This window comes from Aricia agestis, chromosome 3 (assembly GCF_905147365.1).
Source record: "Aricia agestis chromosome 3, ilAriAges1.1, whole genome shotgun sequence".
Taxonomy (NCBI): Eukaryota; Metazoa; Arthropoda; class Insecta; order Lepidoptera; family Lycaenidae; genus Aricia; species Aricia agestis.
Window position 1 is genome coordinate 17,617,383 of NC_056408.1, and position 59,342 is coordinate 17,676,724.

Genomic DNA, 59,342 nt, shown 5'->3' on the forward strand with positions numbered 1-59,342 from the left:
TCAAGCAGACAATATCTAAAGTAGTTAGGATCTACAAAACAAGTCATACAATTTGTATGAAATACAACTATAAAATGAGTTATTTAATATAACGTAGTATTTACAACTTAACTTACTCTTTTATCGTTAAATACATAATAAATTATTACATATCGTCGTTCTAGATGTGATAACTCGTAAATACAGGTCTACCAGAATCTGATGGCAAATTTTGACGGCAGATTTTCATATCCTTGATTATTGGATAAATTTTTATATTTGCATGTTTCACACACAGAATAAGCCGCTATAAGGAAATTATAGGATCAAAATGTTTTATTTCAGTTACCCCGGTACTGCTAGAGTCAATTTATTTTCTCACTTTTTGCCATCCGATTCTGGTAGACCTATAATAATGCACACAGTTGGCACATACGAGCTGTCACATCTAGACCGAGGATATCTAAACATTACGTTAAATAGGATGCATGTATGTAACTATAAAGGCGCTCTCACACCAGGAGCATTCGCGTGTTATGTAAACACAGTTTTAGTATCTGATGTCAGTCCACTGACATGTCAGTGCTGACCAGGCACTGCCATAGTGTAAAGGCAGATTTACATAGAGGCTGTCGGAAGTGGACTGTGCTGACTTGAAATCAATTTACACTATGGCAGTGGCCAAGTCAGCACAGCAGTCAGTCAGTTACTGACTCAATCCAATTCTGCCTTAACGTTACGCGAATGCTGCCAGTGAGGGAGTGCCTTAATGAATAAGACCGCTGCCTAGAATTTGACCGGACATCGCGTCCCACCATCAATGCAGCGGCCTTAATCGTGCAAGATTTGAAACTTTTAAGTCAAAGTATGTTCTCCAATTAAAATCTTATGAAAATGAGTAATGATACAAATTACAATAAAACAGGAGAAAATAAACATTTACAAATGTATATAAAGCGATTAATATATAAATAAAATCTCTAAGTATCGACAATGATAATCACAAAACTGTTCATTGATTTCACTTCACAGAAGTCTTTAGTCTCCGCTGCTAGCGGGTACGTCGACACCGCGCTGAGAACTACACGTAAACTTCTATTATTGCACATGTGCGGTGTTGCATCTGAAATTGAAAAAAGAATAGTTTAAAAAATCAGGCGTTATTTTGCAAAAAACCATACTAATATTATAAAAGCCAAAGTATGTCTGTCTGTCTGCTACCTCTTTAAGTCTTAACACATATAAAACCACTGACCCGATTCTGAAAAAAATTGGTATAGAGAAATTTTGAGTCCAGACTTTTACTTTTCATCCCGGAAAGATGTACGATTCCCGCGCGACAAACAAATTTTGGCGCAACGGAGTTGCGGGCGTCATCTGGTTTAGTATTCGAAATTCGAATTCATAATATTAGTACACGTACCTATGTAAGGCTGTTACCATTTGTGTTTTAGCCCACAAAAAATGTTTTTGTCGAGTTATGAACGCAGTCTTGTTCATCCCATGAATATATGCTTAACAGCGTCCATGACCCATGCGAGGGGTGTTAGTATATGTGCGGATGTACCTGAGCGGGGCGGTGCAGCGCGGAGGGGAGGTGGTGGTCGCGCGCCTAGTGGCGAGCGGCCCCCGCGGCCAGGTCCACGGCGAGGACGGCGGCGGGGGCGGCGCGTCCTCAGCTGCGCCGGTGGCGGCCCCCGCGCCGGCGACGCTCGCGACGCACCTGCAACACAATAGGCCACAGGTTAGAGACGACCAGACCAGCCCCTTACGGCCTGTCCACATCTCCACCTCACGACGTCGTCAACGTGGAACGGTGCGGTAACGTAGCACGGTACGTTGACGCGACGTGAAAATTTCCGTCAACGTAACGTGTTTGTGTATAAGCTGTTGCAAAAGTGGAAGAAATCAAAATGGTCTACAGAAAGATTTAACACGTTAGCTGCCAGAACAAAATCGCAATGACGTCCAATTTCAAAATTTTGTATATCGAATCAGAATGTCTTAAAATACAAAAAATATAAATTTAGAGTTATTTTACGTGTTTATTTACATGAAAAATCGTTATATAAATATATCTCAAGCATATGTGACTGACGTGGCCCAAATGGAATGAAGTATAGGCACAGCGCCATGTCAAGCACTTTGTCAGGCACCCTGCTTCAAAACAATAAGTTGCGTAGTAACAATAAATGCGTTTGCGCGGGAACTTGCGTGGCAACTTGCGCTCGGGCCCGCCAAAACGCAATTGTGCGAAACTGCTTGACCCGCTTGACCAATCGCGTGAGCCCTGCACCCCGTTCCCCTTCCCCGTTGTTGATTCGTTGTAACAAATTAGTCGTTGTTATTCGTGCTTTGGAAAGTGATGCGTTTTGCTTCAAACAATGTCAAATATAGATAATCTAGATGATTTCGAACTATCGTTTATTGACCTACAGCATATTGACGAACTAGAAAAGGAGTTGACTCAAAGTAATTGCCCCCTGTTAGATTTTCAATGTGAGAGTGAATGTGATGATGACGAAGTGATTTTGCGTGGGCGTAGAATCAGAAACAGACGGTTGTACGTAATTGACAGTGATGATGAAGACGAAAGCTCAGAACTGCAGGTTACCTCTACAATTGATAAAGTGACTGATTTGTGGTGTGAGCCGGCTGGTAAGCAAAGAAAAATTATACCTTTTACTGAGTGCGCTGGTTTGAAACCATACAGTTTGAGAAGTTTGATGGCTCGTTCAAAATCGGAAGACTTCTATAATTTGTTAGTCCCGGATAGTGTTTTCGAAAATATAGCTATTGAAACAAACCGCTATGCTGCACAAACAAAAGAGAAGCTAATTTCAAAAAATCTAATCAAAAAAGGATCGAGGTTACTGGCTTGGACGGACACAAACAAAGATGAAATCAAAAAATTTTTTGGCCTGGTTTTATGGATGGGAATTGTCAAACTGCCAAAGTTAGCTGATTATTGGTCAACTGATCCCATGATAGCTCAATCTCTCCCACGGACGGTTATGCCACGTAACAGATTCGAAATTTTGTTACGCATGGTGCACTTTTCTAACAATGAAAACCAAAAACCTGGTGACCGTTTGTTCAAAATCCGTGAATTGGTTGATACTTTGAACCACAACTTTGAAACACATTACCAGCCTCAAGAAAATCTCTGCATTGATGAGTCTCTGATGCCGTTCCGAGGGCGAATTATTTTTCGTCAGTACATAAAATTAAAAAGGCACAAATACGGAGTCAAACTTTTTAAATTGTGCTCAAACCCTGGGTATACGCTCAGAATTCAAATATACGCTGGAAAACAAAATGAAACTGAATACACAACCCCTACTAATATTGTCATGTCACTCATGGAAGGATATTTACAAAAAGGCCATACGTTGTACACGGATAACTGGTATACCAGCGTGGATTTAGGACGAAAGCTCCTAGAACAAGATACTCATCTTGTTGGAACCCTGCGAAAAAACCGAAGGCATTTACCAAAGGATGTTGTAAATGGCAACATCAATAAAGGAGAGTTTCGTGCTAAGGAGAATGAAGATGGTATGACTTGCATGAAATGGAAAGATAAGCGCGATGTTTATTTACTGTCGACAAAACATTCTATCGGATTTACGAGAACATTCAAGAGAGACAAAGAAATAATAAAACCAAAAATTGTAATAGACTACAATAACGCAAAAGCTGCTGTAGACCTATCTGATCAAATGATAGCTTACTCTTCACCACTGCGAAAGACTGTCAAATGGCATAGAAAACTGGCTGTGGAGTTGCTGTTGAATACAGCTTTACTAAATTCTTACATAATTTACAAAGAAACTACAAAGTCTAAGATGGGTATAGTTGAGTTCAGAAAAAAATTGTGTAAGCACCTAATAGAAACAGGAAAAGAAAACCAAGAACCGGAAGCTATTACAAGAAATAGAAGGATGAAGCATGAGCTCAAAAAGAAAGACGGGCCAGTAAAAAAATCCCGAAAATACTGCTCAAGATGCTACAAGCTGAACGTACAAGCCATAGACCGAATTTATGCTAGAAAAAAGACTAAGCAAGTTGTGACGTACTGCTCACAATGCCCCAATGAACCACATTTATGCCTGGAATGTTTTAATTTTGAACATAAGTAATGATAACACAATAACACGTTTGGCTGTATTTCTTATAATAAACAAATTTAAAATTTTTGTATGATGTATTTCATTTTTAGAACGAAGTTCTTTATCGTGCGTTGCGAAAAAACACTTTATTCCGACACTTTTTCTAACGTGAGACATTAGGCGTTCATCTGGTGTCACAGAGATGGCGATGTAATCAATTCTTTCACTATAATCGAAAGAAACTTCGTTCTATCCGGGTAACCCTTGACACCTCTCAACTTTTTTCCCAGAAAATGTTGAGTAACTTGAGTTCTACTAAGAAAAGTAATAGGCCATGTTGCATATATCTAGTGCGGGGCCATGTCAGTCAATTCCAATAGAAAAAAGCAAGCTAAACGTGCCGGACAGCTCCCTACAAGCGTTTGAATTCTATGTCTCGGTGTCAGTCACCCGTGACTGACACGGCCTGAACAAGTACCATAGCTGTCAGGCATCAGTGCCTGACATGGCGGCTAACGTGTTAAAAAAAGCAATTCGGCTTGGTTGTCAAACGATTTAGTATTGCCAGAGTTAACACTAGAGTGGGCGCGCGGGCTACAAGTGTAGACCAAGGTGTTATTTTGTTGAATAAATCCTGAACGCGTCGTTTTACCGCACCCCCTCCCGTGTATTCCTCAATTACGAACCTCTTCGTCGATCAGTAGCGTGCCGATCACCGCGGCACACGGACGCCTGCGCAGGACGGCTAAGAAAGTGCTGGGCTACGCCTGTACCCCGCGCGACCATTCTAGGTAAGTTTTGAAATACCATGTATAATGGAATTATCGGAATATATCTCTATTGTTATGCATATTTATGTACAAAAATTATGTGGACATTTTATGTTAGTGTATTTTTTACATTTATAGAGTTAAAATACTTAGTTTTATTACATTTTTAGATAATTATGGCTTCCAACGACCAAATACTACGCTGGCTGATGGAAAATGACCAAGACAGTGACCATATAACTGAAAGTGAAGAAGAAGAAGAAGATCCTACTAGGCTGAGACATCTATCTGAGGATTCTTCACACGATTCAGAAAGTGAACAAGAGGCTGAAGTTGTAGATGAAAGTACCAACCAAGATTCTGAAGATGATGATGTTCCTTTGTCCAGATTGGCCAGTTACCAGTCCCGAAATGGTACAGAATGGAGTAAGTTTCCGCCTTGCACTACAAGAACACGATCACACAACATTGTCGCTCGCCCACCAGGCCCAATAGGATTGGCAAGAGATGCTAAAAGTGCTCTTCAATATTTTATACTTTTTTTTGATTCTGATATATTGAACATAATTGTCGAGTCGACAAATATTTATATAGATATAATAAAGAGCAAATTTCAAAGGAAGCGAGATGCAGCTAATACGAATATAGTAGAAATAAGAGCACTAATAGGTTTACTATTGATAATTGGCACTTGCCGCTCAGGGCGTAGAAATATTCAAGATATATGGGATAATTCAAAAGGTTGTGGAATTGAAATGGCTTACACTACCATGTCCGAGAAAAGGTTTAGATTTCTTTTGCGTGTTCTCCGTTTTGACGATGTTAGAGATAGACAGGCTCGTTCCCAGACTGATCGTTTAGCAGCTATTCGCCAAATTACAAACAAAATGGTTCAAAATTGTAGACATTATTACACACCAAGTGAAAATCTTACAATAGATGAACAGCTAGTAGCTTTTAAGGGACGCTGCGGCTTTGTGATGTATATGCCCAATAAGCCGGCCAAATTTGGCATCAAGATAATAATGGTCGTAGATGTAAAATATCCTTATGTCTACAATTTCGAAACTTATGTCGGCATGCAGCCAGAAGGACCTTTTAGGCAGTCTAACAAGGTTCCTGATATTATTCATCGTATTTTGAATCCATTATATGGCTTGGGTTGCAATGTCACAATGGATAACTGGTTTACCAGCATTCCTGTATGTAAAGAACTTTTAAGTCAAAAGATCACAACAGTTGGCACATTAAAAAAAAATAAACCAGAGATACCAGAGTTGTTCAAAACAACACAAGGCAAGATACTTTGTGAGTCTACATTTGGCTTTCAATCTGATTGCACACTTGTAAGCTATGTACCTAAAAAAAATAAAGTAGTTTTGTTGCTCTCTACCCTCCACAATGATAACAAAATAGATTCCGATAGCGGTGAAGAAAACAAGCCCGAAATCATTACATTTTACAATAAAACTAAGTGCGGGGTGGATATTTTTGATAAAATGTGTAGACAGTATGATGTGACACGCACCACGCGTAGATGGCCGGTTACATTGTTCTATAATTTGCTTAATATGGCTGGTATAAATGGTCTTGTAATACATCAGATGAATAACCCTGAGAAGAAGGTGGTACGTCGTCATTTCTTACAAGAAGTCGCATTTGAACTTACAAGACCATTGATTGAGTACCGCATATCGCAGAAAAATATACCAAGGGGTATAAAATTGAAAGCAAGATTGCTTCTTGGACTAACCGAGAACTCGACACAACTCACTTTGCCTATTCGCACCGGTGTAGGACGATGTGCATTTTGTACCAGAGCTCGAGACCGAAGCACTCGTAAACGATGCGAGAATTGCATGAAGCCAGTTTGTACCGAACATCAGGTGCTGTTGTGCCCTGAATGCAAAGAGATGGATTAAGACATAGTTCTAAATTTTGATAAATACTATCAAGTAGATGATAAAAAAATATTTCTTCTTATGTATTATTTATTATTATAAAAAAAATACTGATTGATCTCAAGAAGTCCAAAAATTTTGTTTTTTTTAAAGATTACTGTTTGTGCCATAAAACTGTAGTGTAAAACTAAGTTAGTTACTTTTTTTCTCTTTATATATTAAGAATAAGATGATTATTCATTTTACACAAATCTTGTGTCGTTTTATTCATCAATAACCCAAACAATATTTTTTTCATTGGGCTACACATGTACCCCACGCGACCATTTAAGGAGTCAATTAGGGCGCGCCTACACTAGTGTTAAGTGTTAAAAGCTGTACTATAACACCAAAGGTATGCCAAAATAAAGGGAGGCCTAAGACATCTTACTAAGCTCTCAACGAACTAGGAGAAGAATTACAAAACCCGGAGGTTTTGTGCTCAGCAGCTCAGACGAATCTTACTAAGAGTGGCAAAAGAACAGCCGCCCAAGTAATAAACTTAGCACTTACTGCAAGTCTTTGCAGATTTAAGCGCATGAAAGTTATAAACGACACTCCATCTCTCTATGACAGCTTACTCAGTACTCACCCGAAGAGGCAATGACTCTCATTACTGACACTGATTTGGGAAAAGAGGAATATATTCATATACAAAGGAGTGCTAAATCCCGCGGTGCAAATATTTACCCACCTTACAACGTTATAGTCAAAGTGAAAAAGCAATGCTACCCCTGTAATATCAGCATTACTGAGACTGAATTACACATTTCTGTCCAAGATATCCTTAACCATACAATTGAAAGGCTAGCTTATGTGCAACAAAATGTACTTTTCCTATATCATGACCACGCAAGTAACATACCTATCGATGTAATATATAAATGGGGTCTTGATGGAAGCGGTGGACATTCCATATACGAGCAATGTTTGCGAATCTATGTATGCAGATACAAACATAATTCTTTGCGCGTTCCTTTACAAATGTTCGAGATTAATGCCAAAGGCAAACATGTGTTATGGCAAAACGCATTTCCATCTTCTTCGCGTTACAGCCGCATTATTCGTCTACAGATAGAAAAAGAAACAAAAGAAGCGGTGAAACTGCATTATAAGGCAATAACAGAGGAAATATTGCGTCTCTCTCCAACTGAACTTACTCTTGGCGACAATTTAAACATAATCCTGTGTGTACAATGATGGATGGAAAGACTTGTTATGTTTTAACAGATACTGCCTCTTCAAAAGCGTGCAATGTGTGTAAGGCAACACCAAAAGAACTATATAATTATAGACTTGCTTTTGAAGAAACCATATCCTACGACTTCTTTCAAGTTTGGGATATCCGTTCTCCATTCATATTTGAGATGTTATGAATACCTCTTGCATATTGCTTACAGATAAGAAATGCACTAATGGCAAGCTAGAGGTGAAAGACAGGAAAAGTATAATCACCACCAAGTTTTATCAGGAAATGGGCTCGGTTGTAGATCAACCAAAGCAGGGAGGTGGCAATTCGAATGATGGTAATACAGCCAGGAAATTCTTTGCTGATCCCACAAAATCTGCATCGTGTACCGGCTTAGATCCGAATATTATTCAAAGATTTTCCAACATAATAATGCCCGTGTTCACCAACAGCACCTAAACCATATCTTTACTAAGTATCCCTTAGCATAAGGGCTACCTAAAATCATCACCTATCCCAAATTTCGTTTCACGATCGTAAGGGTCACCCAGGTAGGTGTCCCTTTGTTAGGTGACGTTTAGTGCGAGGCCATTTATCGAGCAGTTATCGATAACTTATTACTTATTAGTATTTATGTTTTTGTAAGGTATTTAGCAGAAATAAAATACATTTACATTGTTTTTAAGGTTATTATAATAAACTTTAGTGTCTGTAATAAGTTTCATGAGATTTTTTAACGAAAATGTTAAAAAATAATTGTGTTTGGCTTAATGATGAGTATGTCATTGTATAAAAAAAAACAAATGTCATTTTGACGACGGACGATCGGGGGAGGGGAGTCGGGACTCGGGACATTTCGCGCGCTATTCCGCATTTTTTCTGTATTCGTTTGAGTTTACATTTTCGTTTACTGTTTGATTTCGGTATTTTGTTGGTAGTAAATTTGTTTATTTAGTCGACCATGGCTGAAAAGAGAAAACGTGGACAACATTTTTCATTAGAAGACAAAGACAATCTAATAAAGTTGTTGTTGTTACACAAAGAAACTATTTTGAATAAAAAGACTGACGGTACAACTAATGAGTCAAAAAACGATGCTTGGAATGCTATCACACTGTGTGATAGCATTCCAAGCATCGTTTTTTGACTCACACACTCGTTCAACTCCTCATCAAGCACATATAGGTAAGAACAAACATCCTAAAATTAAAGCAAGATTTAGGTTACAATATGTAGATGCATAGGTAAATTGGGTTGTTAGTAATAATTAGGTAGGTATCACTGAAGAATAACATCTATAAATTAATTTTTTACTATTTCAGGAATAAATAATCATTAGTTAAACTGTGGGAGAAATTAAAAAGTGAGAGTAAGCTGTATTTTTCTAAAATAAGGAACAGTAACTCACAAACTGGAGGCAGACCCTTGTTAGTAAAATTTGACCCTCTGCTAGAACAAGTTTGTTCTGTCCTTGGCCGTGGCTGCTCAGGGATACTAGGAGTGCCGGACAGTGATGCAGAGATAGCAGTCGTAGCAGATTATCTTCCTAGATTAGCACAAATATTGCCAAACAGCATCAATGGAGATGGAAACTCTATGGGACAAGCTGAAGAAATTGGGGTAAGTTCTTATTTTCCACATTAATTATACATTTTTATGGAAGCTCATTCAATAGTTAATTTTTTTTTATTATAGGTATTAACTGATCTTCAGGCTCCAATGAAACTAATTGAAACCCCAGTACGGGCTCCGAGGCCGGTGGACTTGGCAATACAAATCATCCCATTTATGGATGAATCACATATTGAAGTAAGTTGAACTGTTTATTTAAAGAATTATATAACATACTTTTAATTATGGCTGTGTAAATTAATAGTTTTTTTTTCAGAACACCCGAGAATCTCTAAAAATAATTAAAAATAAATCCCCATTTTGGACTACATCAGGAGCAAGACCCACTTCGTCTTGCTCTCAGGAGTCCCGCCACAAAAGTGAATTTTAGCTCCTTTGTGGTGAGAGTCCCGACGCACCATCTACCGACCTTCGAGAAGGAGGAGTTCTGGCCGATTGGAGTCGTCTACAGGAGGTTCCGAGGACGACTTCCGAACACGTCGCGCCCCACGTCGCAGACAATACGTGTTTAGTGTTTAGAGCTTAGTGTTAGCTTTAGTTTATATGTTATGTATGTTAGTCTATAAGGTATATATGTATAATATGGGCCAAGATGCCTGATTCAAATAAATAAATAAATAAAATAAAAATATTTTTTTAGAGCATACTGCATGGACATTGGACACTGCGAAAGCGTTTATTGAAAAGTACGGTTGGTGTAAAATGAGCGCATCTGTGCATAAGCTCCTTATTCACGGAGCAGATACAATAAATTCGCTACCTTTACCAGTCGGACTCTTTTCCGAAGATGTGCTGGAAGTCAGTCAAAAAGAATACAAAAGTTTGCGATTGTTTCACGCGAGAAAAACCTCCAGAGTGGACACCAATACAGACATCGTGCACTGGATGTTGATTGCTTCAGATCCAACAACAGCAGCAAAACGCAAACCCCATAAAAATACAAGAACACCATTTTCGAATGATATCGCCAATATGCTGGATCCAGATATTATTCCTTCATTACGTGCGTTAGATGATCAAGATGATAAGTTGGAGAGTGATGACGATGATGATAAATTTGGTTCAATGTATACATTATGAACATCATAATATATATATATTTTTTTTTTTTATTCTATTTTATTTAAGGGACTTTTTTCACAGTGTGAATATGTCAGTCCCATCGTAACCTATACAATATACCTAATACTATCTACGTTGGCTGTACAATGCAAACAACATACTTGCAGCAACTGATGTTGGCTCGGACAATAGACCGTGAAAAGCACCCATATCTTGTAAATTCAAGCCAAATTTTGATACAAGTATGTTTCTTTCAGTGGCGTATCGGACACATTCCATTAGTATGTGATGTAAGTCTTCAACTTTGTTACATATTTCGCAATTTGGAGAATCTGTCTTACGCATTAAATACCCAAAGGAATTCAATGGAAGGTGTCCTGAACGCATTCTGAAACTAGTAATCAGTCTTAATCTATTTATACAAAAATTTAAAAACCAAGGTATACGAGGAGGCTCAGATTGTAAACTCTTATACCATATTCCTTTAATTTTGGATCTTTCATCAAAATAAGTTTTCCATTTTTCGAAACATTTCTTTTTATATTTGCCAAAGTATTCTGAATAATTAGGTAACAAATCCGAAACAATTCCTTCTACCACCGCTTTTTTCGACAATCTGTCAACCTCTTCGTTACCTGTTAGACCTATATGTGCCGGAACCCACTGCAATACCAGAGAACCACCTACAGAAATTAGTTTATTAAGTTTATCTAATATTTCGTACGCCACAAACAAACCACAGCTTCCCAATAAGCATTTATTTATATGTAGAAGTGCACTTTTACTATCAGTAAAAATAGCAACTTTTTTATGTCCTAAAGATACCAAATATGTAATGGCTTTCAATATTGCACAAAGTTCCGCCGACATCATAATATATTTTTATTTCGAGGTTTAAGTTTTTTATTTCTGGGACATATATAACCTTAGGTTTAATATTATGTCCCAGGTACACCTACTTTACACTCGTGGCGACTACACGAAAACCATTTTGTAGACAATTATTATTTTTAAAACATTGTTTTATTATTAATGTGACGATTTTTACTGATGGGGCCTCATCAATTTGTCAGGCCTAACGAATGTAAGTACATACAAAATTTCATTAAAGTCTGTTGAGCCTTTTTGAAGGTGAGTTCACAATTGTTTTTTCACTTTTGTATGGGCAAGCGCCCCAGCGTCACGAGCTGGTCTTTCAGCGCTGCTACTTTCACAGTGAACTCTACGAGGAACACATTCACACCCTAAAGTATTATCAATTAGTTTTGTTACACCTTGTATATTTTAACCGTGGGAGAGCCAAGCTTCGGCACAAATGGGCCGGGTCGACCGGATAAATAACACGGGCTCACAGAAAACCGGCGTGAAGCAGCGCTTGCACTGTGTTTTGCCCAGTGAGTGAGTCTACCAGAGGCCCAATCCCCTTACCTATTTCCTTCTCCACCCTCTCCTACTACCCTATTACCTCTTAAAAGGGCGGCTACAGGCACACCTGCAGCTCGTCTTATGTTGCGAGTGTCTATGTGGTTGCTTTCCATTAGGTGACCCGTATGCTCCCTTATTTTATAAAAAAGGTGTAATACGTACACTTCCATCTCCCTCCGCCCACCGCTCGTACGCCCGCTCGCGCTTCAGCCACTCCTGGTACTTGTACCACCACTCCTCCCACTTCACGTAGTCGCCCAGAGTCAGCCCTGAAACAGAACAGTATATTTAAGTATTTTTGCCCTACAAAAGGTGGAGTAGAAGCGTTTATGATGTTATGTTATTAAGGTATGAAGGCCTAATAAAAATCCAAATTTTCGACCTTGGGAAGAAAAGGCGCGAGCCGCCATCTTGAATTTAATGTGCCAAAATTACGTTTTTTTAAATAATTTCTCAACCGTTACTTTATGCCAAAATAGTCTATGGGAAGTAGAAAGAAGACAAAATTACCAACATTTTTCTCATACATATTTATTCTGTAAGTTTTATAGGTAAAAAGTTACATCTGTAAGAAAAAAAACAAAATTACAAAAAATCATTAATGTTAGGTAGGTACTTAAATTATAGATTTTGACTACTTTTTAATTGACACAAGTGTCTATAAGAAGTATAAAAAACACAAAATTACTAATATAGATGCAAGCATTTGGTTACAAGCATGGATACAAGCAAATATTTTCAAAAAAAATATACTGTTATATTGGCCTTGGTAGCTAGCTATTACGTGGCGCGTGGTGATGGCCAAGGTGTATGAAATGTTGCCGTTCCGCATTCTCTAACTACGTGAGAGAGCGGGAGGGCATCATGACGCACATTCGCGGTCCTGTTTTAACTCATGGGTGAGTCATGTCAAGATGGACGATGCAGCCTCAGTGCGCTCATTGCTCGCTATCGGCTGCACGTAATTTTGTCGTTTAAGGAAGTGAATTTATATAATTTGTATATTATGTCATCTACGGAAGTGAATTTATGTTTTATTTGCAATAAAACTTTAAGTGAAAGTGACTCAGTTCTTGTGAAAGAGAGAGGCGTGCAGACGCTTATTAAATCGAGTGATAAACGTGGCCATCAAGAACATGCGCGCTTTTTGAAAACATTGTCGTCTGTGATGGTTGCACTCCGCATGTCAAAAGAATTATAATAACGAAAAACTGATCGCCGCGTACAATAAAAAAACTAAAGCGCCCTCAACGACGTCAACGTAACGTCGATCGGTTATCCCAAGTTTCAATTTTAATACGCAGTGTTTTATATGTTCTAAAGAAATAACAGACGACTTTTTGAAAAAACAGTCAAAAAGAGGGTTATTGGATAGAGATAAAATTTGCCCCGTGGAGAAATTAGAATGGGGACGACAGATAATAGATCGCATTCAACATGTGATAGACTTAGTTGCCGTGGGTGGAAGGTACCATCATTCATGTTTAAAACGGCTCTATTCTCGAAGACCTTCGGGACAAAAGAGAGGGTATCGGGCTATCGGCCCGCGAATAATGTAGATGAAGATGAAAACTCTACAAGTTTTATTGCAAGAAATAATTGTGAAAAAAAAAGTTGGCTCTATTGACAAATGGAATAGAATATGCGAAGCGATATCTCACGCTGTAATTTCAGCAATAAGACCTAGATCTTTTTTGTCGCTAATTTTAATCGGTATCAGTACATATTTGTACAAGAAGTTTGAATCAAAGAAACTTATCGACTTACTGTCTTCGTTAGGCTTCGCGGCGTCGTACTTTGAAACTACACTCTTCGAAAAATCTGCCGTTATTCGTCCTGATGCGGCTGGCACCTTGGTTGACCCAGATTCATTCTCTCAAGTTATTTGTGATAATGCGGATCACATGTCAATACAATAGATGGTTTGCATACTGTTACATTATGGGAGCTATCCAGTGCGTAACCCCTTATGATGCCGTATCACCCGATCAAAACATCCTACGATTGTCTAATTTGCCATCGGCTCAAGTAGTAGGAAAATTTGGCTGCGTAGGTCTTTCAGTTTTCAATAAAAAAGAGAATACGGGTTTAAAAACGGTGAAAATTTTAGATGTTGAGAAAATACATCCACTTTCAAAAGACATATTGCCTTCGGGTCCAGACCTACTATGGCTTTACGGCAAATGGTCTAAATTGGAACTACCAGGATGGAACGGCTTTATGGAGACGGCAACGGCTGAAGAACCATTCGTAAAATCGAAGATAATGTCTTCCGTTCATAAACTTTCCACCTAGCCAATATGATACGATTTATACGGCTCTTCGCTTAGCTGTCGAAAAATGTTCCAACCAAAAAACTGTCTTCGTTACATTCGACCAGCCACTATATGCAAAAGCTCAGGAAATTGTCGCAAACAACACCGAATTTCGAAATGTTGTCCTGAGACTTGGTGGATTCCATCTACTCATGTCTTTCTTGGGTGCTATTGGCTTCATAATGGCAGGCAGTGGACTAATGCCCGGTTCCAATATACACAAAACGAATCGTTTTGCTTACGGATGGTAGATTCGAGGACGAGGCGTAACCCGAAAGTGTTTCTATAAAAAACGTTTCGTAAGCAAAGTTACCGTATGCTTGGTACCTGCGGATGGTAGGCGGTACGGAGGGCTTTTATAACGGACCGTTAGGTTATTGTATGGGCATGGAAGCATGTGGCGTTTCTATAAATTATTTTGTTACGTCCAAGTTTACTAGACGTTAGTTGTTTACATACCGCGCGAAATCAGGCGGTTGAACGTTGTTGTGTTCTTTAATATTGTGAGAAATACTCATTATGTCTCATTCAGACAGTGATCAGACTGATCTTAGTGATCTAGAAATTTCATCAGACTGGAATGGATCTGATTCCGACGAAAATAGTGGTAACAATCATAGGATCATTCAGATTTTTAGCTTAGATTTCGACTGGATAAACCGTGCGTTGAATGCTTACTTGCTAAAAATATAATATACCCTTACTTAAAAGTGAAGGGAACCTGCAGGTATGTATGTAGTGACTGTTTTAATTTGTTGCTTAAAAATAGAATGATCAAAATTATTTTACTTTTGGTGCCTGGAAAGGAACCTACTTACGATGCACAGTGTGATAAAAACCTCAATTTTGTTCCACCTTGTTTTTCTTTCAAAATATTATAGTTGATAGCTATATAAACATTAGAGTAAAACTCCGAGATCGATATTCTTTGTAATTTTTTTTTAAAGAGAGTCAAAGTTGGCCTTTATCCGGGTCATTTTGCAAAAAAATTTAATTTACAAAAAACTAATCAAGTAACATTATTTTTGTTTATACCAATTGAATAAACACTTAATACTATACTTTTTTCCAAATTTGGTTAACCTACTGTGATCAAGTAGGGATATGTTAATTTATTTATTAATTTTAGATTTCATTATTTTAAGCATTTTAAATTTTAATTTTAAATATTATTTTAAATGTCAAATCAATGATCACAGTATATAATAGGTATTTTGCGTTTTGTTCTCTTCGGCAATAATTGGTAAAACTTACCAAGTTTTACCAATTATTGCCGAACTACATTTTCTACTAAAATGTTTTTTTTCTTCATCGTAACAAACCAAATTAAATAAAACGCGGATTATTTAAGTGATTATTAAAGTGATCAAGCCGTTAATAAACATTGGTTACCATAAATTTGAAATGAGTAGGGTTTTAATATCAAAACGAAGTATTACCGTCGGGAGGGCTTCGGTTAGCGCGTTACTAACGACTGTTCGTAGCAGGTAGAAGCTAAAATAACTTTGTGAAACGCCTTTAACGGTTCGTTACCCGTAAGTGTAAAACGTTTGGTAGCTGATGTACAGTGACGATTCGTTAGATATAGGAACCGGGCATAAAAGATTTGTTTACTACTATTTACGCTGAACATAGTGTAGAAAAAATGCTGGCTGGTCATGCTTACGCTCGTGCAATTCGTGCACATATATTATGTCATCTTGCTTTGGCACATATAATTCTGGAATCCATTGAGTTTACAGACGACGATTGTAATGTGATGAAACAATTACATGATCAAGTAGATAAATCGACGATCCTGAGAGTAAATGAAAGCAATGAATTCAGAGTTGTGGCTGCTAAATTCAAAGAAGCGCTTACAAAGTTAGAAGGCAATGGTCCTACAGCTAAACTATGGATTCAGTACTTCCAAATGATCACGTTAGTAAAACATTTCATTGAAGCAGAACGATCAGGAAATTGATAACTGCATCTTGACACAATTCAAAGAATGCTTCCTTATTTCCATTCAAGCGGCCACTTTTTTTATGCAAAATCTGCTCATCTTTATCTGCAAAGCATGTTAGACTTGGAAAAAGAAATGGATCCGGTTGAATACCACAAATTTACATCGCTTGGCTATTTTACGATCAGACGTACAGATAAGTTTTGGTCAGGAATCTGGAGTGACATGACAATCGAGCAAACCTTAATGCGGATGATGCACAGCTGTGGAGGCCTTACTCGTGGCCGTGGAATCAGTGACAGCGTACTCGTACTGTTGGACTTTAGGAATGATATCACTTCACAATGTTTGCGATTCAATTGAAGAATATTGTAATATTCATTTGGATACATCAGAACAACATGTCGATACAAGGACTTCACGCGTATCTCGTGACAATCAAGACTTAAAAAAGCTGTTGGATTGGTTATCACAACATCCTCCCTTTCCCGAAATCGATTTACTCATTTCTATTAGCACCGGAGTACTTGTTTTTCTTCTGATAAATGAAAATATAAATTGTCATTTGTCTAGAGAAAAAGGTATTGAAGGAATGTTGACCACGGTATACACATATGACAATTTTGAGTCTATTAAATTAAAACGCAAAGACAAGGTACTTTCATTGGCAGCAGTTAACAACAGTGTAAAGGTCGGCGAATACACATTTACGATCGAATCATTAACATTGTTCCAAAGGATGTGTATCGCCAGGAAAACTGATGATGAAGTGAAAGACTTCCCTTTATTCTTATTCTCAGAAGAAGGCATGCGCAAAGGCACAAAATCTTCTTTGTATGCAGCTTTTACACAACTCCCAGAAAAAATGGACAGCGCAAATAACACAAAAACCATTGTAGATGGAGGATATCTACTACACAAAGTAGTACTGCATATTAATGACCAGTTTGAGACAATTTGTGAGAGGTACGTTCAATATGTACGTAACCATTATAGTTCAAATGCAGTCGTTATTTTTGATGGATATCCATCTGATGGCGCAAAGGAAAATACAAAGTCTGCAGAAAGACTACGACGATCGAAGAAACATATATCAGCAGATGTACATTTTGATGAAACAATGGCAGCTCAAGTATCACAAGAAAGATTTTTGGCTAATACTAACAACAAAAGCCGTCTTATAACAATGCTGAAACAAAAAATGGAACAAGCCGCTATTGAAGTCAAGCAAGCTGAAGAAGATGCTGACGTGCTAATCGTCAACACAGCAATATCTTTGTGTGCAACATTTGAACATGTAATTGTCGTTGGCGAGGACGTTGAACTTCTCGTTTTGCTAACAACACTATCTCCACCTCAAAGCAACATATACATACAAAAGCCTGGTAGAGGCAAAACTGCTGAATTGAAATACAAAGAAGCTGCAAAGAACATTCTATTTCTGCATGCTTTTAGTGGCTGCGATACGACATCGTCTCTTTTAAAACCAAGGGAAAATTAAATTTTGTTCTCTTGTTGAGAAAAACCCACAACTTAATGCTATCATCAGCGTCTACAAAAATGAAGCAGCAAAACCAGAAGACATCGAAGACGCTGGAGCACGTTTTCTAGTTACTTCGTACGGAGGCGACATGGAAAAGGAATCCCTAGAAGAAATCCGGTATCAACGATTCGCACAATCGACAATAAAAAGTAAATTCAATCTTGCTTCGTTGCTACCGACAAAGGACGCTGCACGATATTATGCGTTCAGAACATACCATCAAGTTCAGAAATGGTATGGAATTAAAAAAAATCCAGAAGACTGGGGCTGGAAATATGACAACAACAGGCTCATTCCAATAAAAACAACAGAGAAAGCAGGCGCTTTTGAAGATAATTTCTTGTCACTGCAAAAAAGGATGCAGTAAATCATGTAGCTGCAGAAAAGCTGGACTAAAATGCTCTGTCGTGTGTGGATTCTGTAGTGGTCAGTCATGCGGAAATGCGTTGGAGATTGTAATAGATGACGAGGACTGTAATGATGAAATTTCATCATTAGAAGCCCGGATTGTCACAGATAATGAGACAGAAAATGTCGACGACGACAAAGTAGTTGTAAACATTAATCAACCCGGGCTATCAAAACGGTTTAAAAAGTAATTTTGAATAATTTTATATAAAAAATTAAGTAAGATTGATGATTATTGCAATTTTGTTTTTCTTGTGATAGATGTAACTTTTTATCTATAAAACTTACAGAATAAATATGTATGAGAAAAATGTTGGTAACTTTGTCTTCTTTCTACTTCCCATTGACTATTTTGGCATAAAGTAAACGGTTGAGAAATTATTTAAAAAAAAACGTAATTTTGGCACATTAAATTCAAGATGGCGGCTCGCGCCTTTTCTTCCCAAGGTCGAAAATTTGGATTTTTATTAGGCCTTCATACCTTAATAACATAACATCATAAACGCTTCTACTCCACCTTTTGTAGGGCAAAGACGTTTATAAGTCCCCACAGACTGGATTAATACAGGGGGGTAATAATATGACTGTTTAGTTTATTAAGAATTTTATTTTAATTTCCTAATATTCGACGTGTATATAGCCTTTTCTTTTTTCAGCATAGGTTTATTGTTATAACATATTTTTCTTTTTACCCAGTTTGACTTATATTGATATTATTATTTTAGATTACTTTCACTTTAATATTTTTGAAAAGAAATAAAGACAATGGGAGGGCCCAATAAAAACGCAGCCCGTATGAGGGCAAACAAAAATAGAGAAAATAATACAGATAGGACAGAAAGACTTTAAAAAAAACTCAAAGCGAAATGCCAACTCCCGTTCACAAGAAACGCCTTGAGAACGTGAGACAAGGTTGTCACAGGTTAGAGCGTATATACAAAATCGTTTATCAAATGAATCTCCTGAGCAATATCAATGCAGGCTTAATGCCATGAATGAGCGCTTAAATAGCGAAACTCCTGAACAATATTATGAGCATAGGCTCAATGTTATTCGTAATCGTCTAGATAATGAAACTCCTCAACAATATGAGCATAGGCTTAATGTTATTCAATATCGTTTATCAAATGAAACTCCTGAGCAATATCATCGCAGGCTTAATGCCATGAATGAGCGCTTAAATAGCGAAACTCTTGAACATATGAGCATAGGCTCAATGTTATTCGTAATCGTCTAGATAATGAAACTCCGGAACAATATGAGCATAGGCTAAGTGTTATTCATAATCGCTTAGATAATGAAACTCCGGAACAATATGAGCATAGGCTAAGTGTTATCATAATCGCTTAGATAATGAAACTCCGGAACAATATGAGCATAGGCTGTGTTATTTATAATCGCTTAGATAATGAAACTCCAGAACAATATGAGCATAGGCTGTGTTATTTATAATCGCTTAGATAATGAAACTCCGGAACAATATGAGCATAAAAGCCTTTATATCCGTTATGGATGATTTATACAGTATTTTTCAGAGCGAAGTAACCACTCCTCAAATACTGTAGTGCCTGGGACAAGATTTAAATGTCCGCAGGCTGATTATGTATCTTTAGCAGATGGTTAGCAGACAGCAAGCGGTCGCGCAGTTGTCGCGCGATCGGTTGCTAATCGCTGAAAAAAATCGTATTAATTAAATAAGCCTGTCGCTCTGCTGTTGTCCGCTACCTGTTAAATGCATTTTTAGCGACAAAAAAAGCGCCACTAGCGATCTTGTAGCAACACGTGGAACTAATTTAAAACGTCAAGTGTTTTGTTTACAAAACATACAAGTGAATTCTTAGTTATTTATTACAAAAAATGGGCTGGAGTGGTGAGAAAAAGTGGATTTATTGGCTCTGGAAAAGCACTCGAAGCAAACTTTCAAGAAAGTTATACGTATGCAGGCAACAAGTGAGTATTCAGTATTATGAGATTTGTTTTCACCGAGGTTGGTTCTTTGAGGTATAATCGCGTACAATTTATTGTATTTGCATTTTTTAGTATAAAATGGAACACAGAGTCTCCAACTCACAGATCGAAGAACTGTTGGACCACTTGGCTGGTCATTCATCATTAGCCAAAGGTGTTGGTCTTGGGGCAAGGTCGAAATAGACCATTGACAGAGAGTGGAACGATCTTGCCCAAAAATTAAACGCTCATGGGTCGGAAGCTAATAAAAGTGGTCAACGGTGGAAATGTGTGAGTATTCTTTACAAAATATAACTCTGTCTTTACTTACCTAGAATTACTTGCAAGTGAATTTTTATTGAGTTCACCTCGGTTAAGTGCATATCATACTATTATTATATCAAATTTAGCAATACATAATTTATTCATGAATACCCATTTCTTTGATATAAAGTTGTGATAATATTCATCTATCTATATGGAATCTATAATATTCTTATAATATTCTTTCCTTTGAATTCAGTATTGGGCTGATATTAAACACAAAGCCAAGTCAAGAGCTGCTCCTAGGCGGCGAGATGCTTCTGGCACAGGTGGTGGACCATCAAGAGAAGAAGATCTGTCTGAAACAGATCGAAAGATCTTGGGGATAATTGGGGATGCTGCAGTGTATGGAGACTCTCAACACCGAGTGCCCGTTTTTGTCAGTAATCAGTATTAAATTAAATTGTTATTAATATCATCTTGCATTGTTTGCAGGAAATCCAAAATGAACCTCAGACTGTGAATGTGATAGAGGATATTATAGTACCTGAGGATGTTGTGCCTGTAAGCACGCCAGGTATGTTTAATATACTTAACACATTCATAATAATATAATAAATACAAAATATATTCTCTGTAAACAAAATTATATAGATACCTATTTGTTTTTAGAATCACCTTCAAAGACTGGGCGTACAAGCACAATAATATGTAAGTAACTAAAACTTTGCACCTTATTAAAACACTACTCCCAAATGCTTTTTACAATCAACATTGTAATTTTTACAGACACTATGCATACACCACCAGGGGACAAAAAATCTAATGTGTGTGAAGTTAAAACTGGTAAGGTTACTTCTATAAAACAGTAAATAATTTCTGTTGTATGATAATTCAAACTTAAAAATGTTATTCATTTCAGCAACGGCAAGTCCCGCTACCTCCAGGCCTCTGAAGCGTTCACTGTTCCAGGACTCAAAGATTAATAAAAACTCCAATAAGTCAAGTAAGTGTAAGACTTTCAGTATTATTGTAAAGGGCCTGAATATTATCTATGTATGACCAAATTTTTAAATTGGAGTTACTTATGTTCTGTTACCCACTCGAGCGCTACCTGCCGACGGTCGGCAGATAAAAAAAAGCACTTGAGCGCTGACTGCCGATGGTCGGCAAGTTGTTCGATCTTCGCCTTTATGCTTCTATTTTAAAAACAAATATAGCTATCCTATTCTAACAAACAGCATTTTGTAGTGGAAGAATAAGACAAGTATATTATACAGCCACAATGTTTGGCCAACGTTAAAAAGCGACGCATGACGCCATTCTATCTATGGTAAATCTGTTAGTGTTCTCTCGAATTTAACAAGGGTCGTACATAATTAAAATTTAGTGTTTTTGAGAATATTACTGTTAAAAACGTAAGTACAGTGTCTATTTTATTAATATAGCTATAAGTTTAATATGCATTTACTATATTACTTTCACAATTTTACTTCAAAGACAAGTAAGTCGTAAAATTCACGATATTTTTTTTATAGTAATTGTGTTTTTGCATATTAAATTCAACACTTTCTCGTAAAAGGCTTTTTAATCCTATAAACAATATCATTAGTTATTACTTAAAACAAACATTAATCATGCTACTTAAGCCAAATTGACGAAATTTTGATTTTTCTAACATAATAACAACTACTGCCGACCGTCGGCATGTGACGCTTCGAGCGTTTAGAAGGAATTGCATAATGTGGATACGACTTCCTAAGACTACTATGTTGGGTTTAAAATAAATAGATAAATATATAGATATATATTTATGTATTTAAATAAATATAATAGAATAAATAAATAAAAAGGCAATAAAAACTACAGACTTCGCTATTCGACTTAAACTTTGCAAATTATAATCTAATACTTTGATTTAAATTTTGTTTAAATTACACAAAATTACAACTAAGGAGAAAGTCGGCTATGTTTTATATATTTTTAGTTTTCTTATTGGAGTCGTTGACGACGGAAGTAGTGGGTCTCTTCTAAGAGATAACCCTTTGGAGAGACCACTTCATCAAAGACGGCAGCGACTTTATCATTTTTATGATGAGTCAGCTAATTATGTTTTGTATGACTTGAGTTGAGTTACTTAAATTATATTTTATAAAGTATTTTTAATTAATTAATTTTGTTTATTTCAGTGTACTAATAGATGTAGAGGATAATATGGCGGACGTGGAGATGGAGCCGTCTTTTTATTAGTTGAAACTATGACTTACCTTACTTACCTTGCCTACTTAGTAAATACTATCGGGTTTTTCAGGGCTAGACATGAAAATATATCGTTCAGCGCTCTGCCAACGCAGAATGAAATTTTGCCGCCGTCTCCTGCTGCGTAAGTTTTTTTTTACTAATACTAGCTGTCCCGGTGATCTTCGTTTCACTTATCCAATCCAATTGGTTCAGCCGTTTTCGAGTTTTAGCGCGACAAACATATTTTAAAATCCATTTTTATATTTATATAGATTTCGCCTTGTGTCATTAACAAAGCTTTTATTTTCAGGTTCGAGACTTATGGGGGTAGCGCTCCAGGGACTCCAAGTAGTGCTCTATCGTGAGTGAAAAATTCTTGCTATTCGTACTGGAATGTTTAATTATACTATACGCTTAGTCGATGTTTCTGTATATCTGCTCTATCAGTTGTAGATAGTACTTTAAACTCTATCTCATATATTATTATATATGAGATAGTTTATTTTTAACTAGGTATCCCGACAAACATTGTTTTGCAGTATAAAGTATTTCTGATTTTGCCCATATTATTTTATTGAAGTAACTAATCTTTTATTTTCAGGTTAGAGTCATTTGGAGGTAGCAGTCCTGGCACTTCAAAGAGTAGCCAGAGGATGCCACCTTCATCTGCCCCGTCGTAAGTGTAAAAATATTGCCAATCTTACACACACACAGCGGCTTCCCATTTTCATTAGCCGTTAACTCGTACACAGCATACGGGGAGTCCCTGCAGCCGAATGGCGCATTTTCATTGGTCGTGGCATGCGTTTCAGAAATCTCCTGCACCCCGCATGCGGACCCTATCGACCAGTGAAATTGCGCCCTAAGCGTCATAACAAACAAACTCTTCAGCTTTATAATATAAGTAATTAATGTGAATTTGTTTACTTTGCGCTAAGGAAACCAAATTTCTCTTCTTTTAGAACGAGCACCTCCAAGCGTGTCCCACCATCCAGCAGAAGGGCTTTGCGGCTGGACGAGATCGACTACTACGTCAATCATGGCAAGTAATTTAAATATGTAACGATGTTGTTACTTTTATATGTCAGTCACCCTTTCAGTAACATTCATGTTTTATCTTTACAGGAAGTGAAGACGACAGTGACAGCAGCAGTGACGAGGAAGGTGGTCTATTTGCCACTTTTGTACCCAGATCGCAACGCATCTTTTTTGATCTGGGTGATGACATAGACTCACCAGACTCTCCTGCTGCTCCGTCACCTTCGCAAGAGCCCCATGCTTCGGGCGAAGCCCCGTCCGCGTCGGTTGTGGACGTCGATCAGGCCTCTCCTGCTGTTGCGTCACCTTCCCAAGTACCCCAGGCCTCGGGCGAAGTCTCATCGATTGTGGCTTCGCCGGAGGACTGGAGGCCTAAGGGACTTTTTGATTTTACATGGGAGCGCTTTCCTTCTAATCCGGTGCCTCCGAATGAAAGAAGGGAAGCGATTCGGTCAGAAAACGTGGGACCCGCAGATATTTTTCCGAGTCCATATGAGGCTTTTGTCGCCATATGGACTCAGCAATTGACTGACAGGAAACTACGTGAAGGCGGTCTCGGACCAAACAGCCGCATCACTAACTGGAAAGATGTGACCGCAGATACTATTTATGTGTATTTTGCCTTAATTACAGCGACTGGCATTACAATAAAAACTGACATAAAAGAATACTGGGCGAAGGATGAAATAACGTGGAGTCCTTTTTTCTCACGATACATGAGTTATAATAATTTTTTGTTGATAAATATGTGTCTACATTTTGTGGACAATAGTAATATAAATATCCAGACCCTAACCCGCCCGCAAGGTAAGTTGTACAAAATTCAGCCCGTAGTACAGCACCTGAACAGCCGCTTTCAGGAGCTGTACAACTTAAATAAAAATATTGCGTTGGACGAATCACTCACCGAATGGAAAGGCTGGCTTTCCATCAAACAGTACATAAAAAATAAATCGGCGGGCATAGGCACCAAAACCTACGAGGTGTGTGACTCGTCCACCGGATACCTCTGGCGGTTCAAGGTGCATGCTGGTAGAGAGGAAGGCGCAGTGACTCAAGATTTGGGTTAAACCTCAAATCTTGTTCTCGAACTCCTCGAGGGGCTCGAGAATAAAGGTCACTGTGTCTGGATGGACAATTTTCACAACAGTCCAGCCCTCGCACGTGTTTTAAAATCAAAGGGGTTTGATTGTGTTGGCACACTTAGGACAAATCGCCAAGGTGTGCCAGCAGAAATCAAACAGTTAAAAAAATCAGATATGACGGTGGGCCAGATTTCAGGCTGCACTAGTGGGGACGTCGACATCGTGGTATGGCGAGATGCCAATCGCGTGGCGATGATATCGACATACCACGGTGCCGCCGTCCACACTGCAGAAATGAAAACAAAGCCCATCGTCGTATATGATTACAACGTATGTATGGGTGGCGTTGATAGAAAGGACCAGATGCTGAGTACGTATCCGTTAGAACGGTAACGTACTCGCATCTGGTACAAAAAATTTTTTAAGCGTCTTTTAAATGTTAGCATTTTAAATGCATTTGTTTTACACCGCGACAGCGGCACAGGGCACATTCGACAACACCGGGCGTTCAGAAAAGAGTTAGTGTTGCAGTTGCTGCAGAAACACCACCGCCAGGACGCATCCATTGACATTGTGCCATTGTGTGTTGCGGAAGCGCGGGCCACTATTGTCTCAGGAAGTACTCAGTCACTTTCTGAAACAATATGGGCTTGTGCCGAATACAACACGGAACGAACGGATTCGGCACTCATGCGTCCTGTGCCACAAGCGGCAATCTACTTACTGCCCGGCTTGCAATGTGCCCCTGTGCATTGATTGCAGTGTTGTCTATCACAGTTAAATCTATACATATATTTAAGATTTTTATTATATAATATCTATGGACGCTTCACACCATGTCAGTCTGGTCCCGTGCCCAGCATGCTTATATATTTAAGATTTTTATTATATAATATCTATGGACGCCTCACACCCCGTCAGTCTGGTCCCGTGCTCAGCATTCTTATATATTTAAGATTTTTATTATATAATATTTATTGACGCTTCACACCCCGTCAGTCTGGTCCCGTGCCCAGCATTCTTATATATTTAAGATTTTTATTATATAATATCTATGGACGCTTCACACCACGTCAGTCTGGTCCCGTGCTTATTTCATCCTTTGCCCAGTATTCTTATATATTTAAGATTTTTATTATATAATATCTATGGACGCCTCACACCCCGTCAGTCTGGTCTCGTGCTCAGCATTCTTATATATTTAAGATTTTTATTATATAATATCTATGGACGCCTCACACCCTGTCGGTCTGGTCTCGTGCTCAGCATTCTTATATATTTAAGATTTTTATTATATAATATCTATGGACGCTTCACACCACGTCAGTCTGGTCCCGTGCTAAGTACCTAAGGACTTGTGTTACATATATACACCTTTGAAATTTGGCACATTTGTTCAGACACTGATGAACAAAAAAAGAATTACTCAAATCGGTCTTGTAGTTCCGGAGATATGCGAACACAATCATAAAAACATACATACATACACTTTTGAAATTTGGCACATTTGTTCAGACACTGATGTGGACTAACATATCCAAAAATCGGGCAGTTCTGAAAATATTACATACATACGCGTCGAATTGATAACCTCCTTTTTTTGAAGTCGGTTAATAACCTCCTTTTTTGAAGTCGGTTAAAAACGGTACAGTTATAAGCATTTCACCTTAGAATGCCATACTTAGTATTAATAATGTAAAAAAAGTCTTAAGTAATAGTCACGCGAATGGCGTATCCATACTATGACATTGTCATGGATTTTGGTTAGTATGGAAAAGTTGGACGTTTTTAACCAAAGATTATACATTGAAAGCAGTCGATTTATTAACCCTTAATAAGGCAAGGGGATAATATTTCCACCTGGTAATAGATTCAAAAACATTGTTTTTTACCTAACTTATGTCACACTGAATGCCACCTTATAGTAAAATCTACTCTATGGTAAATTGTTTTTTTTTACTGGCAATACGCGCGGCTGTAAACGTCACCTTGAGTTGATATGTCAATGTCAAAGTGGAGTGACGAGTTGAAGTGAGGTAAAAAGTGCGAAATAACGGTCGTTACAGCGAAAAATCTAAAATATTGTTCCACAGAAAATACTGTAAGTAAAATATGGTGTCTATATCATATAAAGTGACTATCCTAGCGCTATTGTATATGGTTTATTATTACCATTGCAGTGATATTTCTCCTCAAAATATTCAAATTACAAAGTGGGAAAATAATTCCCTTTGCCTGATTGTGCAGTACTCTATTTTTACTTCTTATGTTGTAAGAAAGTAAGTGTGTCTGTCACACTTTCACTTTATTTTGTATGTAGATAGTTTGAGCCTGAAGAATTATATTATTGCTAGGCTAAATTCCGTGCGCTAGTTAGGCCCGTATAAATAGTCAGTACTTAAGATGCATCTCGGGCTCAAGACACTGTTCAGGCTCTGTGATTGGTTGGCTGTCAAAATGTGGACCAATCACAGAGCTGAACCGCGTCGCAGACCGTCGAGACCGGGTCGCATCCTTAAGTACTGACTATTTATACGGGCCTAAGTCACAAGCGCTACACTTCACGTTGCAACGCATATAGTTTTTGCATTCGTTCATAAATATTTTTCTTTGCGGCAGTTTTTTACCCATAAAGCCAACTGGTTAATTATTTTTGTTTACAGCGATAATCAGCAATGAATAAGAAAAAAAATAAGATTATAAGAGGTCGGGAATTGCAAACAGTCATCGACAACCTTTCCGATTTATCTGACCTTGACTCTGATGATGATGCCTATTATCAGACTGCTCCTGTGACTAGCCCGGCAGATTACAGTAATATGAAGGAAGCAGATATAATTGAAAGTCGCCTTGAAGATATTTTCGGTGTTTCTGATATTACCGAGGAAAATACTGAAGATCAAGAATTATATTCAAATAGTTCTCTAAGACACATTTTAGAACCCAATTATGACAATAGTAGTGTATGTGAGACTATCGGACAATTATCTTGTCTTGTAACACAGCCAATAGATGAAGAAATGGAGTTACAAGAAGATAGAGAACAGTTAGCGAATCTGGACCAAAGAGACATCGAAATTCAGCAATGTATTGCTGAAATCCATGAAGAATCTTCTAATAATCTTATTAACATTCAGACAGATGACACTAATGTACAACCTTCTAATAATCTAGCTGAAACGGAAACTACGACATCGGGTTATCGCTCAAGACCAAGTAGGTTCTACTTGGTCTTGAGCGATAACCCGATGTCGTAGTTTGGTGTCCAAGGTGTCCAGAACAAGACAACCACGAGAGTGGCAAGTTCAACAAAACGTACATGATATTCCGGAATTCAATGACACAATTCGTCCACAGTCGACGTATAATCATAAAACTCCGCCAATTTCTGTATTTGAAATTTTTTTTCCCGAATATTTAGTACAACTTATAGTACAACAAACGAATAAATATGCAGTTCAGAAAAATAGTAAGAATTATACACCAATATCAGCAGAGGAATTGAAAGCCTATTTGGGAATATTGATTATGATGGGCCTCAACCCTTTGCCAGACGTGGATCTGTACTGGTCGAATGATCCTTTTTATAACAACCCAGTAATATCAAAAGTTATGCCTGTTAAAAGATTTAAAAAAATTACAGAAAACTTACATATAAATGATAATGAAAATGAACCAGAAAGGGGTACACCAGAATATGACAAACTATACAAATTAAGACCTATGATAAGTGAACTTAACAAAGTTTTTCAGCAAGAAACAGCAAACTCAAGTAAGCAATCTATTGATGAATGTATGGTTAAATTTAAAGGAAGATCCAGCTTAAAACAGTATATGCCCAAAAAACCCATTAAACGTGGGTTCAAGGTCTGGGCAAGATGCGATAGTCAAACTGGTTATTTGTATACATTTGAGGTTTATAGCGGTAAAGGTAAAAATACAGAAGACGAAGGACTAGGCTTCAATGTGGTAATGAAGCTTTCTGCTAACCTTCCTGAAAACACACTGCTAGCATTTGATAACTTTTTCACTGGTTGCAATCTGATGGAAGCTTTGTATGAAAGAAAGATTTTTGCAGTTGGTACGGTAAGAGCCAATAGGAAAGATCTTCCAAATATATTGAAAAAATCACAACCCAAACATCTAAGATTAGAAAAAAATCAATTTGCAGCTATAACTGCTGAACCCATTACAGCGATCAAATGGCTTGACACTAAAGATGTTACCATCCTTACAACAGCTCACCATCCAACGGACACAGTATTAGTAAAACGGACTCAGAAAGATGGGTCACGGAAAGAAGTCCTCTGCCCCAAAGCTATCGCTTCTTACACGCTTGCTATGGGCGGAATCGATCATTTTGATCATTTTCGATCATCCTATCCGATTAACCGGAAATGCAGAAAGTTTTGGATGAGATTATTTTTTTTTATGTTTGATGCCTCGATAATCAACAGCTATATCACTTACAATACTGTACATGTTGTAAATAATCATTCACATAGAGAATTCAGATTGCGATTAGCACGAGAGCTGATTTCAAATTATTCAACAAAAAAAAATCGGCCAGTTATCTTCAAAAATAAGAAGGGATCTAACTTCGGGGTACCTGACGGTATCCGCCTCCTCAATGTCGGAATCCATCTCCCTATAGAAGGAAATACTTACAAAAGATGTCGTTTCTGCAGCACCAAGAAGACGGAAAAGAGAACGAAAATACTGTGCTCAACTTACCAAGTATCACTATGTGCAAAAAATTGTTTTAAGTGTTTCCATGAGGCTTCACCACAAGAATAACTTTTTTCTATAGAATAACTTTCTATAGAAAAAAGTTATTCTTGTGGTACCTCACTTTGCCTATATTTTATTAATTAAAACTTATTTTGCTTACATATCGTTTTTTATTTATCTTTCAATAATATAAATGCACTATAATGTATATATATATATATATATATATATATATATATGTACTTTGAAAAAAATATTTTGACTCATAAAAATTAATATCACAACCGAAGTCGGGTGGTCAGCACTATAATTGAATCAATAAAAATGACTGCAAAACGAGGTAACCTAAACGGGCAAAGGGAATTATTTTCCCACTTTTTGAAACCCTGCCAAGCGTAATCAGGCAAAGGGAATTATTTTCCCACCGAAAAAGGGGTGTTTTGCACCCTCTCACCCCCTTTTAAAAATATTTTTTTGAATCTCCAGTATTAAATTGCCCTAAACACACATTTAGTTCTCAGCCAACTTTTACATAGGCTTGTGCCTTATTAAGGGTTAAAGTGTTTTGATAATGTAATGGCGGCTCTCGACATAGGCGAACGCGTTGGCCAACGCGTCTGCAGACGCGTTGGCCCAATGTGTAGAACGGGCGTTCGCGCGTTGGCCGTAGGTATTTAGACGTTGGCCAACGCGCGAACGCCCGTTCTACACATTGGGCCAACGCGTCTGCAGACGCGTTGGCCAACGCGTTCGCCTATGTCGAGAGCCGCCATTAGAAAGAGTATTTATTATTGTTTTAGGAACAGTAAAAATATTTAAAAACAAATGAGTAGTTTTATAGCTATAGTCATTTTACCAGGACACTATTGTGTTCACTCGAATATTAGCCCTTTTTGCTGAGGAATGTAAACTCATAAAATCCATTCTAAACAAATTTAAGTGGCATGGTATCGATTGCCAACATCTTAAATATAGATGCTGGCGTGAAAGATTCCGAATTATTCCCGTCGAATACTTCGGAAGTATTCCGAAATATTCCGAAACTTTGGGAATATTTCAACTGTCAAAAATAACGAGGAAAATTGCGCTTGGAAGTTGTAAACTATTTATCTTTAGTTGTGTATCTAAGAATATGTGATGCCGGTTACTAACATTACTAGCCAAGCGGCGAGAAACGGCTTTTTTGGCTTATTATCATTACTAGCGATAAATAGCGGCTGGTAACGGCTTGTTACTTTTCTTTGATAATACCTAATCATATAAGTTCGTTTATTTTTTATGGTTTTTATTCTGATTTACTTACAATAGGATATATTAGTATGGATAGTATGGATATAAGTAAGTAATCAGTAGGTAAGTATAGATTAATCAATCCCATTGGCCATTACTAATTTATGATAAAACTAGATGACGCCCGCAACTCCGTTGCGCCAAAATTCGTTTATCGCGGCGGAACCGTACATTTTCCGGGATAAAAACTACCTATGTCCTTTCTCGGAACTCAAAGTATTTCCATGTCAATTTTCAGCCAAATCGGTTCAGCGGTTCGAGCGTGAAGAGGTAACAGACAGACAGGCAAAAAGACGCACTTTCGCATTTATAATATTAAACCTAGAAGTAGGTATAGATAAACAATTTATATTTTACTTAAGTACGTAATGTGCCACTGAACAAATAATTCACTCAACCACCACAAACCACAAACAAACACGTATATTTCCATTGAATTATTCCGGCGAAATATTCGACGGAAACATTCGAATGCGGGGTACGAATCTTTCCGCGGGGTGAGGGAAAACTTCTCCGGGGAGCATCTCCCTTCCGCACCGCCGTCGCCCGCTCGCACGACTCGCTCGCCCGTACGAGCGGGCGACGGCGGTGCGGAAGGGAGATGCTCCCCGGAGAAGTTTTCCCTCACCCCGCGGAAAGATTCGTACCCCGCAATCGAATATTTCGCCGTGGCGGTCGGCGCGTGCGAAGCGGTGATAGCGGCCGGCGCGGCGGGCGACGCTCTATGCGCGGCGGCGATCGATGATTGATGCAAAATACGATTTTTCAGCTTAAATAAAAATTCATATATTTTTTTTATAAAATTCATTTTGAATAATTCAAATTTAAAGAAACTTTCCCAGAAGTATTCCGGAATTATTCGGAATTTTTCAGAAGTTTTGCAACTATAATCTTAAACTGTAAGAAAACATAAAAATGTTAACAAAATTTGTCACAGCTGTAGCTTTACCAGCAAGATAAAAAAAGGTCATTATTAACCTTTTGTTTCGGTCACTTTCTAACATACCTGTTTGTAAGTTGTTCATAATGCTTATAATTTGTATAAATGTGGGCTATTTTGTGACTCAATCATAAGACCATGTATCTAACTTTATAAATAACACAAATTTTAGTACTTAAGTATGTAAATGTGATTTATAATAAGGTTTTTAATAAAACAACTGGTAAATTATACGTTTTTTTTGCGTTTTATTCAAGTTTTCTTGCGTTGATTTTCTTTTTTTTTTAATTCAGCATCATAGTCCGATAGGAAATTTAATCTAGTTTCTTTAAATATATAATATGTCCAAGTTTTAATAATAAAATTGCGAGATATCCTTAAAAAACAAAACCAAGTCGCGCCGACTGCGAATCGCGCAAAATACCTCGACGCTCAACGGAGTTGGGCCGTTTCGGGCATCGACGCGCGAGTGGGTAAATAAAGATTGTTCATAATTATAAACTTTTTATTTAAAATATATAATGGGTGTCTCAAAAGTAAGTTCACATTTGCTTATCTTATTACGCGAAAGCAACTATTCTGAGGGGCGCGGGGGGTATGTCAGTCGGTAGTCTGGCTCTTGGGAATTTAGTCGTTATGGAGCGTTTCTCTGGTGCGGACCGTGCGTTGTGCGTACGTGAGTTTTACAAAAACGGTAATTCGGCGACTGTAGCGCGTAGAAAATTCTGCAGTATTCGACATATTCGTCACTTAAATAATGCGCCTAGCACTCGACTCATTGCAAAATGGGTTGAGAAGTTTGAAGAGACTGGGTCAACTCTGGAGAAACCAAAATCTGGGCGGCCAAGAACATCAAGAACAGCCGAAAACGTGGACAGTGTTACTCAGTCTATTCGAGATGATCCAAACCTCTCCGAATCGGAAGCGTGCTGTTGCTTTAAATGTGCACAGATCTTCATTATGCCGGATTTTACACAAAGATTTAAAGCTGCACCCGTACAAAATTCAGTTAGTGCAAGAACTGAAGCCTCAAGATGCTGGTCAGAGGCTTGCCTTTGTAAATCAGATGATTGAGCGCTTTCCAACGTTCACCAACATCTTGTTTTCCGATGAAGCCCATTTTCACCTGAATGGGCATGTAAACAAGCAAAATTGTCGTTACTGGAGTGCAACCAACCCAAAACAAAAACATCAGAAACCGCTACATTCACCCAAAGTCACCGTATGGGCAGCGATGTCGGCGCGAGGAATTATCGGCCCTTACTTTTTTGAAGATGGAAGGGGACGCACACTCACAGTGAATTCAGAGCGTTATGTGGAGATGTTAGACGAGTTTTTCGTACCCCAACTGCAAAACTTTCCTGGTTACAACCAAAGAACATGGTTCCAGCAGGATGGAGCAACTTCACACACGTCCAACAGATCTCTGCCTCGAGTTCGAGAATTTTTTCCGAACAAATTAATCTCCAGGCGAGGTGACATAAATTGGCCTCCACGGAGTCCCGATTTAACGCCTATGGATTTTTTCCTGTGGGGTTATGTCAAATCAAAAGTTTACGCTAATAAACCGACTTCCCTGGCACAATTAAAAGAAAATATCCGTCATGAAATGGCAGCCATCACGGAGACTACCTGCCGAGCTGTCATAGGCAATTTTAGTGCCCGACTAAATGGATGCCGAGAGCGCAACGGTTTACATTTGGACGATGTTATTTTTAAAAAATAAATTCTCAAACAGTGTACTTCAATATAAAATAAACATTTTTTTCAATAAAGCTAAGACTTTTCTTTTAAAAAAAGATTTAAATGTGAACTTTCTTTTGAGACACCTTGTACTTATAAAGGCCAGAAAAAGAAGTGTTTATTGCATAAAACTGTACTAAAGTTCAGATATTAATAAAGAACAACATGTTCGAGTTCGGAAACAAATAGTCAATTACCACGTCCCGCTTCATAAATTTTATTACACTATGAAAAAAAGAGACGATCCCTACTGCTCAATATGTCAGAAGGAGGAGGACCTCCTACACTTAATTCTAGAATGTAGAATCAACGAGCAACTGAGGCTGGTATTTTTAAGAGACAGTGGGTGTTCTTCGTCGGACTTCCTCTTTTTGTTCCATCGAATCTTAGCCTCAGAGTTCACTGACAAACACAGTAACAATGCCATATAATGCGATTGCCTCCAGTAACAGACCATTGGTGTTTCGAACAACCTTCATGGCTTAGCGCAGAGATAAATTTGTGGCGAGAGTTTTCCTTTTGTGAGCTCACAATTAACGTGTGTCAAAATAGCGATACTGAATTTGTAGATTTATTAAATAATTTACGTTTTAACGAGCTTACAATGTCACAACTGCAACTTTTGTGCGAAAGACGTCATATTGAGCAGGTTGCTGTATTTGTAGACGGCGCTGCGGTCATAATTTTTTCTACGATAAAATTAGTAGATAATTACAATTCTAGTGACGGATATGTTACATACATTAAAAATAGGCATTGGATCTAGAGTAATGTTAAGACGAAATATCTATGTACCTGAGGGTCTCGTAAATTGAGCCATGGGTATTATACGCAAGTTTCGTTGGCCTGCACTACGACATGATCAACTAGAAGTAGGTGAACTGCCTGGTGCGGTTCTCATCCAATTCGATGATGAGAGTATAGGTTCCAAAGTGAAAGACTATGACGGATTAGTTGCGATAGCCCCTCTAACGACTACATTTCAAGCCAATAAAGGCTATGGAGATGTTGAGCGCCGAATGTTGCCATTAATATTAAGTTGGGCAGTAACAGTGCACAAGCTACAAGGTACAACCTTAAATAGAGCTGTCATTGATTTAGGGAAAAAGAACATTGCCAAAGGGCAGATGAAGTAAGATCAGGGACTTGAGAATGCGTCTAATCAGTCAAAAAATGAGACCAGTGTCGTGGAATTTTTTTTCATGAGTGAGACCACATGCCAGCTGCCGGAGTATTTACAAATGAGAGTACAGCGCCAAGTATTTAATGTCATTATGGAAGTCAAAGAGCAACATTTAATGGGATTAAATTGGTCAAGACAATTCTGCAGGTTGTTCGGTTTATAATTTCACCGGTGGTACTCCTTTCCAACTTCCAATGAGGAATCTTACACCTCACCAAGAGCTGAAGAGTATTCAGATAATCCTGACGACACAACGCACACATCCTCTTTACCACAAAATGAGTGAATTGTTTCTTTTATTGCCTAATCTTATTGTCTTTATTTCGCATGATGGGGATGTGGGTTAAAAATATTTTATGGACGGATGAGTCGAAGTTTGAGCGTGACGGCATGACCAACTACCACAACACGCACTTTTGGGCTCCCCAGGGTGAAAACACCTACTTGGCAAAAGAAAGTGCTCATCAAACGAGGTTTTCCCTGAATGTATGGATGGGAATTTTATATGATCATTGCATTAGGCCGTTTTTTCTACCGGACAATTTAAACGGGGAGTTGTATAAAAATTTCCTGACAAATAATTCTCACGAACTTATGCAAGATGTACCAATTGAAACCCGAAGAGGTATGATATAGCATCATGATGTGATGTTAGGCAATAGCTGGATCAAAATTTCCCGCAGCGCTGGATTGGGTCCAATACCTTGGCTCGCAGGGTCTCCTTGCGATTATTATTTATGGGGCCACATGAAGTCTTTGGTTTACACAACACCTATCGGCCATGTACATGAACTGAGGAGAAGATTAATAATTGATGCAGCAAACGAAATCCGAGAAACTAACAAGTAGAGTAACGCGATCTAATAATTTACGCTTAAGATTACGCAGCTGTGCATCAGAAATGAAGGACTACAATTCGAACAGGATTTACCGTATTTTATCAACTACTTATTATGTAAATAAAATCTTAATGTTGTATTCAAAGACTTTTATTTAACTTAACCTGACGTAGCAAATGTTTATTCTTTTGCAATTTGCTAGAAAATTTCACTACCTGCTATATAGTTCGAGTGATTAAAAGGTTCATCACTGATGAATGTGGCCGCAGGTCGGCTAACAAGAGTCCTATAATTGTTTTAAATGTTTACATTAACATGGTATGCCGTGTGACGGCATTAGGCGTGCAGATGATCCGGAGCCGAGGAGAGAGCGCGACCCACGGACTCGTACACTAATTTGTACAGGCGTATTATTAGGCGTGCAGAACCTGAAGCTCCTGGACCAAATCCGAGCAACCAAATCAAATGATCCGAGCAATAGAACGAGAAGATGCAATGCAGGGACTCTCATCATCGTTCGCTCATGAAGGAATTCAAGAGTGGGCTGGTAGAGTAGAAATAAGTCAGAATTACTCATTATAACCAGTAATTTCAGATACATTCCAATTGCGCCGGGGTCCATTTTCCATACTATGTGAGCATTGTCCTTTCAAAAGGCGGGAGACACAAGTCACAACCAATCTCTCAAGAATCCAGAGGCAACATCGGTTGCAAGGCCAAATTATTTAACAAACATGAAGTTTAACAGAAAATTATGATATTCATGCGTCTAGAATGTATAACATAGATGAAACTGGTATATCTACAACCATAAATAAATCACCTCAAGTGCTATCGATCTCGGTCGGTCTCGCTCGATTTCGGTGACCGTTACGTGGCTGATGCGTCTAATTCGGGCGGTGCAAGCGCTCGTTTCAATAGTACGGACGACGCGAAACATTCGTACTATAAGGTAATAGACGTTATGATGAAAGGCGACACGGCGCAATGGCGCGTCTACGGTATTTACGACCGCGAAGCCTATGAGATTTTCATGGGCCTAACCTGGGTTTGAGCTGTCTGATCGGTTTCTTGGTGTTTCTTTTGATCAGTACTAATCCAAACACCGTCAATTTTCTGGTTCTTAAAATGTAGTTATCCGGTTAAGTTTGATGACAAAATGACTTTAGATACCAAACAAAAAATGGTACAGGCATTAAATAACGAAGGTCTTGATTTCACTCCGAAGCCAATTATTCTGGGAACCAAAGATATTGCAAGAAAAATATCGAATACTTCGTGTCCAGTAATTCACTGCGCTTCTTTAAGACACTAGGAATATCATCCAATTTAAAATTAAATTGCAGCCTCCACAGGAATCAAAAAGTCAACAGTGATGTTATTTTGAAGAAGAAATTAAGACTCCATCCATACAAATTGCAAATTGTTCATGGTCTCATTGAAAGCGACTATCCTTTGCGAGAAACCTTCGCAAGAACAATGCTGGAACGCTTTCGAACACCTACCACGTTGGGAAACATTTTGTTAAGTGACGAAGCACATTTCCATATTGATGGATATGTAAATAAACAGAATATGAGATACTGGTGCCCGAACAATCAAAGAGAACGCCACCAGAAAAGTTTACATTACTTGAAAACCATATTTCGGCTAGCGGTGTAATTGAACCCTTTTTTTTAACCAAGGAGAAACAGTTACTGCTCCGGTGTATTGCCGTATGATAGACGAATTTCTGGTACCGCAATTACAGCTGTATTCAGGTTACAACAATAGGACACAATTTCAGCAAGACGATGCCACTCCGCATACAGCTAGGGTGTCGAAGTTAAGAAACAATTTTTCTAAATAAACTGATCAGCAAGTATATCTCATGGCCGCCCAGGTCGTCCGACCTCACGCCCTGCGTTTTTTTTTTCTGTGGGGTTACCTTAAATCGAAGGTTTATGAGAACAATTCAAGCCCTGCAGGCCAATATTCGCCGTGAAATTCAAAGCATTACTCCAGACTGACTTTGTTTTCGCGTGATCGCAAATGTAACGGTCCCACTACAGGAGTGCGTACAACGGTCATAAATTAGATTTAGGGTTTAAGAAATGAAATCCGCATTAATGTAGTACATTTAGTTTTAATGAAAATAAATAAAATCTATGTAATTTTTTTTATGTGAAATTTCAAAGTTGAAAATTTTCCACTGGACACCCTTTGCCTAGGGCAAAACATGTCTGCTGCAAAACCGTCTCAAAAAAATGAGTACTGCGTTTGCTAGGGCAGAACGTTTCTGCTGCAAAACCGTCTCAAAAAAATGAGTCCTGCGTTTGCATTTGAGTTTGTGACCAAGGCACCACTAATATTGGGGCCATTAATTTTTTAAGAAAATTTAATGGCCTGAGTACTGAAGCAAACTATTTTCTTGTTAGTGAACAAAAACCATTTATAATTTTTGATTAATATTTCACATCTTTTTAAATCGATAAGGAACATTTTTTTCCAAGCTGGTATTATAAGAGTACAAAGGGAATAGGGCGAAATGGTGTCATTTACAAGAAAATAACAATTGTTTCACTAGTACTTTCCGAATATTCGACCAAGGACGACATAATATTAAGACGCATTTTACAAGAGGAGGACTTGGAAGATGACATAATTTCCAAGGAAAGTGGAGATGAGATTGATCATGTCTGACATGAATCGGAAGCTAAAGCTGAATTAGCAGTCTAGGGACAAAATAGCTCTAGTAGTGATGAGGAGATGAACCAGCCATTAGAATATTGAGCAAAACTTTATTTTATAAAGGTTAAGAAGATACTATACGAAATGGTATCGTGATCCACCCAGCGCCTGCGTCCGTACCAGAAATGAAAATATTGTCACTGGAAGGCCGGGAGTAAAACTTCATGCGTTAAATATAGTGCTCGACCTTGACTGCTTTCATCTTTTTGTCACTGAAGCCATGTTGTCGGATATATTGGTACAAACTAATCGAAAGATACGTGATATAAGGTAGAACAAAAATGCTTCAAATGAATATGCATATAAAGAAACAACTTTGAATGAGCTAAAAGCAGTTTTAAGTATTAGACTTCTATATCTCGCTGTATTATTCAAAATTGGACGACAAAACTACAGGAATAATGGGCAAATGACTGTGATATTTACCGAAACTTTGAGCTTGTGAAGGTTTGCGTTCATTGTTTATTGTTCGCCATTCGACTACATTGATACGCGTGCAGTAAGGTCAGTTTATGACAGATAGGACCTATTCGAGAAATATATGAAAATTTTGTGAAAAAAGCCAATAAAATGCTGATATCATTAGGAAAAGCTTGTAGTAAAATGACTCCGGATAATAATTGAAGGAAAGTCGTAGAAAAGACCAAAAAACTTTGTTACGATGATTGGGATCGAGATATGCGATACGACACTATTGAAGATCAGTCATTATTGATAAACGTTGGCGACAGCAGTTGCAGTTCAGATCGAGTCTGAGACGCAAACTCTCATATACATGTGTACAATATGACTGGTGAGACATGCGATGACATGTAATACTTTACGAGAGATGTAATAAAATTAGGTACTTAATTTTTGTCCGAATTTCCGTTTAAATATGGACACTAAGTAAATTACGCGGCTAGGCAAGTAGGCATACTATGCGGCAGGCGCGGCGGCGTGTGCCATCAAAGAAACATCGCGCCGCTACCCTTCCTGCGCGCGGTGTCCATGCGTTGGGTAAATAATTCTTTGCAGAAACTATGGAGTCGCACCGCTTTATCAATTACTATTGTATTTGCGTTTTTATGCGCTAAGGCAGTGATCAATTGCTTATCTCCGTAGATTCTGTGGCCGATTTTGTTGGAGAGGCTAAATCCACCGCAAGAGAGGGACATATTGTCAGCAATTGCCAGATTGTATGATTAATACATTTTTGTCCACCAAAATGGTGCTGAGAAAATTTAAAAGATGCACCTAAAACACGAGGAAATCCAGCAGGATTTCCTCGTGTTTTAGGTGCAATAGATTGCACCCATATTCGCATACAATCACCATGTAAGTAACACCCACTTAATATTCATCACTGATCAAATTGAATCTCATATTTAACTATATAAATGCAAACAGACAACAGGTGACTATCATCATGAGATGGATACGAATAATTTCTTAAAATGGCTCAAAGAAAAGTTGCTACCTAACTTACCGCCGAACGGTATAGTCGTCATTGACAATGCACCTTACCATTCGACTCAATCAATAAAGGCCACGAGTGGATCTCTCAAAGCTGAGATGCAAAACTGGTTGCGTGATAATAACATTCCGTTTGACGAGAATATGACGAGAAAGGAATTGTACCCGATAGTTTTAAGGACAAAGCCTCCAAAAAAAATACGTCGTCGACGATTTAATGAACGAGCATGGTCAGGACTATAGATGCTGGCGGGAAAGATTCCGAATTATTCCCGTCGAATACTTCGGAAGTATTCCGAAATATTCCGAAACTTTGGGAATATTTCAATTGTCAAAAATAACGAGGAAAATTGCGCTTAGAAGTTGTAAACTATTTATCTTTAGTTGTGTATCTAAGAATATGTGATGCCGGTTACTAACATTATTAGCCAAGCGGCGAGAAACGGCTTTTTTGGCTTATTATCATTACTAGCGATAAATAGCGGCTGGTAACGGCTTGTTACTTTTCTTTGATAATACCTAATCATATAAGTTCGTTTATTTTTTATGGTTTTTATTCTGATTTACTTACAATAGGATATATTAGTATGGATAATATGGATATAAGTAAGTAATCAGTAGGTAAGTATAGATTAATCAATCCCATTGGCCATTACTAATTTATGATAAAACTAGATGACGCCCGCAACTCCGTTGCGCCAAAATTCGTTAATCGCGCCGGAACCGTACATTTTTCCGGGATAAAAACTATCCTATGTCCTTTCTCGGAACTCAAAGTATTTCCATGTCAATTTTCAGCCAAATCGGTTCAGCGGTTCGAGCGTGAAGAGGTAACAGACAGACAGGCAAACAGACGCACTTTCGCATTTATAATATTAAACCTAGAAGTAGGTATAGATAAACAATTTATATTTTACTTAAGTACGTAATGTGCCACTGAACAAATAATTCACTCAACCACCACCAACCACAAACAAACACGTATATTTCCATTGAATTATTCCGGCGAAATATTCGACGGAAACATTCAAATGCGGGGTACGAATCTTTCCGCGGGGTGAGGGAAAACTTCTCCGGGGAGCATCTCCCTTCCGCGCCGCCGTCGCCCGCTCGCACGACTCGCTCGCCCGTACGAGCGGGCGACGGCGGCGCGGAAGGGAGATGCTCCCCGGAGAAGTTTTCCCTCACCCCGCGGAAAGATTCGTACCCCGCAATCGAATGTTTCCGTCGAATATTTCGCCGTGGCAGTCGGCGCGTGCGAAGCGGTGATAGCGGCTGGCGGGCGACGCTCTATGCGCGGCGGCGATCGATGATTGATGCAAAATACGATTTTTCAGCATAAATAAAAATTCATATTTTTTTTTATTAAATTCATTTTGAATAATTCAAATTTAAAGAAACTTTCCCAGAAGTATTCCGGAATTATTCGGAATTTTTCAGAAGTTTTGCAACTATAGTCAGGACGTACGCCACCCTATCACTGTGACTTAAATCCGATTGAATATATCTGGAATCTACTGAAGCAAAGGGCGGTAGACAAAAATGTTAGCCAGTCAGAAAAAGAAATAGAAAAATTAACTAGAGATGCGATAATTCCATCACACCTTCCGACTGGAAAAAAGAAGTGAATCACGTTGAAAGATTACAACAGGAGTATTGGGAGAAAGACCAGCTTGAAGAAGAAAATGTTCGGAAAATGATTATATCCCTAGGCGAGTTCGGACAGTGAGATCAGCGATAGCGATGAGGAGACAATGACTGGCATCGAGCCAATCATATATTCTGAAGAAGATTTTTAGTACTTACTTATATTATGTAGTTTTTTGTAATAAACACTTCTTGTTCCCACCTAACCAAGATTGTTTCATTTATTTTTTATCATTTTAATCATATCATTATAATAATATTACCTACATTAAATTAATTAACACAATATTTGTTTTGTTGGAAATCTTGTTTATAATAATATCCTACTAGAGGATGCTTGTTTTGCGCACCATATCAGAGCGCCGCCGGTTGCTAAATATATCCATACTAAATTCTTACATAATATATACCTCTATATTTTAATATTTATCTTTACGTTTAATGATTTTTCTTATTTGTTTTATATAGCATGTCAATCTGACGAGTCGGCGAGTATCCACCAAAAGAATAATTCGACCTCCTTTACGAGAAGAGGGTTCTGACGGCGAATCCGATGGAGAGGTTGACGTGGAAGACGAGGTGGACCTGGAAGACGAGGTTTATAACCCATTTTTTGTTATGTGGTTATAAATATTTATAAAACTTTTTATGTTGGCCTAGGCCATCAGCATCACATAGGGTCTTTATCCTAGGATGAAGATGAGGTGGAGGCTCCACCGGACTCCTGACACACAGGACACACGTCGCCGGAGAGCCGCAAGAGGCTGGAAAGGCTATCGCGAATGGTATGCATTGGTTATTTTGTTAGGTTTACGATAGTGATAATTATATAGAATTTCTTCATTGTATTAATTATTTAATTTTTTTAATTGAGATTTTAAGATTTTATAACATTACTTCTTTTACAGTTAGCACATAAGTACAAAGAAAGGCAAACTTCAGGACTAAACCAGTTCACGATCCAGATTGCCAGATGAAGGTTCTGCCAAAACACCAACCACAATAAAGTATTAGAGCGAGTGCTATATCAGAATGTCGTTTGGAAAACTATAATAGTAAACAAGAGATGGACGAAGAATTACACAAAATAAAATTAGAAGAAGCAAAAACGCTTCTAAAGGCAGCTGAAGAGAAGTATAAAACAGCAAAATTACAAAGAGAACGTGCTGACGAGCTATTGAAACAATGTTATAACTTATGATGAATATTTTTTAGATATTATGTGTTCTGTTACTGTTACTAAACTGAGAGTAGCGCCACTTTTACAAAATGTACCTAAGCAAAATATGTTTCAATAAATGCAGCACGAATAATGCTTCCTCATTCATGATCATTAATAACAAACAAATATTGGTTCTACCCTGAAGGGTCGGTAGGTAAAAATGTACTTACCAGAAGAGTTGTCAATAAAGAAGATGCACAGGATGTTTTTAACAGACAAAGGTGAAAAACTTGTTTCGTATGAATATTAGACATGTTTTCAATACGGAATTTAATAATTTGTTTGGTTATCCACGAATGGATACATGCAGTGTCTGTGATGCTTATCTGGTCAAAACCAAAGTGCTTAAACAAGATAAAAAAATGGTAGAATTAAGAGAAATAACAATTTCAAACAAAGTTCATCAGAAGCATCATGAAGCCTATCGATACTCGGTATCGATAGGCTTTAGCGTTCTTCTCTTCTTGGATTTTTAAGTGAGTCTATCTATGCACCCTGTTACTCCAGGGAACCCAGATTGTCGATAAAATCTTATTCTAATATTGGGTTGTTTATTTGGTTCCGGAAACTTCACAAATCTACTTACTTGACATTATAAAATAATAGTATTTTTGTAATAATTTCTATAATACCTAAAATTCTGTAAATAATAAACTGTAAAGTAAGCATCTACAGTTAGGAGGTATAACAAAGGTACGAAGGTACCTTTGTTATACCTCCTAACTGTAGTTAGGTTAACTCGACAAGACACCAAAAAACCGGATTGATGGCTGTAGAAAAACGTGGTGGGGATAGAAAGTCGATCAAAAACGTGAGATTGAGAGATGAAATTACCTCATTTATAAAGAAATTTAAGGGTGTTGAATCGCACTACTGCCGATCTAAAAGTCGACGTACCTATCTGCCATCAGAGTTAAGCATTGCATCAATGTTCAAAATGTTTATCGAAGAAAATTCACAGTTCTGTCATTGCAAAGAGTCATATTTTAGAAAAATATTTAACACGAAATTTAACTTAAGTTTCAGTCATCCAAGAAGTGATATGTGTTCCACATGCATAGAATTGAAGGAAAAAATCAAAATTGAGAAGGACGATTCAACCAAGGCCCAAATTCAAGTTGAACTGGCAGTTCACGAAAAAAGAAGCAAATCATTTTTTACATTCCTGCAAGACATGGACCCCACAGTAAAAATATTATCTTTTGACTGTGGTAAAAACCAACCGTTACCAAAAGTACCTGACCAAAGTACTTATTATTCCCGCCAATTGTATATTTACAACTATACAATAGTTGTAGGTCTGACAAAAGAAAATGTATTTTCTTATGTATGGACCGAAGATGTTCATGCAAAGGGGTCAAACGAACTATCAAGTGCACTATATCACTGCCTACAAAATAATGTAGATTTCACTGGTATACAAGTACTCCGACTAATGGCTGATGGGTGCTCAGGCTACTATCGAACTCCACTACTATCGGAATGATTTCCAAATGGTTCAGCAGCAGCGCACCAAATCACTAAAAAGGGTGGAACTTATTTTCCCGGTCACGGGACATTCATTTATTCCACCCGATAGGGTGTTTGGTGTTACCGAAAAAGAGATCAGGAAGAGAAATACCATTGTACAACCTAATGAGTATGTTGATATAATAAAAAAGCATGCGACTGTTTTTCATCTAAAAGACATTGACGTATGTGATTGGAAGACAGCAAGCCAAAAAATCCATAAGGGAACCCAAGCTTTTCACTTTAAAATAATGTCTTGTAAGAGGTTCGTATTCACAAGAATGAAAAGTGATTCTCGAGGAATTATAGTGAGAGGTGAACCATTTTACCAGAAAGATACTGGTTCTCGACGTTCCATAACTAAACCAGGCAAATATGCTTCAGACATATCACCAAATCCTATCACCACCCGACCTAAAATAAAAAAATTAAAAATTGATGATGTAGATAAGCTACTAGCGAAACATTTTGGTAAAGACTGGATGCAAAGAGAGGACCTTGACTATTACAAAACTGTTATAGACTGTCACAGAAATAATGCTAATAATATTAATGTGGATGATGATGAGGAGTTATTATGCGAAGAACAAAGGTGTTTAACCACTTTTTTTGGAATAATTTTATCAAGTTAAATAATTATTTCTTTATTTCGTGTTCACAGAATAATTTTCTTGTTTATAAATTGATCCATGCTAAATATTTAATTTCCTGTAGCATTTCGATACTACAACTAATTTAATGAATAACATTGATCAAATTATGTTTATCGTAGTGTTTGAAGTGAAGATAGTATTGAGAGTGATTTTAATCTAAGATAGAAATATTTGTATGTTGTGTCATATGATTGTGATATAAAAATATTAGAAAGTATAATAAAAACCGATCTTGAATGAAGATTATTCGTAAGTTCGTTATCAACGTCAATGTTCTTTAAATAAATAATTTCTTATATATTCATGTCAATTGTTTCATTTAATATTAAAAAAACCTTATAAGTAGCATTTGACAACCCTATTTAAATAGTTTAGTTGGATTGTTCAAAAGTAGTCAAATCCTGACAAATTCTTAACAAAATTAGTCAAATCCTGACAGCTTTTAAACAAAATTAGTCAAATCCACAACTTAGGAACAAAATAAGTCAAATCCGTTTTTTAATCTCACTATATTTTTGTTATTATTTAATAACCTTGAACCCCATAGTAATCTATACTTACCATTGAAAGCGTCACAACAACATACCTCATGACGGTATACAAATGTACACTTTTCTCAATTTGACATAAAGTGGATTTGACTGCTATTGAAAATTACCTTTGAAAATTTTGGCTTTGGCCTTTGACTGATTTAAAACTGAAGAGAATTGAGTGACCGTCTAATACCATTCATCAGTCCATCAGTCACCATCAGTCAAATATAATTCATGATTGACGGAATTGACTGTCGCTTGTATGATCGCATAATGGATGCCATCGGTTTTCCGATCCTTGCAGCGAGCGACAAAAATACAAAATATAAGATAGCACTATATAAACTAGGTATAGTTCTTGCAATCTATGAGCGCGCGGCGCCCTTAGTTGTGTTGGTGACCATATCTATACACGCGTACATGGACCGCTCGCTACTGACTGCTCCGTTAGGTACGCACACTAACGAAAATGTCTATTCGTATTTCCAATTACAAATAAAGGCTACGCGCACTCGTAGATTGCAAGAACTATAACAGGTTTCATTCGTGCCACGAGGATCTGAAATATTTCTAAGGCTTCTTACAGACGAACGGCACTCGTCGACAGCAGCCGGCAGCACGCGTTTTACATTTAAAAAAAAATTGCCACTCGTCGACGGCAGTCTACGGCTGCCGTCGACTGCCGCGTGCCGTTCGCCAGTAAGCAATGTAAGGTAAGACGGGACTCACCTCGCAAGTAGCCCCTCTTCTTGTAGTAGTCGTAGCGGACCCTGACGTCATCCCACGAAGGCAGACCGCCGGGCGCCACCGCCAGCAGCTCCTCCGGGTAGCTGCCCACGGGCGCCGGGTCCAGGCCACTGGGAAATAACACATCGAAATAGAATACGGACTACGGTTTATGGATGATACGGCACAGAAGCCAGATTTTTAAAAACTTAATTATTCGGTATATGTCCCATATACTGGCACGAACGACCGGCGACTATCGAGTTTCGCCTTTCGAAAATAATAACGATTATTATTGAGGATTTATATGTATATAGTGGTTGGTGTATCAACTTTAACTCTAGGAATCTTCTTTTTCTGTGGGATACTTAATATGAGTATGACAGTTGCATCCTACTTTCCAGTGCCCTATGACTCCTACGAGTAAAGAGCCATGTTCTAATCCACTCCAGAAAACAGGTCTACCCACAGACATTAGATACCGCATGTCGCTCCATTTGTATGAAAACGAGCGTGCCACTTTTTTCCTACCTACTGTGACGTACCGAGGATAAGAAATGTGTCCATTATCTTGGCCAACGTTTCTATTTGAATTTCTACAGCTCAATACGGCACTTTTAGGCATTTAGGCATTTTTGAAATTCCGATTGACGTCCGATTCCGATAGCAGACTAAAGAACAGACTTTCGAAAGACGAGCATTGTTCCTCGTTTTGGAACGTGATATGGCACGCGAAGTACATACACATGAGGTATATATATTGATCTATGTCTGTGGGTATAACAAACGCCTCTTTGGTCCACCAAGTAGGCGTTTGTTATACCTGTTTTCCGTGCATAACAAAACTCAGTGCCGCTCAAAGAACGCGAACGAGACTGAACTCATCAACCGCAACTCCGTCACGCCAATATTCGTTTATCGCAGGGGATCGCTAAATTTTTCCTGGATAAAAAGTATATATTATGTACTTTCCCGGCACTCAAAGTATCTCCAATGTCCATATCAAATTTCAAGAGGCGTGAAGAGGTAACAGACAGACAGACAGACTGAGTACGGACACACATCATTTATTATTACGGATGGTATACTCACTCGGCGAGCACGGCGGGGTAGTCCGGTGCGTCGGGCGCGTCGTCGCTGCGCTCGATGTGCACGTGCAGGCCGGCGTCGCGGCGCGTGATGCGCATGTTCTCCAGCCGAGCGCACCGCGCCGCCGACCACTGCGCCATCTTGCCGAAACGCTCCGACAGCGTCAACCTGGGAGGACACATTTTTGAAATGAAACGAAAGAACAAGGGGCATTTCTGTATGGAACCTGGGCTTGTACCACGAAACTGTTTTGAGACTCAAACAATCGAACGAGAATGCCGCATCCTACTCTAACAAACGTGAAATGACGTTTGTTAGAGTAGGATTGGAGCAGGACGCAGCATTCTCGTCCGATTATTTAAGTCTCAAAACGGTTTCGTAGTAGGCCTACTGTACCCGAGCTGTAGCACATCCACACATATATCAAATGTAAGTCGATAACAATACAAATGTATGAAAAAAATCTTGTGTATTAAAGGGTTGAATCGAAATCGAATCGAATCAAAAAAAAAATCAAATCGAAAATGAAAATGAAGTTAAATCTTGTTTCTTTTATTAATTAAATTTTCTATACTTTAAATATGCTATGTACATTAATTTCCTCAGTAAATCTTGTCGCAATACTTAGGTGCACACAAATCTATCGAAAAAATTTGCATGTGTTTTAGTAAAGCTTTAGTATACCCACTGTGTATATTTTAATTGTTACATGAACATAACAACTAAAGCGTTGAAGTGGGATGGAAATACAAATCTGTCATATAATTATGCTACATAGCCTTATATTAGCATTTCTAGTAAAAACAAAAATCTAAGGCGCAAATTCGCCGCGGTCAAACGCCTACGATGTACTGACAGCCGTGCAACTGCCCCCGCCCACAAACCGTCAATGTTACAAGGCCCTATATTTTGTGCGCTGTAGCATCAATCGGGTGACATTGATATTTTTATATTATTTCACATTTTCTAGAACATTCTTGCTGGGAAGTTACTACACTATATAACTTTATATATAACTTATAATATATAACTTTAATGACATAATATATAACGAATGTGGTATTGCTACAATAAAATGTTACTATGGCAGCCCCTAAACCTACACATATTCTATTCTATTGTACAGTTTATCTATATATATAAAACTCAAAGGTGACTGACTGACATGGTGATCTATCAACGCACAGCCTAAACCACTTGACCGATCGGGCTGAAATTTGGCATGCAGGTAGATGTTATGATGTAGGCTTCCGCTAAGAAAGGATTCATATATTAATACTTCTTAACGCGAGCGAAGCCGCGGGCAAAAACTCGTTCTATAATAAGACTGAAAGGTGCGCCAATATTCAATATTAACCCTAAGACATCAATAATATTGCACAATTCGTTGTATTTTGCAATAAAATTTATCGTCTAGGACCCGCTGATACTGTCACCCGCACGATGCTACAGTGCACATACTATACGACGACTGTCATAGTAGTCTGGCGTACCTCTGCGGCTGCGGCTCGGAGCTGGCGTCAGACTCGCTGTCGGAGTCGGAGTTGAGCGCGGCGGCGATGGCCGCGGGCGACACGCCGCGCTCGCGCTCACGGGACGGCCGCCGCCGCCGCTCACCCTCGCGCTTGATGTTGGCAGGCGCGATGGGCGGGGCCGGTCGCACCGCCAGCTGCGAACGCTGCCACTCCAACACCTGCGAACGTTTGTCAGTGACGCTATAATACTCCATGATGATTCCATTTTTTGATATCCTTTGGATGTAAACAATGGCAGTGTTCGTTGGCAAACATGCGTCGCGAAACCTTTTATTGCGGCACGACACAATGATGTCATAATATCATGGATTGCCAAGACCAAACATTCAATATATCCATTTCCAGAATGAAAATTATCTCTGGGTTAAATGTATTTTCTCATAGTCATAAAACAAAATGCATCAAGTAAGGGTAGTAAGGTAAGTAGGGTAGTAATAGTTGTAAGGTGGTGGTTCGGAGAAATGAAACCACTCGATGCTTAATTAAGACTGATTTTATTTAATACTAACTTACGATTAAATAGTCCAGCATAGTGCTGTGACATATTAGTGTTGTGCCACATTACATACATTATTTTACCTCTACATCACCCTTCTTAATAAAAAAAAAATTACAATGTAAGTATATTTTTTTTAAAGTGCTTAAAGTTAAATCTCATTATTATTTTTAACATAAAGTTTTGTTCTATTTTTATGAATCACATCTACTGTACCTTTTTCATTTATAATTTCTACATTAGGTAGCATATCTTTTACAACTTTATACGGTCCTGAATAAACATCTTCAAACTTATTACCTATTTCATTTTTAACTAAAATCAAATCATTTGCTTCATAACTTACAGGTTTAATATTTTTATCATATCTTAGTTTTCTCTTTAATTTACTTTCTAATAAATTATTCTTAGCTTCTCTTTGAGAAAGCTGCAGCCTGTACCTCAATTCATTAGGATAGAAACCAGAGTAAATTGGCTCAAGGTATTGTGTTAGATTAGTTGGAAGGGAACATTTTTTACCAAACACTAACTCATAAGGTGTGTATTGAGTTTCTGTATGAACTGTGGTGTTGTAACCAAAACACCAGAAAGGGAGCCACATACTCCACATTTCAGGATGGTTGTCACATTCAATACGAATAAATGCATTAAAATTTTTATGTGTTTTGTTTGTAAGTATAATATCCTTACTAAAAATTTACTAAACCATATTATGTTTTACTTTAACTCATATTGTGTCTGGACCTAATACTCTCAAATAAACCGACCTTTTCTTCCCTCGTCCGTTTGCTGGCCTCCCTCGCTTTGAGCAGCTCCCGTGTGGGCTGCACCGCTCTGGCGGCCGGCGGCGGCGGCGGACGCTTGGCTTTGGCCGGCGACGGAGACTTGCGCCCACTGAAATACGAATATTTTTTACCATCTGATCACACTATTTTTAGCAATCATAAAAAATTTATAGCCCAGCTTAACGTTCGGACTTTCCTTCCATCAAGGTTGAATGTAGACACGCCTCATTACTTAATTTTTAACGCAAGTAGACTGAAGGCGATACCGCGTTATAATTTATAACGTCTTATAGCGCGCGTTAACCGCGCCGTCGCGCAGGCAATGATTGCTATAGGCCTAATGCTAGAATTTTGGCGTTCCTTCCTTTCTTCTTGACGCACCTTCTTCGGGGGATAAACGAAACTACGCGATAAACGAATTGACGCCGCTTCACATCAAGCACGCACCTTTGGGCGCAACATCGATTATTTCTATCGTAGTAACTTAACTAATTGCAAAACTGATGTTTTGTAATTCAGTCCAAAGTGCAAAAAAGATTTATAAATCACACAAACAGAATAGCTTTTACAAGTTACAGCACTAATATTGCTCTGTAATATAAGATACGTACGATGGTTTAGTTGCATTCTTGGGCGGCGGCGGCGGCGGTCCCTTCTTGTTCTTAGCCGAGCAGACTGAACAAGACTCGTCCGAGCAGCTGCTGGCCGAAGATCCAGAGGAAGACTGGAAACAAACAAATACTTATTTAGAACTCAATTTAGACTAGATGGAGCTAAACAATTAAAAGGGTCTGCTGTAATATTTATTATACTTTGTTGCGCCATGGATTAAAGTGAATGTTACTACTTTTAGCAGAAATTCGTCGCGAAGAACTGTTCTTTGGGAAAAAAACTATCCTAAATATTGAATTTATTTAGATTCAAAGGATACCTGATTCTAGATTCTATTTAAATTTGTTCACTGTTTAGACTTCAGTATTTGAATACAAGTATCAAGAGGTAAAAGACAGACATCTTATAATATGTATTACTTTCAATACTATAGAGAAGGCATGATATTTAACTTACCTTTCTAGGTCCAGGTGGACTGGGCGGGCGCACTCCCCGTGGCGGGGGCGGAGGCCGAGTTCGTCGCGGCCGGGGACTGGGGCTCCGGCCTCGACGCTTCGGGCTTCGAGCGGGGCTGCGTCTAAAAAAGTATCAATTAAATTACTAACTGCAAACAGACACTGAAAGAAAATATTGTTTTTAGAATAATAGGAAGACCGTACAAAAACACAAAAGATCACAAAAATCTCTTAAAGATTTTATACTATCCACATAATATTTTAAATACGATTTGGCCAAATGTGAACACAGGACGACAAAATCGTGAGTCACATCATGAAATGCCTCAAGATTATTCAAGTTTTAATCATGAAATGATCAAATCTACGATATGGCCATGGCATATCCACAACCGATGCAAAGGCCTTTTATTCTAAAACATATTCTATACGTACCTGATAGGGCTTCGCCTAGGGCTCCTGCGGGGGCTGCGCCTCGGTGTGCGGGACTTGCGCGGCGTCCGGCGACCGATGGGCGACCGCGACCGGCGACCGATAGAGCGGGATCGACGACTAACCAGTGGCGACCTGTAATAATGATATAACTTTAAAGCCGCCGCAGCATAACACTCGACATGTTTTTCAGACCAAGCCGACAGATCAGACTAACATTGAACAGACCTAACCTAACCAGATGACATAGTCCACCATGTGCCTATGGATCTATTTCTTTGATGTTAGTGGGCCCCTAGACGATCAATTTTATTGTGCAATATAATACATAGTCTAATAGTATTAAACAATTTATTTGACAATAAGATTGAAAGGCGCGTTCAATATCAACCATAGACGATCAATATTATTGAACAATATGTGATATTTCATAATAAAATTGATTGTCTAGGGGCCTGCTTAGTCATAATCATAACCCAACCACATGACATAGGTCCTCCATATGCCTATGGGCTATGGATCAATTTCTTTGATGTTACATTATGTTGGTTGTGATATAATGTACAGTAAAGCGTGTACACACCGAGAACGTCTGGGCGGGGTGCGGGAGCGGCGGGGGGACACCGAGCCAGACTCCTCCAGATACAATTGCTTGTACCCAGTGTGACGCCACCTGAACATACCAACATCTCAGATGAGTGCCAATTCTTCAACTATTATTATCAAAGCTTTACTTTGTTTCAAATTTAAATATAGTTCACACTCTCACCCCCTTAAAAATACAAAAAATAATACCAACAATTATAAAGCGCCACAGCTGTTTTTTTTAAATTACTGTTACCAAATGCCCCCGATAATAAAACATTTTGCTTTGCAGATAACTACGTATTAACTATTAAAAAAGTTGTCTGTATAGTGTGTGCACACATAGAGAATTTCACTTAGCAGACAAGGGATAATCGCTTAAAAAATATTATTAGCATGTGCAATGATTAATTCCAAACCACTACAAAGCTCAAAAGAATACATGTACTGATATAAAATTTTCTAACAAATCACATCCTACCACCTTAAGTTTTCATAAAGCTTAAATAGGCCTATATGCAGCAAAAATAATAATGATAATAACAAAGAATAAAATCACAGTCCACAGACAAGGCAAGTAAAATAATAAATATAATAATGTACCCTCTGAGAAATTGATTCATAGTCAGATGGTGGACGTATATAATTTGGTCGGGCTATGTCAAGTCAGTGGTTGTATTAAATAATCTGTTGGTTGGGCTTGACATAGTCCGATCAAATGTTAGTCGCTATTTGTTTGCTTGACATAACATAACCTGACCAAACTATGTTGGTCAGTAGCTCTAGCTTGGCGACCAGTGGAAATGCGAAAGTATAGACAAACTGTGGAAATAAACTTAAGGTGCCGTTCCGAAAAATTCAATTAAAATGACAGACTATCGTTACAAACAAATCAGTGGAGATAAAATTAAGGTGCCCTTCCGATCTAAGTAAGTTTATGTCCACAGTTTGTCTATACTTTCCCATTTCTTCTGGTCGCCGTGCTAGGGCTACTGGTGTCAATGTATTTCTTTTATAGTTTCTCTTTTAAGTGATGAAAAGAATAATGATCTAAAACCATTTACCACCCACATTGATGTCTTAGTTTTTAAGTATTTTAAGTTTTTGTTTGTACACCCATTTTAATGTGCTCAATAAAGTATTTATCTAGCTATCAAAAATGAATATATCGAAACTCACCTGTTTGGATCTTTCTCCTCCACCTCCAGGAGTTTCCGGTCCCAGCTGCCTGGTGAAGCTTGTCTTGCTCTCTTCATCACATTGTCTATCTCCTTCCTTCGTCCCGCAGGGTTTGATGGATCTAGATTAATGTGTCATTTAAAATCTAGGGCAAGTATGCGTAAAATACACATTTCGTAGATGAAGATAGTGTAAAAAGGAGAAAGATTAAATAGACAAAGTTTTATGGAGAACATCAAAATATTATTTTCATAATATAATATAATACAATAGAATTACTGTATGACTTTAATAAATGAAAAATTTATTATTGAGAGTACATGAAACTTTGAGTTACCTGTAATTCTTGTATGTTGTGGATTACGATCCATGTGCAAACGATTCTTCGAAGCTGCCTCAGCAGCTCGGGAAACGGAACCATTGCGCCTTGAGGAAGACATCCTATAATATTAGTCATAGTTATTATTCCATAGTAAAAAGGGTATTGAAATTTGCTATTGTAAGTTTTTTTTTGGTAACAAGTAATTTATAATCTTAAAGTAGCTACACAATAAAACTAGCAACACAATAACATTTTATGTGGCCCAATGCTATGTACTTCAAAAGGCTTGTTTAAAGGCTAATGTGCCCAAAAATATACCTATTTAGTACCAATAAAATTCGAAACAATCACCAAAATGGATATTTTTGATCACCAAATTACGTTTCCTAAAATATTATCAAATTAATGCTATTTTTCTTATTATTGACTGCCATAAAAATATATGGACGCCTTTAAAATTAAATATTTTATATTGCCACCAAATACAATTACACATTTTACCTATATTTTAGGTCACGAGTTTAATTATAAAACGAGTAGTAGTAGTAGGTCACGAGTTTAAATTTGGTAGTTTTTAGTAGGCTAAACAAGCTAACGATTGCTAGAATTTTTTTAAATACCAAATAATGTACTGGGGTTCCCAAACATAGGTCACTTGTTCATGGCTTGTGTTTAAGTGCCGCCTGCCAGAAATGTACCTATTTTTAACCGACTTAAAAAAAAAGGACATCAGTTCAACATGTATGTATGTCATATTTTCAGAACTGCCCAGTTTTCATATAAGTCTATATCAGCATCTGAACAAATGTGCCAAATTTCAAAAGTGTATGTATAATATACATACATAATATACCTTTTAAATTTGGCCGTTTTAGCGTTCTGTAATCAACAAAACTTGGTTGACTACTGTACCCTAAAACGAAACCCTAACCAGCTGATTTTTTGTATATTGGTAGGTTAATAGTTATATAATTTAAAAGTAACCTTGTCCTACAAATAAAACAATCCATATTTTAGGACCATCAAGTCAAAGTATGAAATACTTTCTATCTCTGTTAGCTACCACTTTTGAGATTTTACGAAAATAAAAATGTTCTTGTCTTATCAAAATGTAGCTACTAACAAAAAATTAGCTTGTTAGTAATCACAAAAAAAATGTTCTAGGGCTAGGCACTGTTAGGCTTAGGGTCTTAAAAATATTTTTGGTGACCGTTTAAATTATACCCATTTCAAAATACATAGCACTAAGCCAGACTGATGAGATCTGAAATTTCCATTTATTATAATATGCTATTTATCAAACCTTGTATCTCAAAGTGTTGTCCAAATAGTATTTTTTTTAACCCGTTGATTGTGGGAAAACAAGACACAATAGATATTCTATTGTGTCTCGTTCACCGGTGAGAGTATGGGGCTTGATGAATTAACAAATAGATAAAATTGCTCTCTTTTTACAGATCAGCTGCTGTGGCAGTTATAATAAGTTAATAAAACTTAGCTAACTTAGCAACAAAAAAATGACAATTGAAGTATATGTGAGTACATCCTAAGTATGCCTGATTGTCTTGGCATTACTACTATTATCTCATCTCATCATCTCTAATACCGGATACTAGACTCCTAAAGAGTCTTATGGTTAAGATTGCATTCACACCAAAATCCTTCCTATTCCATACAATATAATATTACCTTCGGTCCACACTAAATAATAAATATGCTAGTAAGTCATATTCTGCAGCTGAAGTTATAATAATTGGTGTGAATATTGCCTTCACGATAATCAGGAGAGGACCGTAATTAGGAGAAAATTATTTTATAAAATATTTCTAAAGATTACCTTGTTTGTTTTCTGTTAGTAGAAAAATTGGTCCCAGTCAACAAAACCAGCTGCTAAATATACTATTTACTTTACCTAACATACTTATATATAGAATCACATATTATAGTTTCTACAAGTTTTGTTAAGTTTAGATTCTTGTTTTATAATATTTTGATATAGCAGATCATGCACATTTATTTAAAATACAGTTTAAAAAACCTTCTGGGGTAAGAAGAAATAAAATATCTAAGTAAACATAAAACATTGTTGCTTGTCAGAGAGAACCTTTTGAACAAGGCACATGTTATTTTCTGTAGGTAATAGAATTTATGAGTTGCTAAAACATTTTTCGTACTATTTGCGAATGCGAACTTACTCTTTTGAGATAAATCTATAATTACTTTCACAAGATGGCGGACGAATATTGATCTTTTCAGCGGTCACTCACCTGAGAGGATTCGCAAGCTTACCTGTATCACGCCGCTTTTATTCTCAGGAGCTAGGGCTCCAACGCGCGCGTAGTGTCGCGGGGGGCGAAGCCCCAAGGCGGCCCGGACGGCGGTGCCACGCGGCGGGACGCGATGTCCACCAACGCCGCTGCAACCCAACCGATATACTTAACAACACGAATACGCGACGCGGCGAATGCGCGAATCCCGCTGTGAAGCGGTCACGCGAACGGATTGGGCCCACGCCAGGCAAACATGCAGCCTCCGGGCAGACGCGACGGTGGCCTCGCGATCCAGGCCAAACGGCTAAGCGGGGCTGACGAGTCACCTCCATGGCATCCATTTTCTTTGTTGCACCTCCAGACATCGAAGACGGCTTAACATCAAACATACTAAATCCACAAAAAGTAATCACAAAACAAAGTTACGAACCAGTATAATTATAAACACGAAAACTAACTGAAGTTCAATGCAGAAGAAATCTCGTTAAACAATTGCACGACACAGCTTCCTAGGAGCATCGGCCATTTTGTTTGAACCACAGATTACTAGTATATATTTGGTTTGAACTTTGAAAATTCTGCTGACTTTTGACCAGTGTTGCCAACTATTCAAAACTTTTTCCCCCTAAAGCAACTTCAAAACCCACTAAATTTCAACCAAAACTCCCCAAAAAATCAAAATATTAAAAAAATTGGGGTATGTTCTACTAAGCGCTCAAAACGCTGAAATACACCTTCAACAGGCCAAACAAACAAAAAAAGCCAGCAGTTTTTAAATACATACTTCAATCTTTTTTTTCATTACATACAACGACAACAAATATAATAATCTGTCAGCTGGTACGACTCAAAAGACTATAGCGACATGTGCTTTGTGCGGCAGTTCTATGCCTCGAGCGAACGCGACCGGTAAAAATTCAAATAAAATGCTAATTTATGACATAGAGTATAGGTATCATTTTCTACTGACATTTGCGTGGCGACCCATGCTGCCGCCGGCGGCGGCGTAAAAGCTAGTGGTTGAGTAAAATGAAACGGGAAACCCTAGGAATAATAAAAACTAAGAAATCGTAACTCCCATACTATTACCGTTTTAAATTTGGTTCCTTTTGATCTGTCATGTAACGTCAGCCTAGTACCGCTCAAGGTCACCTAAATATTGCAAATGTATTGAAATGTGTACCTAATGTACACTTTTTTGACAAGTATTGTGTAGCATGTTTCTTGACGGAGTTACTTTTCCTTATTTTTTATTATTCGTAGAGAAAACCTAGGTAGAGCCTATGTCATAAAGTGGCATTTCGTTTGAATTTTCGTCCGTCGCGGTCGCTCGCGGCAAAGTTCCGAGCCACTTTAAGGTTGTTATTAAAAAAATATTCCATTCTTCAAAATTTTTATCCCCAAAAATATCCCCAAAATATTTTACCCCCTAAAAAAACCCACTAAATTTATTTTTTCCCACTAAATTTAGTGGGAAATCCCCATAGTTGGCAACACTGCTTTTGACGTAAATAATATGACAATTGACAGATGTCATCAGTGATATATATATTTTTTTAATTATATGTCACTACTCACTGATGACATCTGTGAAAATGTGAAAAATTATAGACAGATACCTACATTAAACAATGTTTGATGGTGGTTTGATGCATAAAATTCTATTGAAAAAAATCGTGCAAATGAATGTTAATCTTACTTAATACTTATAATATTTATTACTTATTTTTTCGTAATTTATTACAAAATTGTGATTATTTGCAAAAAACCCACCAAACTGCGAATCTCGCGAGATCTCGAAATTGGCGAGATCTCGCGGTATTCCGCCCCAATCTCGCGAGATTTGCATTCCCTACGCGCAATATAGCTGGGTTTCGTAGTATCACTAGTTTTTGATATTTTTTATGGTCAATGCACAATGAATGTATATATTTTATAACGTGTTTTACACCACTAACACATCATATCAGTCATAGAACGTAACTGACATCATGTCAGTTACGTTCAAAGGAATTTGAACGAAAAGTTAAAAACTTCGCCGAATAAATTTTTTTTAGTTGAGCGACTATAACTTAAAAACTTATGAAGTCTTCTTAGCCGTGATAGTTTTCCTTTTAAATTCAGCATATTTCCTACTCCCGTGAATTTATTCACATTTCCAGAAGCAACCGTTTAGCTGGTAGAAGGGGGGACACTGGAATCTAACGATTTTTTTCACTTTAAAATTTAATATTTCACAAACGGATCCCTAAATCGGAAAATGATCTATGAATACTCAAAAATTTTTAAAAACCTTTCCAACGACACCCTTTTTTTTAGGTCGGGAAATGCTATTACTATTACGCATCCCCGGTAGCGTTGGGAAAGGACCACCGGGGTATGTGGGACTTGCTACGGCCGAAGGTGTTCCTACTTCCGCGCAGGACGGAGACGCGAGGGCCTATTACATGTCTTCCGTGGCTTCCGTCCGCTTCCAACGACACCCTACACGATGGGGTGGACGCAAAAAAAAATATTCATCCCCGCTTGATGTGCTGTAGGGAACTCAAAGAATTCTATTTAAACTGAGGGTTTTAATAGACGTCTTTGAGGGAACTGGGAAGGTAAGTACCATAAAAAATATTTTTAAAGATTTCGTGTACCATTTTGTCGTATGTGCATTCATGCCAAATTACAGCTTTGTAGATCCTAAAATAGTCTCTGAGCAAAACCGCGGACAGACAGACGGACGGACGGACGGACGGACAGACGGACAGACGGACAGACGGACAGACGGACAGACGGACAGACGGACAGACGGACAGACGGACAGACGGACAGACGGACAGACAGACCGAAACTAGGGTTCCTTGTTGACTACGGAACCCTTAAAAGCATGTAAGACCTGAGAATAGGTTTTGATGTTGATACTAGAAATAATTTAGCTAGTTTTAAGTAATTTAAGTAGGTAAGTCTCGATTCTGTCTCAGGAGTCATCAATACATACGAGTTACGACCTTGTTTAATCTTTATCCTAAATCAATAGATATTGCTAGCAAAACATTAAACAACAGAAACCTGTCGCATGTACAGTTTAGCCGGTAATCGGTATGGACTATGGAGTACTATTATATTTAAATATTCTGTGCCGGTATTAGCAGACTTTAGCACGTAAAGTTTAAAAAAATATTGACTCGACAGTCAACAGTAAACACACAAACTATATAATTCACAGAATTTATAACAATAATTAATTCCGTGTGTTTAATACGAATTAGAGGTATGACAGGTGACATAAGTACACAAAATAATATTGCCAATTGAGAACGTTGACATATAAAGATCCCACCTAGTATAGGTTCATATCTAGACAGGTTAAATAGAAGTTGTTAGTTCGATAGTTGTTATTTTAGTTATAGGATGTGATAACAGATGGCACTGTACAAATTTTGTAATCCGCTACATCGCGCTATCGAAAACCTAATGTGAGCCTATATAAGCCTGAGT

At 38.0% G+C, this 59,342-nt stretch overlaps 2 protein-coding genes and 1 long non-coding RNA gene across 6 annotated transcripts; 2 read left to right on the forward strand and 1 right to left on the reverse strand.

Moving 5' to 3' along the window:
• Window positions 1-344: 344 nt before the first annotated feature.
• On the reverse strand, window positions 345-56,390 carry LOC121725575 (serine/arginine repetitive matrix protein 1). Of its 4 annotated transcripts, XM_042112592.1 has the most exons (15): window positions 56,287-56,390; window positions 55,876-56,002; window positions 53,602-53,705; window positions 53,265-53,385; window positions 52,084-52,173; window positions 51,504-51,635; window positions 51,070-51,190; window positions 50,613-50,725; window positions 49,984-50,110; window positions 48,679-48,878; window positions 47,189-47,353; window positions 46,100-46,227; window positions 12,272-12,378; window positions 1,547-1,702; window positions 345-1,102 (listed from the first exon to the last, which is right to left on the reverse strand). In XM_042112592.1, exons 3-14 carry the CDS (start codon window positions 53,702-53,704, stop codon window positions 1,655-1,657), a joined length of 1,455 nt encoding a protein of 484 aa, XP_041968526.1. In that variant the 5' UTR covers window position 53,705; window positions 55,876-56,002; window positions 56,287-56,390; the 3' UTR covers window positions 345-1,102; window positions 1,547-1,654. The 4 variants fall into 4 exon arrangements, with proteins under 4 accessions (XP_041968526.1, XP_041968528.1, XP_041968529.1 ...); XM_042112594.1 differs by lacking the exon at window positions 55,876-56,002; XM_042112595.1 differs by lacking the exon at window positions 52,084-52,173.
• Window positions 21,207-21,541, forward strand: LOC121725593. The gene is made up of 3 exons (XR_006035405.1): window positions 21,207-21,242; window positions 21,321-21,377; window positions 21,454-21,541. It is a non-coding gene; the product is annotated as an uncharacterized LOC121725593 (long non-coding RNA).
• LOC121725590 lies at window positions 39,722-41,660 on the forward strand. Its single transcript, XM_042112615.1, has 2 exons — window positions 39,722-40,041; window positions 41,268-41,660. The coding sequence occupies exons 1-2, from the start codon at window positions 39,765-39,767 to the stop codon at window positions 41,432-41,434; spliced, it is 444 nt and encodes a 147-aa protein (XP_041968549.1). The 5' UTR covers window positions 39,722-39,764; the 3' UTR covers window positions 41,435-41,660.
• Window positions 56,391-59,342: the final 2,952 nt, after the last annotated feature.

Coding starts and splice junctions, on each gene's coding strand:
- LOC121725590 (XM_042112615.1), top strand. CDS start 39,765: ATGGATACGAATAATTTCTTAAAATGGCTCAAAGAAAAGTTGCTACCT. Junction 40,042..41,267: donor TAATGAACGAGCATGGTCAG/GACTATAGATGC, acceptor AACTATAGTCAG/GACGTACGCCACCCTATCAC.
- LOC121725575 (XM_042112594.1), bottom strand. CDS start 53,704: ATGTCTTCCTCAAGGCGCAATGGTTCCGTTTCCCGAGCTGCTGAGGCA. Junction 53,386..53,601: donor ACAACATACAAGAATTACAG/GTAACTCAAAGT, acceptor ACATTAATCTAG/ATCCATCAAACCCTGCGGGA. Junction 46,228..47,188: donor TACCCCGCCGTGCTCGCCGA/GTGAGTATACCA, acceptor GTTATTTCCCAG/TGGCCTGGACCCGGCGCCCG.